The sequence below is a fragment of the Cucumis melo genome, chromosome 8, assembly GCF_025177605.1.
Source record: "Cucumis melo cultivar AY chromosome 8, USDA_Cmelo_AY_1.0, whole genome shotgun sequence".
In the NCBI taxonomy this organism is placed as follows: Eukaryota; Viridiplantae; Streptophyta; class Magnoliopsida; order Cucurbitales; family Cucurbitaceae; genus Cucumis; species Cucumis melo.
This window is the reverse complement of record NC_066864.1, coordinates 21,020,062-21,081,731: the sequence shown is the minus strand read 5'-3', so window position 1 is coordinate 21,081,731 and position 61,670 is coordinate 21,020,062. Positions and strand designations below refer to the sequence as shown.

Below are 61,670 nucleotides of genomic sequence, written 5' to 3'. Positions count from 1 at the left end.
AACTAATAAATGTAATCTATGCAATCTCGTACATCCATGCTAAATGTGTCTCGTCTACCCTCATCAAATTTACATCTTATATAGGACTAAATCGTTTAGCTGAATTTCAAATAATTACTTCCATTCTAACGGCAAGAGTGATTTTTTAAACTATTTTTAAAAGTTCAATGTTTTTTAAACTTCACAAGTATTTTGGACACAATTTAATGTTCAAGGAAATTTGTATAATTTAACCTAATATAGCCTTAAATTGTTTCTACTATCTCATATGATTATTGAACACTATAGACTAATAATTTCAAGTTTGTATTTGAAAACACTTTACTAGCAATTCTTTTTCTTTTTTAGTATATGATTGGTTGAGTTGGTTCTTAGAATTTCGTATCGTAGATGACCAACATTGAAGGAGTTGGACATTAAAGATAGTCGTTGCTAGAGTTCAACCATCAAAGATGGACATCAAAGCATGTCACTAGAGTGAGGTGACAATAATTGTCAATATGGTGTGGTTGTGGCCAGAGTTGATTATTGCTAGAGTTGGCCACTAGAGGTAATACTTAGAGTACAATGTCAATGATGATTATTGCCAAAGTCGGTCAACGACAATGGCTAACAGGTAGAGTCAATTGGGAAGAGAGAATGAAAGAGGGGAAGTTGAAGTTTCTCATTGAATATGCAAATTTCATTTGTGAACATTGTTGAAGTTAATAAAGTTGAATTATTAAATGCCAACTTGTGAAGATGGTGGATCTAACACTAATAATTAGTTTGGATTGACTTTTCAAGTTTTTATAAATACTTTTCTTTCAACACTTAGGTAACACTTGGAAAGTTAATCTAAACATGCCCTAAATTAAGTTTAAAATCCATTTCAATTCAATGTCACTAAGTATCCTTAATTTAAGTTTGTTCTTTTATTTTCTTCTCTTTCTTTGGTTTTTGGTTAATTCGAGAGTTGCACTACTTAATTTGTTATACGAGATGGAAATTATATTTTAGTTTCTCAATTTTCTGAACTCTACCTAATTCTTTTTGGTTAAGCTTGAGCTATAATGTGTCAATGATTAAAAAAAGTCGGTGATTCAAATTTCCATTCTCATTGTTCCGAAGAAAATCTAAACAATCCAAATAAACTAAATTCAATTTGTAATTAATTTAGGACTGCTTACAAAAATAGCAAAAAAAATTTAATAATAAGACTTATGTCACTACATTTTCTAAATTGCAAAAGTAGCAAATTTAAAAGCGGATAACCGTTTGATAACCCTATGATAAACCTCTTATAGCCGTCCGATATCATTAATTACTTGTATTTTTCATATTCACAATATGCAAAAAAAAGAGGTACTATGAACTATTTTTTTCTATAAATTTTATTATTATCTGATGTAATTTTCCATTAATATAACCCCATAAAGATTGGCTGGAAATTGAGATATCATCTGCAACAGAGAAGAGATATTCAAATTCTATGTTTATGAGAAAGATAAATCCGTATAAAGTACAAAATACTGATGTGGAAGTCGATCTCTTCCAGCAATTAAATACAAACCAACTCCCTCACAACTCTCTGCATATCCAAATTGACCAAACAAACATACAACATATTGCATAAAAGTTATGAAGTTTCTTTCTGACTTATTCTTTGCTCAGAAGATCGTAAAAAATTTGTGGCCTTTTGTAATCACCAATACAGAGAGCCTGAAACCAAATGCCCATTAATTTAAAATTCAAATGCAGCAACTTGATATGATAGAAAAGAGAATTAAGATTAGTGTTCTCAGTTTAATTTGATTTTGAGCCAAGGGAGAGATTTGTATTCACAGACTATTTTGTGTACAAATCTATAAGTGATATAAACAATGTAACTCTTTGAATATCGGAATAGAATGAGAAATTTCTGCGTCTTATGATTATTTGTCATCATATCCAACACACATATTTGATAGTATGTAAGCTAAATTTGTGTCGTTGGTAAGGTTGTTGGGTAAAATAGCAAGCACCACCAAAGGTCTTTAGGAAGGTATTAACCTGGTTTGAGCTTGATATGCTTTTTAATAATACCTCATAGCTTAGCCTAACCTCTCCCATTCTCACTTGCCTAACCTAATTACTATAGCACGCTTATCCTAATATCAACATTCCTATCTTAATGTGTTTGGCTTCCTCTCATCTCCTCCACTTCAAGTTTAAATTGATTGCAAATAACTCGATTTTGAGTGTTAAGTTGATTGAGTTTTATGTAAAACATTGATTAATAATCTTTTCCAGAAAGGGTTAGTTCAACACTTATTCAAGCGTTCAATTCAATGAAATAGAAGGTTAAAATTACTGAAGAAGAGAAAATGAACTCCTAAAAGGAAACTAAAACATATACAACCAGCAGATCATTACCAAATTATTAAAACAAAACTAAGGAAGCAGTTATTGATAGTGTTAGGGAATCACAAGTTTACCTGCATTGCACATGCTATATGAATGAGAGTTGCTTCAGACCAAGGCCTTCCGATGAACTGAAGGCCTATTGGTAAACCAGTTTTATCATATCCAACCTGTAAGACAAAGTCAACAAGTCCAATAGATTATTACTTATTGGTACTACTCTATCGACTACCAGAATAAGAATATTGCCATCTTACTGGAACAGTTACTGCAGGTAATCCCAGAAAGTTTCCAGCTATTGAGTACCTAACAAGGGCAGCTGAAATGATACAAAGTTATCATTTCCACTTGTGTATCAAATGGATTCTTCATTGAATAGAAGTTAAAATAAATACCATGTCTGCAAATAGCATTGCAAGTTCTAATTACACTTGTTATACATTTATTTGTTTTCAATCAAGACTTTACCACTATCAGATCAATTATTTCTAAAGCCTCAGGTGCGCTAAAGGGCAATATGCCTCAGGAGCGTAAGCGCAAGGCGCCAAAATAAACTCATAGCTTATTGTTTACTTTAAAAAAAAAAATATATATATATATATATGTATTATGTATGTATATATGTATGTATGCATGCATGATAAGGAACCTTTATGAGAGTAATGAGGTTTTTTAACAAAGAAAAATGTATTAAAAACAAATAAAGTTTAAATATTAGCCTGTTAGGATACTAAACCTGAAACTCAGGTTAATCTCAACGAGGGCTAAAATAGGGACAATATTCCGCAGTAATATATTGATATCAAAATAAAATGTTCACCAACCAACCATTAACATAAATGCACGAAATAAAAGCAACATGAATTCAATAAAGACAACCCAGCTCCTTCGAGAAGGTCGGAAACTTCTCCCAAAACCAACCACAGCTTTTTACCAAAATCAATACCCAAAAAACCTAATCCCCAAAAACATTCCCTATTTATACTCCCTTCACAGTGGGCCCTCGGGTGCTATCCTCCTCCTTGGTTATGTGGATTCGCCTTTTTACGTCTTCTTTTATATTTGTGTAGAAACAAGGGTCTAAAGTTACTGCTCGGCTCAAATTGCACCTTGTCCTTAAGGCTTTTATATTTGTGTAGAAACAAGGGTCTAAAGTTACCGCTCGGCTCAAATTGCACCTTGTCCTTAAGGTGGAAAGATGGGAACTATTGTTTTATTAGGCGTACCATCTCCCAAGTTGCCTCACTATCACGTAGTCCTTTCCATTTCATTAGCTATTCGTTTGTTGCAATTTCTCCGTTCCATCTAATTCCCAACACTAACTCTGGGCTCAGCTGTAGTTCAAACTCCTCGATTAGCGTCGGGAATTGATGTTGCACTTGCTGATTGTGCCACAACTTAAGCTTCTGCTGTGATATGTGGAGAACATTACGAACGCTAGCTTCCGGTGGCAATTCCAGGCGATAAGCAACTTCTCCAATCCTTTTTATGATTTGGTATGGCCCAAAAATTTTTGTGAGAGTTTCTCGCTTCTCTTCCTCTAGAGATCTTTGCCGATAGGGCCTCAGTTTCAGATACACCTCATCCACTGCTTGAAAATTCAGATCTCTTTTGCTTAAATCCACTTGCTTTTTCATCCAGTTTTGAGCGATTACTAAGTTCTCCTTCAATGCATTGATGATCGAGTCTCTCTCTTGTAATAGCTGATAAACAATATTGTTAGTGGTCTCTCTCTTGTAACAACTTCCTTCACAAATAATTCGGCCACCAATTTTGCGGTAAAGGGGTGTTTAAGAGGCAGGAAATGACCGTACTTGCTCAATCTATCCACCACTACCAAGATCACTTCAAACCCACTAGCCTTTGGTAGGCCTTCCACAAAGTCCATAGATATATCATTCCAAATGGCTTGCAGAATCTCCAAAGGTACTAACAATCCAGCAGGAGACAAGGCTAGGGATTTGTTTCTTTGGCATATCAAACATTCCTCACAATGCTTCTTAATATCTGCCTTCATACCTTCCCAATCTAAGTCACTAGATACCCTCTTGTAGGTTCTTAGAAACCCTGAGTGCCCTCCAACAACAGAATTATGGTAGGTATCTAAAATTGTGGGAATTAACGAAGAGGTTTTGGTGATCACCAACCTATCCTTATACTTTAGAACATCATTTTGGAGCGAATATTTACTGTCTTGCCGGTCTTCCAACTCTCTCAATTCTGCTATCAACTTCTGGAATTTGGGATCCTGATGCACTTCTTTCTTGATCAGTTCCAAATCCACTGTCACTGGCACAGATAAGCCCTTTAATTCTACCTCAGTTGGCATTCGAGAAAGGGCATCAGCAGCTCGATTTTCAGCACTTGGCTTGTACACTACTTCAAAGGAGTACCCCAAAAGTTTTGCTACCCATTTTTGGTATTGAGTTTGGATAACCCTCTGTTCCAGCAAAAACTTAAGTGACTTCTGATCAGTTTTCACCTTGAATTTTCCTCCCAATAAGTAGGGTCTCCACCGTTGGATGGCTAACACCAGCCATTAATTCCCTCTCGTACACTGGCCAGGCTCTGTCTCTCAAAGATAACGTATGGCTGTAGTATGCAATTGGTCTCCTCGCCTGAATTAGCACTGCTCCAACACCGTAGCCCAAAGCATCAGTCTCTATTTCAAAAGGCTGATTAAAGTCTGGTAGTGCCAACACTGGAAGAGATGACATTGCCTTCTTAAGTCGATCAAATGCATCCTCAGCTTTAGCAGTCCATTTATATCCCCCTTTTTTCAACAGCTGAGTCAATGGTGCTGCAATAGCTCCATAGTTCTGTACAAAACGTCTACAATACCCCGTGAGCCCAAAAAAACTTCTAACTTCTTTGATGTTCATAGGTTTTGGCCACTTAGTAATTGACTTGATCTTCTCCGGATCCACTTCAACCCCTTCCCCGAATATAATATGGCCTAGATATTCCACTTTGTGCTGGGCAAAATTGCATTTCTTCTTGTTTGCGTACAACTCATGTTCTCTTAGTATAGAGAGCACATTTCTCATATGTTCTACGTGGTCAACCGCATCTTGACTGTAGATGAGTGTCATCAAAGAATACTAATACAAATTTTCTCAAAAAGGGCTTAAATATTGCATTCATCAACGCTTGGAAAGTGGCTGGTGCGTTCGTTAACCCAAAGGGCATAACTAAGAACTCATAATGACCCTCATGAGTTCTAAAAGCCGTTTTTTCAATATCCTCATCAACCATTCTAATTTGGTGATACCCTGACTTCAAGTCAATTTTGGAGAACACAGCCGCACCACCTAATTCATCAAATAATTCCTCAACTACTGGGATTGGAAATTTATCTAGAATTGTTGCATTATTCACAGCCTTGTAATCCACACAAAAACGCCAACTTCCATCTTTTTTCTTCACCAATAAAACAGGACTAGAGAAAGAGCTGGTGCTGGGACTTATAACTCCTGACCCCAACATCTCTTTGACCAGTTTTTCCATTTCTTCCTTCTGTTGAAACCCATAACGATAAGGTCTCACGTTTATAGGATCGGTTCCTTGCTTCAAGTATATTTGATGCTCTATTTCCCTTCTAGGAGGAAGTTTTTCTAGCCATTCGAACACATCCTCAAATTGTTTTAATACTGTGCTTAGGGTACTATCGACCTCAATCTCCATGTTTGCCATATAGCAATCATTGTCACTCGGAGTCACAACTTCTACTGCTCGACATTCAATGAGGAAACCTTCGTCTCTCTCTTCCCAAGCTTTGATCATATTCCTGAGACTAACCCTTGCTTTAGTCAAGCTCAGATCTCCTTGAATTTTGATAGATTTTCCTTCAACGGAAAAGGTTAGCAACAAGTTCTTCCAGTCCACAGTAGTTACCCCTAAGGAGTGGAGCCACTGCATTCCTAGTATGATATCAACACCACTGAGCTCCAAGGGTAAAAAATCTTCCTTAACTATCCAGTTCTTCATACGTATTTCCAGCTTCTCACAAATCCCTTTACCTTGGACAGCAGCTCCTGAGCCCAAAATAACACCGTAGTGTGCTATCTCTTTAATCGGAATAAGCAACTTCTTGACTAACTTTTCAGACACAAAGTTATGAGTTGCACCACAGTCGATTAGTATTATCACATCTTCATCCTGCAGCTTGCCCCTCACCTTCATAGTGCTCGGGTCATTCAAACTTACCACTGAGTTGATTGAGAGTTCAACAAAAGTGGTGGTATCTCCCTTGACTTCTAGCTTATTCAACTCTCCCTTCTCTACCTCTTTTCCTTCGACAATTTCGAACTCTTCTTTATCATTTGCTACTATAAACATTCTTAATTCACGATGCTCCATTTTACATTTATGGTCGGCCAAATACTTCTCGTTGCATCTGAAACATAAACCTTTCTTTTCCCCGGATTTGAAATCCTGCATCCGGCAGTCGCTTATAGGTTCCTTCTATTCTATTTTCATTTGGGCTCGGACTTCTCAAGGTGATCGTTCTAATAGGAAATGTGGTATTTCCCTTAATTTCTCCAATAGCACTATTAATGGCAACTTTATTACACCTCCAGAAGCTTGAACGGAATTTTTCCTGCCAGAATACCTGTTTAAATTTGCTTCTCTTCTCAAAATCTCTCTGTTTTCTACCAACTGCGCTACCTCCATCATTTTGGCTAAACTCTTCGGTCTACAGAAGGCAACTTCCGCTCTAATCCAAGGTACCAGTCCATTCATGAAGGTATCCTCTACCAGTCGTTCTAGCAGATCGGATAATGGTGCAACAAGTTTATCGAACAGGTTCCTATACTCTTCCATAGTGGATTCCTGTTTGATTCGTAAAAATTGTGCACTGATAGTTCTGTCTTTGCTTGATCTAAATCGCACTAACATTCGTTCTTTAAGATTCGTCCAACTTGTAAATTTTTCTCTTTCTTCTTGCGATCTAAACCAGTTCAACGCAGGACCGTCGAAACTAACAGTAGACACTAACATTTTTCGGACTCAGTTAACTTATGGATTTGGAAGTACCTCTCGGCGCGGAATGACCACGAATCCGGATCTTCGCCGGTGAATACAGGCATTTCCACCTTTTTGAACTTGTTTCGGTCGCTGTAGCTTTCATCGGCTTCGTTCTTCTTTTCGTTTCGGTCGTTTCCGAAATTTCGGTTCGATTCCTCTGTTTTGCTCGACGAGGCTTCGTTCTCCTTTCCTTTAACGTTTTCAGCGTTGCGCACAGGTGTTTTTGTCGTTCTTTCCCTCATCGCGGATCGTTCTCGCGCATTCGTTTCCATCGTCAGTAACATTTGCTGCTGCTTTTCCGATTGTAGTTGCATTAGCTCGATGTTCTTTGCTATTTCGCTCAAGCTAAATTCAATCACAGGCATTTTACTTATTTCTTTCTTCATTCCAGCGATCTCCTAGTCAATCATCTCAAATCGTTCTTCGATGCGTGTCTGGACCATTTTGATGCTACGGATCGTCGGCTCTGATACCAATTTGATGGAACACTATCTACTTGTATTGAATTTCTCTCTTTATTAATTGATGAATGGGTTACAATATAGAATTGAGTGAAACTCAATTCTCTTCTGTCTCTACTGTCTTTCTCTCTCTCAAGAAATCACAGTGAAGCTTTCCCCAGAAAATCCATATCCTTCCCGCCTAAACGCTATTTGTATTTATACTACCACTTGCCGACCTCTAACTAATTCACACGTGTAGAGTATGTGATACACTATTGCAACTAATATAACTAATTCCAACTAATATAACTAACTCTTCCTTCTGCTGTAAACAAATCTAATTGGGGGTCTAACAGAAAGGTGTGTAGCAATGATGGGATGGGGAATGATGTTCACAGTAGGACCTACCTCCCCTTACAGCATAGTTGTCTGTTACTCAATTCATATTTCAGCTTCCCATTTGGATCCGTTCTTAACAATTCTATAATTTTCAGCAGTTCTCCATCCTCTTCAACTTCTTTCATGACCACCTCCACATCAACTATACCCGGGGCTGTCAATACATGGAGTTCTACTGGCTGGTTGATTCGAGACAAGGCGTCGTTGCCTTATTTTGTAGACCTGCTTGAAGCAATATTTCGAAATTATACCCCAAAAGTTTCGTAAACCATTTTTGAAATTGAGGTTGGACTTCCCGCTGTCCAGTCAGGAATTTAAGCTTTTTGGTCCCACATCTCCGTAAATTTCGAGCCTAGTAAGTAGTGTCTCCATTTCTGCATAGAGAATACCACCGCCATGAGTTCCCTTTTGTAAATTGACTTAGTTTGGACCCGTGGAGACAATTTCTGACTAAAGAAGGCTACTTGTCTTGAATTTTGTGTTAGGACAGCCCCCAAGTGCCAAAATCGGTACTGATATCTGATAACTTGTAGAAATATAAGTTATTATGACCTTTTAGGTAAAACAATGGAGTCAAAATGCGAGATAAAGGACTAAAACACGTAACTTTTATTACAAATTTATAAAGTTAAAAGAATGCAACTTACATAAGTCACCATGCCTGATTAACTATGTTTTTAAGTGTTTTTAAATGTTGGATGATGAAAAGAAGAAATGAAGCGAATTGCAGAAGAACGCATTCAAGAACTTAGCGATAAGAAGCTGTCTGGCGAACAAAATCGTGAGGTGTTCTGACCACGATTCATAATGCATGGTGATTTGTTAGAAGACAAAAATGGTAGTTGGAGTCGATGTGACGTGAAACGACTACTTTTTGTGTTGACAGTTACAGAGGATAAGGACAGTGTGCAGCAGGACATAATTATTTTGCCGACCAAACATGCCTATAAAGATCTCCAACTTCACCATGTAAAAATCCTCTTGGGGGCTGGTGGAAGGTGTTTTAGAACCCTTCCCCATGACTGTAGAAATTCCCCACCTTCACCTCTTCTTGATTAACTTCTGAGTGAGAGCTTAGAGAGAGATTAGAGAAAAAAGCTCACAAACCATTCCCCGAACTTGTAAAAGAGCCAAGGAATGAACAACAATGCATTTTGCGGATGACACCCTTCTTGACTTCCCATTTATGTATCTTTTAATGTATTGTTTGAATGTTATTATTCTCATGGCAAGAGGCCAACATTAATCAATACAATGCATATTTATTCACTGTCATTCTCTCATCGCTTTCTATTCATTATCTTGTTGAAGTATTATAAGTAGTTTAAGTCTGTGTTATGTACTTGATAAAGGTTCTTTAATTATAAGACTCATCGTGTTTAGCCTGAACTTAATCCTAATGCCTGATTCTCTTTAAGAGAAGGAATCAAGCACATGTCGCCAACTACTCGAGAGCATAAGTAGCAAAGACAGCTAAACACACGTGGAAAGGAGTTTGGAAACAAATTCCATTCTGGCTTTTTACCTCCATCATTTGTGTCCTGAAAGGAGTACAAGTGTGACATTAGGCACCGAGAGGTTGCTCACCTTAATTAGAGGATGGTTAAATGATCTATATCGCATCAAGGTATCTCACATGGCTTAAATCGCCTGCAACACGTAGACTTTCTTGCACCTTTCTTTACCACAAGTTAGTTTGTATTTCATGATCATTCCATTCCATTCCATCTTCTACAGAAACCCCTAATATAAATAATAGAATTAGAATGCATTTATATTTACACTGTATAGATTTATACCGCCTGAAATTAGAAGTAAGCATTATAACTAAGATTGATAAGAATTCCCTGTGTTCGACTGTAGCTTACCTAGGAAACCTCTCGCTTCGCTTACACTTGGGCAAGCGAGAGGAAAACTTGTACTCAACACAAACTCAATAGAAGTAACAATGCATAGGTAGGATGTGTACCTTTTATAGCATGATCCTTGCCTAGAGGCATAGTCAGCACCTTTTACCGCACAACCATGTCTCCTCGCATTGCAAGTCGCAGAGTTTGAACCTTAGTTGACAAATCAACAAAATTATTTATAAACGGATGAGAGCACGGTAATCAAATTGTATGCCCATCTCGCATTCAATCTGCGGAGAGAAAAATAACACAACACTTCAATATCATAGCTCCTTTTAGTGTTTCAAATGTCGAGGTGGCCTTTTCACTCCATTTGAAAGCGTTCTTTTGCCATAACTTGGTTAGAGGTGCAGCAATGTCCCCATATTTTCTGACGAACCTTCTATAGTATCCCGTCAAACTTAAAAATCCTGGAGTTCCGTTACATCTTTGAGTTATGGTCAATTCACCATTGCCTAGACTTTCTCCCCATCGGCTTCCACTCCTTTGCTTGAAATACCATGCCTCAAATACTATATTCTTGAGTGTCCTATAACACATTTCTTCCGGTTGGCATAGAGCTCATTGTCTCTCAATATGTTGAACACTACCCCAAATGTCTCTCATGTTCTGTGAATGTTGGGGCTGTAGACTAAAATGTCATAAAAAAACACCAGCACAAATCGGTGAAGGAACGGGCGGAAAACTTGGTTCCATTAATGACTGAAAAGTGGCCGGAGCATTGGTTAAACCAAATGGCATTACAAGGAATTTGTAGTGCCCCTCGTGAATCCGAAAAGTTGTCTTCTCTATGTCCTCTTCCCTCATTCTGATTTGGTGATACCTGGATTCGAAAATACAGCTGCCCCATGTAATTCAACCAGCAGTTCTTCTATCACCGAAATGGAGACCTTATTTGCTATTGTGGCTTGATGCAATTTGCGGTAGTCCACATAGAAATGCCGACCCGTCTTTTTCTTAACTAGCAGTACAAGGCTGGAATACAGGCTTCTACTTGACCTGCATCATCTCCATCACTAGTTTCTCTATCTTAGCTTTTTGGATATGCCCATACTTATATGGCCTCACGTTAATGGGTTTTTGACCTTCCATTTTCAGAATTCGATGATCAATTGCTTTTTTCTGAGGCAACTTCCTGGTTGTCTCGAAGATGTCCTCATATTGCTTCAGTAATGCATGTATCATTGGCAGCCCTTCCTCATCTCCTCTTTTGCTGATCTCATCTTCTATTTCCTCATCTTCCTCACACCCCAAATTCTGAAATTCGACCCAAAATCCCTGATCTTCCTCGTCCCGCATCCTGGTCAGTTGTTTTAATGAACACTCTTTCGTAGTTAATAATGAATCTCTCTTGGTGACCACCATTCTGTTTTCCATTCTGAACGCTATTGATTTTGAAGGCCAATGAACCTCCATAAATCCTATCGAGCATAGCCACGACAACCTTAGTACCACATCCAATTTACCTAGATCGATGGCTAAGAAGTCCGCTTTAAAGGTAATCTCTGGCAATTTTAGTTCAACTCTTTGGCAGAGGCATTGCCCCTTTTATTTCCATCCTGTCTCCTATAGTCACTCAATCTTTGTTCCATCCGCGACCGGTAAGTGGAGTTCCTCCACCAATCCCTAGTGTATAAAATTGTAGCACTCTCTACTGTCAACCAACACAATTACCTCTCTACCCTTGATTCTTCCCCTCAATTTTATGGTTCCCTTTTCAGTGAAACCATGGATGTTTCGAAGTGCAATTTCCGTCTTTCCGTTTACTTTCATCAATTTTAGTTCGACAGTCTCGGGTTCATTCTCCCCTGTTCCCTCTTCTGGTTCTTCTTCACAATCCTCTTCTTCGTTCATGATGAACAACATCAGCTTCCTGTTCTCCCTCACCTTGCATCAATGACCATGGAACCACTTCTCGTTGCAAGGAAAACAAAACCCCTTATCTAAACGATTTCGCAATTCACCGCCGAATAGCCTCTTAATCGGTGGCCCTTTTCTCGTATAGTTCCCTCGAATAGGTATTGTACTTGGTCGCATCTAGCTTTTGAACTTGCCCTTTACATTGTTTTTCTCTGATTGGGTCTATTGGGCTCTGGCGATTTGTGCCTCCTTCTTACTAGACCTATGGACCTCGAGGTCATTTAAGGCGAGACTTAGGGCAATATTTCAGTCATTTACCCTTTGGACTTCCTTCATACATTCGTCTAAATTTTTGGTGTGACGGCTAACCACCTCTACTCTCAACTCCGGTTACAATTCCGTTAAGAAGGCATCCATCGACACACTTCTAGCCATTTCAGGTAAGGGGTAGAATGGTTCAAGAATTTCTTTAAATACTCTACATATGTGCCATCTTGCTGATAGACCCCCTATCATCCAAACATACAACAGAAGAAAGAAAATAAGTTAAGTTTGTTAGTTAAGTCTGTTAATAGAAAACTGTTATAATCAGTTAGCCAAGTCGGTTAGGAAAATCAGTTAGAAAAGTAGTTGAGTCTGAGTATTATAAATAGGCATATGAGCCGAGTAGATAGGCAGGCAAATCTTATGAGAGTTCTTGGGTTAATTCTTGAGAGATAGAATAACCAAGAGAGAGAGCAACCAAGAGAGAGAGTTCTACCTGTAATTGAGCAATATTATCAATAAAGAGAGTTACGTGATTGAATACCAGAAGGAGTTCCATCACATTGGTATCAGAGCAATTCATCCTGGGCAAGAAAAGAAAGATGGCAAAGAAAGCTGAAGAAAGGTTCAGAGTTGTCGAACAAGAGATTGTCAATATTCAAACTAAGCTCCAACGACTACTGGAATTAGAAGCAAAAATAACGAAACACCTGGAGAAAATCAACTCACAAAACGAAGAATCAACACTAGCAGCAGTTAATTCTGAAATATATTGAAGGACTGATGAAAGAGCAATCATCAACGCGAGAATCAGAAGGATCGACCAGCAAAATGAAAGAAAAAATCACAAACGAAATCGATGAGCTTGACACGAATGATAAGGAAAACGAAGAGAAAAGCAATGATCGAAACAAGTTTAAGAAAGTCGAAATGCCAATGTTCAATGGTGAATATCCAGATAGATGGCTTTTTCGTGCAGACCGGTACTTCCAAATTCATAAATTGACTGACTTCGAGAAAATGCTTGTCGAAACCATTAGCTTTGAAGGACCCGCTCTGAATTGGTATAGAGCACAGGAAGAAAGGGAAAAATCCACAAGCTAGCCGAACTTGAAGGAGTGATTGCTAGTGCAATTCAGGTCAGTAAGAGAAGGATTGATATGTGGGCAATTCTTGAGGATTCGACAAGAAACTACGGTAGAAGAGTATCAGAATCATTTCAATAAACTAATGGCACCATTATCAGGCTTGCCCAATCCAGTAATCGAGGAAACTTTCATGAATTGTTTGTTACCATGGATCATGGCCGAAGTAGAGTTTTGCCAACCAGTCGGTTTAAGCCCAGATGATGCAACTCGCTCAGCTCATGGAAATCAAAGAGATTATCCGAAATGAAGCAAATCTTAAATGCTACAATGGAGGTAAGTACTTTACACCATCCTCATCTACTTACAAAACGAATGATAATAAGGGCAACACTATGTTTCCTATGAGAACCATCACATTAAGAGGGAATACAGTTGGAGAAGAAAAGAAAGAAGGACCCTCAAAGAGATTAAGTGATGCAGAATTCCAATCCAAAAAAGAAAAGGGGCTGTGTTTTGGGTGCAATGAGAAATACTCTCATGACCACAAGTGCAAGGCCAAAGAACAAAGAGAGCTGAGAATGTATGTAGTAAAAGATGACAATGAAGAATTTGAAATTGTAGAAGAGGTGAATTGAAGATGGTGAGAGTAGCAGAAGAAGATCAGGCCATTGTAGAGTTATCCATCAAATCAGTAGTGGGCCTCTCTAATCCGGGAACCATGAAAGTACGAGGAAACATCAAAGGAAAAGAAGTAGTGATCTTAATAGATTGTGGTGCTACCAACAATTTTATATTAGAAAAGCTGGTGAACAAACTACAAATGGCTACCAAGGATACTTCTCACTATGGAGTAATCCTAGGATCAAGAACAACAATCAAAGGAAAGGGAATATGTGAAGCTGTAGAACCATAAATGAGTGGAAAATAACAGCCAATTTCCTACCACTAGAACTGGGAGGAGTAGACATGGTTCTAGGAATGCAATGGCTGTATTCACTAGGCATTACAGAAGTAGATTGGCAGAATTTAACCATGAACTTCCTTCATCAAGGAAAGAAGATCACAATCAAGGGAGATCCCAGCCTAACTAAGGCCAGAGTGAGCCTGAAAAACTTGATTAAAACCTGGGAAGATTCTGACCAAGGTTTCCTGGTAGAGTGTCGATCCATGGAGGGTGAGTTCACATCCTTAGAAGAAAGTGAGAAGGAATTAGAGGAAGTCCTCCTAACCACAGAAGAATTAGTGTCGATAGTGCTCAAGAAATTTGAAGATGTTTTCACATGGCCTGAAGCCCACAGAGAAGTATAGAATATCATATCCATCTCAAACAGAACACTAACCCAGTAAACGTCAGACTATACTGCTACGCCTTTCAACAAAAAGCTGAAATGGAGAAATTGGTCGATGAAATGTTGAAATCAGGAGTGATAAGTCCTAGCAATAGCCCATACTCTAGTCCAATATTATGAGAAAGAAAGACAAAAGCTGGCACTTTTGTGTAGATTACCGAGTCTAGAATAATGTAACTATTGAGAATTATTTGATGAATTAAATGGGGCAACATGGTTCTCTAAATCGACTTGAAGGCAGGATACCATCAAATTCGAATGTGCAAGGATGATATTGAGAAAACCGCATTCCGAACTCACGAAGGCCACTATGAATTATGGTTATGCCATTTGGTTTAACCAATGCTCCATCAACATTCCAATCTCTAATGAACTCAATCTTCAAACCTTACCTAACGAAATTCGTAGCTGGTTTTCTTTGATGATATCTTAATCTACAGTAGAGATTTGGAGGCTCATCTACAACATTTGGGATTGGCTCTAGAAATACTGAGGAAGAATGAACTATATGCAAATCAAAAGAAGTGCAGCTTCGCTAAGACAAGGGTAGATTACTTGGGACACATCATCTCAGGTAAATGAGTAGAAGTCGATCCTGAAAAAATTAGAGCAATCAAGGAGTGGCCAACACCAAAGAATGTAAGAGAGGTACGAGGCTTCCTAGGCCTAACAGGCTATTACAGAAAATCCGTGCAACATTATGGCTCAATAGTAACCCCATTAACACAATTACTGAAACTTTGAGGATTCAAATGGAATGAAGAAGCAGAAGAAACATTCCTAAAGTTACAAAATGCCATGATGACACTCCCGGTACTGGCATTACTAGACTTCAATGCCATTTTTGAAGTAGAAACGGATGTCTCGGGCTACGGAATTGGAGGAGTACTTATGCAATCCAAATGCCCCAAGCCTACTTCAGCCATACACTAGCAGTACGTGATAGAGCAAAGCTAGTATATGAAAGAGAACTCATGGTGGTTGTCCTAGCTGTTCAAAGATGGAGGCCCTACTTACTTGGCAGGAAATTCTTAGTAAAAACAGACCAAAGGTCATTGAAATTTCTATTGGAGCAAAGAGTAATTCAGCCTTAATATCAAAAATGGATAGCCAAACTTCTAGGTTACTCATTCGAAGTAATCTACAAACCTGGACTAGAGAATAAAGCAGCAGACGCTCTATCAAGAATGCCTCCCACAGTGCATCTATAGCCTAACAGCACCAACATTGATTGATCTATCAGTAGTCAAAGAGGAGGTAGAAAGAGACGAACGACTGCAGAAGATAATAGTTGAAGTGAAGGAAGGAGGGAAAGAGGAAACAAATTTTCTATCCAACAAGAAATGTTGAGATACAAAGACAGGCCAGTTATATCCAAAACTCAACATTGCTCCCCACGATACTACACACTTACCATGACTCTGTATTTGGAAGGCATTCCAGATTCCTCAAAACCTACAAAAGATTAGCTGGAGAACTATATTGGGAAGGGATGAAACAAGATGCGAAGAAATATTGTGAGCAATGCCTAATATGCCAAAAGAATAAATCACTAGCTCTATCACCGGTTGACCTCTTATTACCATTAGAAGTACCCAACATCATATGGAGTGACATTTTTATGGACTTCATCGAAGGCCTACCTAAGTCCAATGGGTTTGAGGTCATCTTTGTGGTAGTAGATCGATTTAGCAAGTATGGACATTTCTTAATGATGAAATATCCCTATACCGCAAAGACAGTAGCCGATCTATTCATCAAAGAAATAGTAAGGCTTCGTGGATATCCTAAGTCTATAGTATCGGACAGGGACAAAGTCTTTATAAGTCAATTCTGGAAAGAGCTCTTTAAAATGGCTGGCACAAAGCTACATCGGAGCACAACATACCACCCCCAATCAGATGGGCAGACAGAAGTAGCAAACGGAGAGTTGAAACATACTTGCGTTGTTTTTGTGGTGAAAGACCAAAGGAGTGGACCAAATGGCTACATTGGGCGGAATATTGGTACAACATCACATTTCAAAGATCATTAGGAATCACACCCTTTCAAGCAGTCTATGGCTGATTACCACCTCCTTAAATTTACTATGGAGATCGAGACACCCCAAATTCTGCATTAGATGAGCAACTTAAAGAGAGAGATATAGCCCTAGGGGCATTGAAAGAACATCTGAAAATTGCTCAAGAGAAGATAAAAAGAAGCGCAGACCAAAAGAGGAGAGAAGTTGAATATATGGTGGGTGATATGGTATTCCTAAAGATAAGGCCCTATAGACAAGTCTCATTGCGTAAAAGAAGAAATGAAAAACTAGCTCCAAAGTTTTTCGGGCCCAACAAAATTATAGAACTAATCGGTTCAGTAGCATATAAATTGGAACTACCAGAATGATCATCCATTCACCTAGTTTTCCATGTCTCGCAATTAAAAAAGGTGATGGGAGAACACCAAGTAGAAGCAGAAGAATTACCCTATGTGACAGAAAACCATGAATGGCGAGCAATTCCTAAAGAAATCTACGAGTATCAAAAAATCAAAGTAGCCGGATGGATGTCTTAATCAAATGGAAGGGACTATCGAGGAATGAAGCAACATGGGAAGATTATGATGACCTTCGGCAACACTATCCTAACCTTCACCTTGAGGACAAGGTGAATTTGGAGAAGGGGTGTAATGGTAGACCCCCTATCATCCAAACATACAACAGAAGAAAGAAAAGCAGTTGTCTGTTAACAGAAAAATGTTATAATCAGTTAGCCAAGTCGGTTAGGAAAATCAGTTAGAAAAGTAGTTGAGTCTGAGTATTATAAATAGGCATATGAGCCGAGTAGATAGGCGGGCAAATCTTATGAGAGTTCTTGGGTTAATTCTTGAGAGATATAATAACCAAGAGAGAAAGTTCTACTTGTAATTGAGCAATATTATCAATAAAGAGAGTGACGTGATTGAATACCAGAAGGAGTTCCATCACTTGCTCAATCCTAATCAATTGAGCTCCAATGCTCCCTTCTCTCGGGGGTTGGAAATGATCAAACATTCTCTGTTTCAGATTCTCTCATGACGTTACTTTCTTCCGATTGTTGCTCCACCGATACCAATTCACTTCATCTTGCGCAAAACTAACAACCGCAACCTTCTTCTCATTATAGGCCAAATCATTTATTTCAAAAAAATGCTTTGCCTGATAAACCTAGGATTCCGGATTCACGCCTCCGAAGATGGGCATCTCTAATTTCTTACACTTGCTTTCGTCTACTGATCCGATTTTGATTGTCGTACCTACATCCTACTCATCCAATTTTCCCTTCATTTTTAGCTCTGAGGCATCAGACATTCTTGATTCTTCCTTCCTCCTTCTTGCAGTATTCTCCTTCACATCAATCACCAACTGTTCCATACACTTTTTCATTCTGAGCAAGATTTCCTTCGAGTCTTCAGTCTATGCTCGTTGGACTCCATTCTCTCTTCTAGTTTCTTCTGAGCCATAGAATGTGTTTGTTAGATACCTAATACTAGGGTAGGGGTATAAGAGTAATTAGATATTTAGGTAGTTACATGGAAATATGGTTATAAATAAGTTGACGAGCGAAGGAAGGGGGAGGGATTTTTTGGTTGAGGAAGTCTGCAACATTCCTTGAAAGAAAGGAAGGGCAGAGGGTTAGGGTTTCTTTTAATTGTTCTTGATTTTCTGCAATTTTATTACAATTTGTTTGCTTATATTCATTGTTCAAGGATTGAATTATCGGTCCTTTCTCTATAATTTTCATATTATATCAATATACAGTTGGTGTTCTATCAGTGTTCTCACCAGGATCTCTAATACCAATTTGTTATGATTCTAGACCTGAAACTCAGGCTAATTTCAACAAAGGTCAAAACAGAGACAGTACTCTGCAGTAATATATGGATATCAAAATAAAATGTTCAACAACCGACCATTAGTACAAATACAAGAAACAAGAGCAACGGGAATTCAATAAAGACAACCCAGCTCCTTCAAGAAGGCGGGAAACTTCTCCCAAAGCCAAAATGAAAAAGAAAAAAAGAAAATAATGGTTTAAACAAGAGCAGGCATAAATGCATGTAAGTCCGTACCTCCATTAATGTAGTCAAGTTCGCCAGTCTTGAGAGCAGCATTCAAGATTGGGTAAGCAGTTACACTAATAAATAAAATACAAAAGTTAAAACTATTTTGAAAGTAAAACTTGCTTGGGACACTTCAAAATAGTTTCTATACACTTTCTGAAACAGGAAACAAAACTTTCATGGAAAAGTGAAGTTAAAAGTAATATAAAATAAAATACACACAGGATATCACCCAGTCCAATTTGATTTAAATGGGTTATGTTCTTAAACTCGTTGATGATAGACACAGTGGACCTTTATTAAATATGATATTATTAGTCTAATTTTAAACTCATTGGTGAAGTTTACTGCATTCCGTTTACATGTAATTTAGGTCCTTTGATGAATCATGGATCCCTCTCTAAAGTTGCAGGAACAAAATTAATAAAAATTGTCAAATGAACTCTTACTCTCTAAGGTTCTTTATGTTCTTAAGTTGGACTCTAAATTCAATGTCAATTAAGAAAACCTACCACCAAATGTTTAAATTTCAATTGAACTTATGAGAACTGTCAAATGATCTCTAATATTATATATATATATATATATATTATGTATTATATACACTTTTTGAGATCAACTCTTCTAACAAAGACATTGGTCTCTTCAAGTCATCAACGACTATATAAATCCAGCTAAATTTTGTAAACGAAGCGATTGAAAAGTACCCAGTTGTTGGTGAAACAATGACATCTGCATGTGCTAATATTTTCCGATGAAAATACATCTGGCGATTCCTGCATATAATTATAACTTTTTAATACCAAATGACAGAAAGTTTTGGGATTTCACAGCACCAAGTGAGGAAAATATAAAGGCATTCTAATTGAGATATACATCCTGAATAGAATAATGAAAAAGGCTTTGGAGAGAGAAGACCATGTAGAAGCTTTTAGACGAGCCAAACGAAAATGCTCATACCAAGGAAGTGGCTTGTTATGAAAAAGAACCAAAATTCGGATAAGATAGGTTTCACCGTATTAGATCACAAAACCATAGACTTTAGCGCCAAAGCAGCACCAACCACCAAATGAAGAATATTGTCCTTAAATAAATCCAAGATCTGAATATAGGAAGGAATATTGAGAGTACTGCAGAACAGGGCCTTTCATTATCTCAATGATAAATATCTTATTCTGTAACAGCAGACTACGGCACTCTAAATTGTGTATCACTCTCATCTGCATTTATTTGAGGATATAGCTAAAAACAGGACATTTCATAATCTCAAAGTATATATTTTCGGCAGTCTTGATTTTCAGTCAATGGGACACAATTCTTACCTAATCTTCTGAGCTTTTATGTACTCCTTGCTACTGAAAGAACCATAAACCGCAAGTGCTACTCTTGCATCCCATCCTAGTTGTGAGGAGTCCCTGTTTCAATGGCTTGAGTTGACTCAGTATATATCCAACATAAATTGATAACTGATAGGTAAGTATGGTGGTCGAAGTTAACATACAACTTTTCAAGATAAGAACTCAATGAAGTGCTGCACTCGGATGCAATTGTTGAATAATGTGCTAAACGCATTACTTCTATCTCTGGAATAGTCACCTCCACACTCTTTAAAGTAAACATGAAGATTAGCAGGAAACTATATCATTCACCTCCACATGAATAGTTTATGTTCATTTTTCAACATCTTTATTTTAAACTAGAGGATAGGTCAAGAGACATCAAAGGAATGGATAAACAATAGATTTTGTATGTCAGTTTTCAAGAACATAAATGCAGTACCTTCCAACCATGATGTTTTTGAAGTTTGTCCAAGGCATTGGAACAGCAAACTCTGATATCATCACTGCAGTCGTTAAACCACTAATTATCTCAATTAGTGGTGTACAAATCAATGAGATGATTTGAAACATTATTATATTGGTTATGAACATAAAACAAGTTCATTTTAAATTTCTAACCTCGCCATACTTTGCCAATGTAATCGAAGATATTGGTCTTGAAGAATTGAGCAAAGGAAAACAAAGTTTGGGCTGAACACTCGTAAGGTGAATGGAAAAGACAAATAAAAGTTCAGAATATATATAGAGCATACTAAGCCTTAAGTAATATGTCCTCAATCATCAGCAGATAGATATGTAACTTGGAATCTTTATGGTAGAAGTATATCCTCAATCAACTTTAAAGTAAAAAAGGGTAAAAAACATGCTCCCAGATAAGAGCTCTCGGTAGTCAATATAAATATTGACATAAATTTCAGTGTACAACCTGTTAAAGTTTGTCTTTAACATACAACAATTATTTCAAACAAGCACTTACCAGTGCAGTATTCTGATGCGAAGGAAGTTTGCTGCTTATAGCTGCATAACTGAGAAGCATATTTAGGTCAATAAAATCTCCATCAAACCTCCCTCAAGTTGCAATAAGAAAAAAGAGAAAAAAAAGAACACTAACACAATAAATGCATCCTCAATTGTGCCTGCCAGTATCCCAACCATTCCAACGGTCCAATTTAGAGGAAGGACACTGAAAACACAGAATGACACTAACCAAATTATACTGAATTGTCAAATGCACAAATGTAGAGAGGCTATTTTTCAGTAGACATAAGTTGTCACCCAGAATGAGGAACACGGCCAAACGTTGGCTTCAAACCGACAACTCCACATAGAGATGCAGGGATTCTCACAGATCCTTTATAAAAATACCAAAGAACAGAATTTAGTTGCAACATATAAACTAATGCACAATTTCTTGAAGACAGCCAACTTTATTGAATATCTTCATGTTCATAAACTCTATATGAGCTAGTTCATTTTTTGTTAATGATGTCATCTTCAATGGAATATAATTAATTTGTCCAAATTTCAGATTTCCTCTCTATTGTCATGTTTTTTAACTTTGTATTCGTACTTTTAAAATTCTATTAATTTGATCCCTTAAATTTATCATTAATTTAATCATGCCCATAGCCTCCAGCTCAGCCTTATTCAAAATTAAAATTACCTCCTCCATCAACGCCTAGAGCAGCAGGACATAGTCCTGCAGCAACAACTGCAGCAGATCCGCTAGAGGAACCTCCGCATATCCTGCTTGAATTATATGGATTTCTTGTTGATCTACACAAGTCATTCAGAAACATTAGCATCTCATGTGACAAATTGGAGTTTGGTGAGGAAAGATGTAAGGAGAGCCATTTCAAGCTGTAATGTATGGATGCTATATTTTAGTTACAAAACAAGGGCTGGTACTAAAGTATAGTATTCGACCCAGTTCATATGATACATAAACATTGTATATGATTTAATACTTCTATAATATCTTTGGGTTTCGAATTATTATGTATTGATATGCCCAGGTCTCATCGTATTCATATTTATTCTGATGTCCAAACTCCTTATGTACCTTGAACCAATGATTCTACAGCAAGACTTTTATACATATTTAAACCATAAAGCTTTTTCCAATTTATATAAGGCTAATTTGTTGAAATTACCCTAACATCTGGTTTCATTTTTTCCTTAACGTTTCAAAAGTTCCATTTTTACTACAATCATCTAATTTATAGCTAAAAAAAAAAGCCAAACAAAACAACTCCCTCACCAACTAAATTATACAATACACTCCTAGCTGTGTGATTTTGCCGCAATCCTTTAGTTTTTCATTTGGAAAATCGACAGATATTGTATAAAAAACTTAAAACTTGGAGATTGAATTGTCACTTTTAAAACATTAAAAGATAAAGCTAAAACAAACTACACATGTTAAAAGGCATTTGGTATTATTTACCCTTTATAAAATGCAAGTGGTAAAGTTCATTCGGGATCATCAACATGAGGACTATGGTATTCTTATTTAAGAAGAAAGAAAATATCAAATCTTCTCAGTTCTCACCCATGATGAGGGTTTATTCCACTTGTTCCAATACCAAGTTCATGCATATTGGTTTTCCCAACAATTAGGGCTCCACATAACCTGAGATATTTCACACAGCTTGCATCACCTGTACAAGGTCTTAGTTTGTGCAACCAACTTGTCCCTCCTACGAGCACAAGATGATATCAAGTCAAACACAAAAATAGAATCAACTCGCATAAGTGAGACCATATTTGACTTTACAAACTGCTAGTGGAAAACTGAGAAACACCAAATCACCTGTAGTAGGATATGGTAAACAATCTATTTCATCCTTGACTGCAATTGGAACACCATCTAGAACTGAAAGGGGTCTTCCTGTGATGAGTCAAAATAAAAAGGAATAAGAATGAAAGGAAAAACTGGAACAGTTTCTCACAACAACATATTGTTAGGTTCCTCGGCTGTAAAACCCAACAATGCCAAGAAAAACAGGGGAAATGCACACCCTATTGTATTTCTAGTATGATAATGTAAAGATACCACAGAGATATCTATATATATTGATATTCGAAAGACCAATTACAATATGAAATGTTTACATGATTCAATGAAGATTGATCACGGATGCAGACTCAACAATATTACAATCAACTCATACTCGAGATAATCAGAAAATCAGAATTCACAGACAACCACAAACACAAACACAAAATCACAGTAAGCAAGAACAATAACGTAGAACCTGGACCCTCTGCCTCTCCTTCTCTCAAGGAGGATTGCAGCCTCACTTCTTCACAAAATGCTCCATGCCTCCTCCCTCCTCTTTCCTTCTTTTTATTCTGTTTTTCTAACTAACTACTGGGCCCCACCAGAGTGGTCCCCGTCTCCCTTATTTCCTCCTTCACTCCCACATGTGGTATTAGTATTTTTATTTCTTCTACTATATTTAAAAAGCAATGGGGGCCTAACAGATAATGGAAGCTGCCACCAAATCCTTAAAATGATAACAAGACTCAAACTCAAGTAACAAGAAAACCAAGAAGAAAATAATGACAGCCGGCACATTTGAGAGAGCTGGAATTCTCTCCTCAAACCTCAGCTTCAACCTGAAAATTGCATAACCGCTTACTCTTGCAAAGCCCTACAAAAATCCCTCCTGACCCCACTGACTGTAGCATAACAAACTTGCTGTCACGACTAACCAACTCTTGACCTTCTTACCCCCCCCCCCCCCCCCCCCCCCCCCCACACACACACACACACACACACACACCCCACTTGCACACATGAGTAATCTTGCCAATCTCATAAATCTAAGTCTTTGACTAGAGTTAAATAAAACTGAAGACTAAGAAACTAATGAGAAGATAATCGTTTACTGAATATGGATCCAACTCAGTAGCTGGAAAGGATTTCAAGTGCTCAACATGAAAAATGATCTTTTCTCCCCAAGACTATTAGTTACCGAGTTCATATCGTTTAGTTGATTCGGCTGCCTGTTTCATAATATCTTCAACATCATAATTAATGAAGAATGACATGTTGAATGGAGGTTTGGACGATTCACTCACAGCTGCTACGAATCTCTCTGCAACCTATAAAATAAAAGAAAATCAATGCCTGTATTAAAAACATGCCACAGCTTGATAACTAAACAAATACTGACCTGTGAAAGGACAAATGTTATACTCAGAACAGTTATATTTCTTGTAATAAAAAGAGCATGACGAAAAAAAGACATTAAAAGCTAAATTTTTGGCTTACAGTTAGAGGAGTTGTTTTTTTTGAATGGTATGCCCTTGCGTAGTCCATTATTGTCCAGCGGTGAAATGAAGGATTCAAACAATTTACTTCTCTCTCTGACCATGTAGGCAGACAACTAACTGCCTCTTGAACTTGTTCTGTTTCAGATAGATCGAAGTCAATGTGCTTGACCTCCTCGCTTTCTTTTTCTGCAAACCAATATAAAATTTCATTAAGCAAAAGTATGTGTTTATAAATTTAAAAGAATCATCAAACAGCGATATTTTTTACAGGCCAAACAAACACCAAAAGCCATGAAGGATCAATCCCAAATCAAATAGGGAACTCAAAAGAAGGACTGATTGATTAACATTGTTCCTTTTCAGAACAATGGATTGATCAAATGATGGCGAGGGTACGGTACCAGGAATTATGGTGATCTCTTAAACTACCTTCAGTGGCCATATTTCGAATAGATGGCTTTTACACGACCTCCTTATGAAGCCCTAGGAAGGACATCTTATCTTCTAATGGAAGTACTTTGTTAAATGTTCAAGAAGTTATAAATTATAGAACTGTTCCCAGAGTTAATTTCTAACATTCGACAAAGTTAGAGACATTATAGAATGTTTTGGAAAATTCAGGAAGCTGAAAAACGAGAAAGATAACATACCCTCAACAGGATGCGAGGGACAAAAGACAGGCGACTCTTCAATCTCCGCATCTCCAATGAGCTGAAGTAAACGGTAGAAAATGAAATCAAACATGTAAAAGTATAACATAATCAAATTCTTTTCCATATTAGAACCAACAAAAACAATATTAATGATCACTGATTCCATAACTCAGTGAAGTCCCTAGGGCATCAAAATTCAGAACATACAAGTGTCCACTAACTCTAGACCTCCATAGCCGTTCATCAATACATACAACAACAACAACACAATCTAAGGGTTTCAGATATAAATTTGAAAGGCAGTCAAACAATCCACATTTTGTTGGAGCTAATGCGAGAAATTACAGTTAGTTATTTGGACTCCATAAATGGTTAAACAGCGAAGCAAATTCCGTCCCCCATAAATGACTGTAAGAAATTTTTTGTTCATAATTTGATTTGATGATTTCATGTCCAAGAAACATCGGAATCGGAGAACAAAATTTGGAGAACAATTTGAAAAGGGAAGTGCATTTGATGGAATGAGGAGGAAGTAGTTTTAAGAACCGTAAAGTGGCAATGGGTTCAACCAAATTAGTTTGGTCGCGCCAGAATCAATTGGGTGCAACCAATCAAAATATGTCCGGTGGTTATATAAAATAAAATAACCAAAAAAAATAGTCCAAGTTAATGTTGATGTCGTCATTCGATGAAATTAGACTTTAACCCTTCCTTCTTCTTCTTTTTCATTTTGCACTCTTTTTTCGTCTTTTGTTTTTTCTTCTTCTTTTTATTTTATTTTTTTCCATTGTTTTCTTATCTGTTCCTTTTTTTTCTTCTTTTTCATTTTTCTATCTCTTTTTTTCCATTTATTGTTTCATTTTTTCCCTTCTTCTTCCCCCCCCCTTTTTTTTTTTTTGCTTTCGTTCTTGTTCTCTCATGCACTTTTCTTCATCTTTGTTTTCCAAATTTTATTCAATTTGTAGTTTTTTTCGATTTTTGTGTGTCTAACGAAGAAAAACGAGAGGAAAAAGAGACAAAGCGAGGGGTTGAGGCAAAAGGAAAAATCTGAACAACATAAAAAATTAAAGAGAAAAATTATATATGTACTAGACAACACTACAAGAAAACGAAAAATTCCCGATGCCAAAAAAACGTCGGCATAAAGAACGTCGGGAATAAGTGTATTCCCGACGCTATGAACACTGCGTCGAGAGAGGCATCGGGAATACACTTTTTCCCGACGCATCAAATACGCGTCGGCCACGCGGCATCGAAAAAAGGCCAAATTAATTTTAAAAAACACATTATTCCCGACGTCGTGCACAGTGCGTCAGGAACAACGTCGGGAATAGGGGGTTTCCCGACGCACGGTAACGCGTCGGGAAAACCATTTAATGAGCGTCGAGAATTCTCTTTTTCCCGACGCCTTTTTTGGGATTTTCTGACGCAGTGACACGGCGTCGGGAAATCCCCTTTATAATTATTTCAGTTCTGTATTTTACAGAACTGAAATCGAGAGAGGAAAAGAGAGGAGATCGTCGAAGCCGAGAGGGGAAAAGAGAGGAGATCGAAGGTTTCCGTCGCCGCCGTCCCTCGCCGCCGTCTGCCACTTTAGGTAAGTGGAAAATTAAATTTTGTTTAGTTTAAATTTATGTTTTAGGGTTTTTTTTAGGAAAATTGTTTTAGGATTTTCTTTTGGAATAGATTTTTGTTTGTTAAATGTATTTTTGTATAGAATGTGTGTAATTTGTGGTTGAATTTAAATTTGAAGGGTTTAAGATTTAAGATTTATAGTTAATTTCAAAATTGAATGGGGAAGGTTAATATAGTTAAATTGAAATTTGAATTGGGGGGGTTATAGTTAAATTGAAAATTGCATTGGGGGAGAGGGTTTATAGTTAAATTTAAAATTGAAATTGAAAGGGGGTTAATAGTTAAATTGAATTGGGGGTTAAGTTAAATTGAAAATTGAATTTTTTGGGGAAGTTATGGTTGAATTCGAATTTGAATGAGGGGGTTAGGGTTACATTCAAATTTGAAGGGGGTTTATGTTTTGAATTGAAAATGTAGTATGTGTGTTAACATTTGTTTTGGCTATCCTACCGTTATGGTAGCCTGTTTGTGTTGAATATTTTTTATTGTTGATTTGAGATGACTATCCTGCGTAGCTTTTTTGTTTTGAATTTGTTTATGTTTGGGATGACTATCCTGCAGTTATGGTAGCCTTTTTTGTTTTGAATTTGCTGGTTTCGAGGGGTGGTAGTAGGATAGCTTGAAGTATTTTGTTGTTAATAATTAGGTTGTGTTGGCTATCCTGTATTTTGTTGTTAATAATTAAGTTGTGTTGGCCATCCTGCAGTTATGGTAGCCTCTATAGTTTGAAGTTAGTTATTGAAAAATAGTTATTGAAAAATAGTGAAAATTCAGGGGAGTAAGTTATGGATGTGAGAGAGTGAGAGAGATATGATTCTAATCAAACCTATTTATGTTTTAGGGACTTCATGAAGCTTTGGAACGGATTGAAGTAAAAGTTAGAAATCACCAAGCGTTAGCTTCACAAGTGGAAAGCATGAAAAAGATGATAGAAGAATTAACTCGTGCACAACAGGGACACCACATGATCCCTAGCTCAACGGTACGTATCTATGTCTCTATTGTTCTTAAGTTTTTGCAATATATGATTCTGTACTAAACTTAGTTACTTTTATATCATTTTTAGGACTGAAGGTGTAGAATGACGCATGCGTACCTTGTTGGGAGACTTTTTGTTATGTTTGTGTTTTCTTGTATTATGAGAACTATATTTTTTGTAGTGAACTTATTCGTATTATTAATTTTAATTTTTTTTAATTTATGTTTGTATATTTCTTAATTTATTTTAATTTATATTCAATTTGTTTAATTTAATCCAAAACGTTAGGAAAAATATTTGAACAATCCGAACATCGTTGTGAATGTTTGAGCAAAATATTTTAAGGAAAAAAAAAATAGAAATGAAATATTAAAAAAAGTATTTAAAAAGGAATTCCCGACGTAATGAAACGTTGGGAAAAAAAAGTCAAAAAAGTGGCATTCCCGACGCTGCGAAGTGCGTCGGAAAAGAGGTATTCCCGACGCCACCTTTGCCGATGTGATCTAGGCGTCGGGAGAGGCTTTTCCGATGTCGTACCAACACGGCGTCGGGAAAGCCTCTCCCGACGCGATTCTCCCGACGTTCTTCCTGACGCCGTGATGTACGTCGGCATATCCTTTCCCGACGTATTTTTCATTTTCACCGACGTTTTTCAGTGTCGGGAGTACCCTCGTCTCTTGTAGTGCAAAAAGTTAAAAAGAGAAGCTAAAACAAGAAAGAATAAAAAAAAAAACTATTAAGAAACAAGGAAAAGGGGCATGAAGCTAAAATGAAAGCTAGAAAGAAGAGTTAGAAAGACAAACTAAGAAGAAGAAAATATCACAAAAAAGTTGTGTGATGAAAAACTAGAAAAATGAGCTGGAAGCTAAACGAAAAGCTAGTAAGAGAAGTGAGAATTCGTCAAACTTCCGATCTTTGGGTGCGGTTTGAGAATAAGATGGTGCTTTCACACCGATATAAGCAAAAGGTCAAATTTTTTTTTTACAAATTTAATTCTTGGGTCAACTTTCATTTAGGCCTCTAAAAGGGTTGGTAGAAAAAAACGTAACTTTATTTTTTAAAGATTTAGATCCATGTCCAATGCATTTTATCAATTTTTTTAAAAGTAAAACCCACCTCATACATTATAAATTGGGATATTTTAAAAAATATAATAAAACGGCAAAATATTTAACCATTCTAAAAACGGAAAAAACCCATAAGTCCACCATGAAAAATACCAAAAATGACCCGTCAACAAGCGTAATATATTTCGTACACGATTGTTAATATTTTTTTTCAATTGTATCGTTTAATTTGGTTACACGATCCTTTAATTAATTGGGTTACACGACCGTTTACATTTGGTTACACGATTGTTTAAATTTGGCTACACAATCGTTTAGATTTAGCTATCCCAAATTTAAACGATATTTTTTTTCAAGATGATTTTTTTTTTCAAAATTTGGTACACGATCGTTTAGATTTAGCTAAACGATTTTTTTAAGATTCTTTCTACACAATCTTTTAAATTTGGTTACCCTAATTAAAGATTTTTTTAATATTATTAGATCTTTTAGATTTGGTTATCCTAATCTAAACGACCTAAAAAAAGAAAATTAGATTTGGTTCCCCTAATCTAAACGACCTAAAAAAAGAAAAGAAGAGAGACGTACAATGCAAAAAAGAGAAAGACATGCACGCAACGAAAAAAAGAGAAAAACAAAGACGATAGAAAAAAAATCATATTTGCATAACCAAATGTCAAATCTAAACGACGTATAAAAAGAAAAAAAAAAAGAAAGATGGAAAGAAATCTCCGAAGAGTAAAGGAGGAAGACAATAAAAAAATAGTATAGGATGAAAGATGGAAGGATAAACCTGAAATATTTTTAAATAATGGTTTGGTATAAATATTGTAGTAGTTTGTTATATTTATGAAAATTCTTCCGATAAATTAACCTAAAACTAAAAAAAAAATCTATTTTAATCTATACTTTTCATTACTAAATTCATGTTAAATACTTATTTGCAAATTAAATGAAAAAAACTCAACATTCAAATTTATATTAAAAGAAAAAAAACTAACAAATTTAATTACATAGTTTGTCCGTGTTTTAAGTAGTTTTAATCGAAACAAATACACTAATCATGAAAATTACCTAAAAAAAAAAAGAAATACGTTTTCTTGGTATTGTGTATACATTTTTTTTATAAGATTAAGTAATGAAATAAGTACTTTTAAACTTTTTTTTTTTTTGAAAAATTCCAAATGAGAACCATACACAATAAAACAAAATACAGGTTTCTTAGGGTAGAAAAATATAAAATGGTAAACGATTGTATTTGTAATTTTTTTTTAAAAGTATCGCTACCTACTTTATTATTATTTTTAAAATTGTTACATATTATAAACATTCTATATCGAATAAAATTATAAATTGAAGGTATGCAAAAATCAACCAATGCTATTTATCTTATATTGGATTTTTATTTCTTATTATTCCAATTTTAGCCTATGTGTTTGTATCTGCATATTTAGTATATTTGGTATTTGATATATTACTTAACTAACATATTTTATTTTTTATATATTACTAAACTGAAATAATTTACGTTTAGTATTTAAGTAAACTTGTATATTTTATTAAGTAATATCATTTATTCAACTAGACCTTAATTAATTGCGTCAAAAGCTGTTTTCTTATAATATTTTTTTTTATATGTAGTTTTCTTTAGTTTGATTTTAATGATGTGGTTTAGGTTTTTCTTGTGTTTTCAATTTTTTTTTATCTAACTTTGATAATATATTTTAATTGTACTAATTATATCAACTAAGTGCAAAATATAAAGTATATTAATTATTTTGGTATATTTTCGAAAATTTTGACATGTTACTTACATTTAATTGGTATATCAATTTATAGAACATATTTAGCGAGAATGAAAAACATATTAACAAAATTATTGATACACACAAAATGAAGGAAATATTCAAAAAGATATATCTAAAGTATATAACATTTGGTAGTTAAATTTTATATCAGTACTAATTCAAAATGCATTTCAAGAATAAAATTCAATAATATATTAACACTCTCTTTAAAAAACTATTTCAAGTATATGATAACGTATCAACTTCATTCTAAATTCATTTATAGTTTATCATCAGTGTATGAAGAATATATCAATTACATTCGTTTTAAATTATTAAATTACAAGTATAACATTGACCTATATCATTGGTATATTAATACTTCTTAAAAGTATATATTTATTCTAATATATTAGTTGTTGATTACCACATAGTCAAATAATTTTCAATTTGGAGTGTTATATCGGTATATCAATCAACACACATTATTCATAATGGTTATCAAAGGAATGGATCAAACCATTATAAGTACACGACGGTGTGTACTAAAAAATTAAGATTCTAAAACAAATTAATAAGAATTTAAATTAGTTGCATTAATAATTACAAAAGAGCATGAGCATTTATTGAATTGAAATCTTTTGTATAATGAATGATAATTTGATATATAATAATTGCATACATCATTTGATTGATATATCGAATATAAAATATATTAGTTAACTTAATGCCCCAAAGAAACTCAAAAAATAATATCGAAGAAACAAAGTCCATCGTAAAACAACATAGTATATCAATTGTATATATTATATACTTTATATTCGATATATCCTTGAATAATATAACAAATATAGACGTAGTTGTACTCAAAAAATAAAAATAATAAGGTAAATGACATTTTTAATTCTCAAATTTTGACGAATACGTTTCTTTGATCTTTGAGTTTTAAAAATGTAAATTTTAAATCCATAGGTTTATAAGAATAAGCTTATTTGATTCTCGAGTTTTCAAATTTATATTTTAGTCCTTGAGTTTTTAAAAGAAAAATTCTTATGGATGGAAAAAAAAAATTGAAACTATTTACGAATATAGCAAACAACCAAAGAGTGTTACGAAGAATTTGATAGAATTTGCTCTATTTTATAAATAATTTCAAATGTTTGCGGTTAATTTTCATAAATATAACAAAATACCAAAATATTTACGGTCTACGTAAAAAAATCAAAAAGCCCATGAAAGCAGTAAAAGTTTTTCATAAATTCTAGATTTGCCCTTGATATTGTAGGCAATTCGTCACTTCTTTTTTCTTTTCTTATTTGTGATTTATTTATATTATTTTCTAGACTTTTTCAGGTTATTTTCCAGATTTTGTTTCTTCTATTTTTAAACGTTTTATTCTTCTGTTTAAATCTCAAGAATATTCAAGATCATTTAAAAAGAATATTTAACTTCATCTAAATATTAACTTCATCTTCCTCGTATTTAAGAATATCAAGATCGTTCAAATTTTACCATTGTCAACACAATTATTTACCATGTTCAACACGATCATTTTTTAGTTGAAGCCATTTTCCACCATTTAAAAAGAACTACACGATCGTGTGGAAATTTTATAAACGATTGCTTATCACAGAAAAACAATCGTTTAGCATGGTCAACACGATTGTTTAGATTTAAAACTTTTTTTCTATTGTTAAAAAAGAATTACACGATAAGATGGATATGATCAATCTAAACGATCGTTTATCATATCAAAACGATCATTTAGCAAGGTCAACACTATCGTTTATATTCGAAGTTTTTTTCCATTGTTAAAAAAAGAACTACATAATTGGGTTGATATGTTCTAAACGATCGGTTATCATAGCAAAACGATTGTTTAGCATGGACAACATGATTATTTAGATTTTAAGCTCTTTTCTTATCCTAAAAAAGAACTAAAATGATCATGTTGGTACTACCTACAAGATCGTGTATCATGGTTGATTAATTGCATGTTGACTGGGACATTTTTTATATTTTCCATTGTGGGTCTGTGACATTTTTCGTTTTTAAAACTATTCTATATAGTGTAAATATTTTGCCGGTTTGTTGTAATTTTGAAAAAAACCTCATTTTTTGCTATATTTAAAAATGCCTCTTTTTTAAAAATAGGTTTAGAAAATCTCTAAATAACTTTATACTTTTTTTTAAATAATTATACGATATTTTAAATTAGAAGAATAATTTCTAAATCACGTTCTCTTCAAAACTATTTCTTTTTTCAATTTTAAATATCATAAATATTTTTAAAAATTAAATAAAAAATATTTATAGAAAATCTATTTTAAAAGATTTTGGAACTAAAGATGTAAATTTTAAAAACTTAAAAATTAAATGAGTATTTTTATAAACGGTAGAACTAAGACGATATATTTTTAAAATTTAAGTACCAAACCCATACATCTCCATTAAAGCTTGGTGGTTAAAAAAAAAACTTATTTCAAAATAAAAATAAAGTGATTGATATAATAAATATAGAGTATATGAAACATACATGTTAATTAATTCAAGACACGTAAACTTAGACTATAAAAAATAAAATACGATAATTAGATTTAAAGTTCTTGTACTCCTTGATTTATAATTCTTTTTGGCTACTAATTATAATTTTTTCTATAATTTGGAGTAATTAAGATTAATAAATTTCGTTGTAAACAAAGTTGAAATATTGATGTTGATGAAAATTTTGAGGTTGAAATTTGATGGAAACATCTATCAAAATTTTAGAGAACTTTATAAATATGGATGGAAGTTATTATGATTTCTTCTCTTTTAGATTTAATTTCTTCATATTCTCTTCCAGATTTTTTTTTATTATACTTTTAAATGATTTATTCTTTTGTTTAAATTTCTTATTTAATATCCACAATTTTCGGCAAGATTTTTTGAAGCTATTTCATCTTCCTCATATTCGAGAATATCAAGATCGATTAAATATCATTTTGATATGATTTAAACGATCGTTTACCATTGTCAACATGATTGTGTTGACCATGCTAAACAATTATGTTGACCATGCTAAACGATTGTGTTGATCATGTTAAACGACTGTGTTGATTATAGTAAGCAATTGTTTAAATCATATCAACACGATTGTGTAGTTCTTTTTAGATGATGGAAAAAAAACTTCAAATTTAAACGATCGTGTTGGCAATGGTAAACAGTCGTTTAGATCATGTCAAAATGATATTTAAACGATCTTAATATTTTCGAATATGAAGAAGATGGAGTAGCTTCAAAGAATCTTGTCGAAAAATGGTGAAGATGAAATAGAAGATTTAAATAGAAGAGTAAATCGTTTAAAAATAGAAGAAAGAAATCTGGAAGAGGAGATGAAGAATTCTTGAAAGAGAAGATGAATAAATCGCAAAGAAGAGGAAAAAAAAAGTATCTGCAATATTTAAGGGCAAATCTAGAAATTATGAAAATATTGTCTCGACTTAATGAGCTTTTGCTTTTTGTTACGTAGGCCGTAGATATTTTTGTGTCTTATTACATTTATGAAAATTAATCATAAAATTTAATATTTTGAGTTGAAATGAAGCAAAAGTGAAACTTTAGGATGGTAAAAAAAACTCATACCAATTCTATTTTGAGGTGCGAAATGATGTGAATAATTAATAACAAAATTAAAGTTTGAATGAGGTTAAACTTAAATACATGTTTCTTTTTGTGGCTTTTTGATAGCGTATGAATTATGTTATCTCTATTTCGCTTAATTCAAGTCCATTTTGAGATTTTTCGATCTTATTTGATTATGTTATAGATTTTAAGCAATTCATGGTGTAATTTGGAGGTGATGTCATTTTGGAGTTAATTCGAAGAAAGAATTTGGAGGTTTCTACCTTGTTGCGGAAAGAGCCAAGCATCGTGGCGCCGCCCTTAGACGCCATGGTGCTCCAAACATTTGATGGGGAAGGGCATGCGCGAAGCCTCTAAACATATCATCTTCTTCATCAAACTGCCTACTACTAGTTCCTTCATCAAAAGGGTTACTACTAGTTCCTTCCTCAAAATTTTTTGTACCTCTAAAGCTAACTGACTCTCCATGATACACCCATTATGTGTAGCGGGAGATATTCCAATAGTTAGTAGATTTCGTTCCACACCCTCCAGTGAGTTTCAATTTGAGTTCAAATTTGAGTTCATACATCTCTTGCATGGACATCTTATTTGTCTGTGCGCATCAACATGAAACTTGGTAATTTCTAAAAATTAGGTCACTCCCTCTCAAGAGAACTTTTTTCCAAGTTTTATCAAACTTTTGTCCATCGTTTAAGTCCTAAAACATAAATAGGTTTGAATAGAAACATATTCCAGCTCTCCTATCACATCCTAAATTTACTTCCCTGAATATACAATCTCCGAAAATTTTCACTAAAACTAACTTCAATTTACAACCTCCCCTCAAAATTTTATCCTCAACCCCCTCCCCCCTAAAATTCCAATTTAACCCCCCAAATCAAAATTTCAATTCAACCCCCCTCTAATTCTTAACCCATTCCATTCAATTAACTCTTCACCCTCAAAATTTCAAATTTTGGAACTAAAATTTAAATTTCCAACCCAATTTCTCAAATACCCCCCTCAAATTTTCAACCAACATTCCAAAACTAATTCAATATCCTAAAACTAATTCAATATTCAATCTTAAACTAATTTCAAAATATAGAACTATAAAATAACTAACATAAACTGATTTCTAACTTAAACTAAATTCAAAACTAAAAAGAAATTGTTTTAAACTTACTAGAAAAGAAAGAACGATGGTGCGGTGGCGACAAGGGGAAGCTTGAGCGTCACCCCTTCTTCTCTTCTCCTCTCCGATTCGTTTTAGTTCTTTCTTTTATAGAACTGAAACGAAATATATAGGAGAACTCTTGACGCACCACAAAGACGTCAAGAGTTCCATCGTATACCTGACACCATTAGTGACACTTCGAAAATGTTTCTAATTATTCCCGACGCGTCACTAATGGCGTCGAAAATGGGTAACATATTTTCTGATACTATGCTTGGGTCATCGGAAAATCCTACTCTGACGTAATTAATATTTAAGTATTTTTTGACGTCCATGCATGTCGTCGGAAAATATGTTACCAATTCTCGATGCCAAACGAGAATCGTCGGGAACAGGTGTCACCATTCCCAACGACTTGCATGAGATGTCAAGATAAGTTAAATATTTATTTTAATTATGAAATATTCCTGATGTCGTAACCCTAAACGTCGAAAATGTCTTCTTCTTTCCCGACGCCCTTCGCGAAATGTCGAGATAACGTAATATTAAAATAATGTTTCTGACTAATCCCGACGTATGTAAAACGACATCGGAAACATGTATCTATCTCGACATTTCTTCTTCCGACACCGTTTAGTGCGTCGGGAACCCCCTGATTTCTTGTAATGCTCCAAGCGCCACGACACTTTCCTTGGGCACCATGACACTTTTGCATTTTTTATAAATATCCTTTTTCGCCGCTAGCCAAACACTAACTCATTAATTTCAACCGATTTTTTCCCTATTTTCTTAGTCTTTTCATGCACTCTTGGTTCCCTCATCATCCGGCTTGTGAATGAGAGGTTAAGGTATTCGTTTTCTAGCTTAGGTTTCTTAGAATCTCCCTTTTTCCTTTAGAATTTATGAGAACTTAAACTTATTCTTATGCAATCTTTGGTTTAATTAGGTTCTGAATGAATTTTGTTATATGTCTAAACACATGGAAAATATATAACTCAAGCTTTGCATTAGACCTTTGACTCGTGACAATTAAATCATAAGGTTTGGTTAGAAGTAATGGTTAGATTAACATGTAATTCTATTTTGATGTGTGATGATTCTGACCAACCTAGAATTTAATGTATTCAAGGTCAATTAGACGTATGAAAATTAGGCATTCCACCTAAGAATCTCTAAAACTTAATGCAATTGTAAAATTTAAAATTGCTTTTGCATTGGATTAGACCAATTAGATCTTTAAAATAATTTAACTGGCAGTTTCAATTAAATTGGTTAGGTGAAGATTAAATATCGCTTGAAAGTTTGAGAGACTCAATTCTTTAACTTAAAAGTTTAAGGGTATAATACACAACTAACACCCATACTTCAAGAATATTTTTTTTGCAATCTTTCTAATTTTAAAAGGTGCATATCATAGCCTTCTTTCTTTGTTTTGGACAAATTATCTTTTAGTGATGGGACATGACATAGGTGAAAGGACTGAAAATGGTGGATTTTACGGGGCGAGCATCTTTTTTCACGATGTTTCAATCCTAGATGAGGGGGAGAGAAGGAAAGAGAAGAGAATGGAAAGTGTCAGTTCCAAATTTCATTCATATTCACTTGTACAAAAAATTTATTTGTACCATTTTATTTATTTTATTGATCTTTTCAACTTTTTTTTTTCTTTTTACACTTCTGTGACAAACACAGTATTAGAAACAACATTTTCATTTTTTTTTTCAAAATAAGTAATTTAATTTACTTTTCATTTTTATCTTTTTAACTTTTGGGGTTGTTTTTTTCACTTTTACATCTTTCCGAAAGATATTATAACAAAAATAAAATTTTCTATATTTTTTTTCAGTATTAATAATTTAATTTTGTACTCATGCATATCCTAAATTCATATAACCACACCATTTCATAAAAAAAATAAGGAAAATTATTTTAAATAACGGCTATGTCGAAAATATTTACAAATATAACAAAATATCACAAATAAAAGATCGTAATAAATTACTATATGTATGTATATATGTCATAATGAACCGTGATATTTTGTTATAATTTTAAATATATTTATTCATTCTGCTATATTCGAAAAGAAACCAATTCTAGTTTTAATAAAAGAGTCTTTCAAAAATATAAAAAAAGGCAAAATATTTAATTATATAGAATAATTTCGAAAATGGAAAAAGTTTAGAGGCTCACCATGTAAAATATTAAAAATGTCTCGTCAACAGTGCGCGTAATATATTTGGTAATGGTACATGATCGTTTAATTAATTGGGTACACGATCACATTTTTCTTTCAAAATTTGGTATACGATCGTTTAGATTTGGCTACACGATCGTTTAGATTTGGGGTTCCAAATCTAAAAAAAAATCAAAATTTTGGTATACAATCGTTTAGATTTGGCTACACGATCGTTTAGATTTGGGGTTCCAAATCTAATTTTTTTTTCAAAATTTGGTATACAATCGTTTAGATTTGGCTACACGATCGTTTAGACTACACAATCGTTTAGATCTACACGATTGTTTAGATTTGGTTACTCTAATTTAAATGTCTAACCAATTTTTTCAAAATTCTTTATACACCATCTGCCTAAAAAAAGAAAAGAAGAAAAATGATTTTTTTTCAATATTCTTATATACAATCTTTTAGTTTTTGGTTCATCTAATTTCTAATTAAAATGTCTAACCAATTTTTTCAAGATTCTTTATATACTATCTGTTTAAAAAAGAAGAAGTAGGACGATACAATGCATGTGAATGAAAAAAAGAAACAGAAAGAAAGACATGCCTAAAAAAGAAAGAAAAACAAGAATGACGATAAAAAGAAATAGATTTGGTTATCCAAATCTAAATAAAAAGAAAGGTGGAAGAAATCGCATGAAGAGTAAAGCTATAAAAAATCACAGCACATAAGAGAAAGAGTCAAACCTAGAATATTTAAAAAATGGCTAAATTTATGGGATTTGTTAAAAGGACAATAAATATTTGACTAGTTTGTTATATTTAGGAAAGTTTCCTTTAAAACTCTCAGAACCATATCCTCTCCATTTCAACTCTTCAATTACTTCTTTTTTTTCTTCTAACTTTTTTTCTTTAGAATGAAACGTTGTCTTTTTCTGTGGACTAAAAAAAATCTTGTAAATGAAAAAGTGAGATGAGAAACACGATCTCTATAAGTTGAATACATATACCTAACTGGTTGATAGATAGTTGTCTAAGGAAAAAAAGGAGTCACCGGCGTTCTTACTACATACCAATTTATGGTGAAGTTGACATTAAGAATATAATTTATGTATATTTTGCTTGGGATAATATATATAATAAATGTGATAAAATATATGCCCATATTTAAATGGTTGGTGTGTAGTAAATATGAGAGAGGAAGAAAAAGGTACCTTGTAAATGAGATTATTGGCCTTGAGAACGTACAATAACAACTTCCCCAAAATCCTCATTTCTAGGACCCATGCAAATATTTTCACCACAACCCCTATCATGCGAGGAGCTATAAAAGAAGAAGAAGAAGAAGAAAATTTAAATGTTTTTGTTTGTGGAATTTTTGGTTATAACTCAGTTCGTTTTTTTATATATTTACGTACAAATCGGTGTAAGATATTAAAAAAGAATATGATTAATTATTTTTTTAGAAATAAAATGGTTACTATATAAACGGAATTTAGTGCTTATGTTTTGAATTTGGTTGTTAATTTAATCTATATGCTTGAAAATGTTACAATTCTAAGTTTGTGGTTTGAGTTTTATTTTAATTTACACTTTATTTTGAAAAGATTTTTCTTTTTGTTTTTATTTTTTAAAAAAGTTTATGATTGTGGTTCTCTCTCAACTTCTTTATGGTATATTTTACCAATATTAATTAAATATAAAAATGCTGGTATTAGAAAATGGACGAAGAAAAGTATAGTTGGACTATGAGAATAATTTCAAATATTACCCTTTGTCATACTATCTCAATCCCAATTCATCTATTTGTTATATAGAAACAACTGAGAACCATTTAAAAGTAGTGTAGGACCATTATTAAAAATAATACATTATGTAGGCCACAATTTAATAGCTATTTGAATTTGATATGTATATATATAGCTATTACTTTTTATTCATATTATTTTTTTAATAACGGTGAAAAATCACAATTGAAAAACTACATCTCATTTAGCAATAAACAATTTGATTTTCTTAAAAAGTAATAGCATGAATCTCACTTTTATCCATTAGTTTTTAATTTTAATTATATGCGTTTTAGGAGTGTTTCAAACATAAGAACTAAAAGAAAAGAGATTAAAAAAAAGGGTATTTTAAAAAATATAACAAAATGGTAAAATATTTATAATAATTCTAAAAACTGAAAAAGTCTATAGGTCCACCATAGAAAATACAAAATATGTCTCGTCAACAATGCGCATAATATATTTGGTAACACGCATAATATATTTGGTACACGATCGTTTAATTAATTGGGTTACACGATCATTTAGACTTGATTACACAATCGTTTAGATTTGGTTGTTTAGATTTGGTCGTTTAGATTTGAGTACAGATCAATCTAAACAATTTTTTTTAAAATTTAGTACACGATCGTTTAGATATGGCTAAACAAATTTTTTAAAGATTCTTTATACACCACCTTTTAGATTTGGTTACTCTAATCTAAACAACTTAAAAAAAAGAGGCAGCGAACGAAAAGAAGGAGAAAAAGAATAAAGACGATAGAAAGAAATCAAATTTGGTTTCCTAAATCTAAATGATGTAAAAAAGAGAAGAAAAGAACAAAGGTAATATACGCAACGGAAAAAAAGAAAAAACGAAGAAAAACGATAGAAAGAAATCAGATTTGGGTAAAAAAAAAAAGAGGAAAAAAGAAAGATGATAAAAAATCGTAGCAAAAAAAGAAAAAAAAAAGAAAAAAAAACAATAGAAAAATAGCAGAAAAGAGAAAAAAGATAGAAGGACGAATTTGAAATATTTAAAAAATAGTTAACTTCATGGAGAATAGAGAATGTGATAAACAAGAGGAAAAATTATATATATATATATATATATATATATATATATATATATATATATATATATTAATAAAAAGTATGTATTTTAAGAAGGAAAAAAAGCAATGATTTGATTGATGATAATACCACAAAATTTGGGAGATGTATGTGAATAAGTTGGAATATTTTACCATTTTTAAAAGCGTGAGAGACAAATGTGCATAACAATTGGGTAACTTCTTTAATTCTGACAGCTCACAAAATAAAAGCATTTTAATACCACCCAATTTTTAAAAATAATCTTTAAAAGCAAAACTCCTCCATGTTTGTGCAATATTTGGCTGCCACCAAGGACATCAAAAATAATACACAAATTAAATCAATTAACAACCTTTTTCCAAAATGTTTGACGAAAAGTATCTATTTATTTCTTGAAATATATAATCATTGTATTTCAATGTTTTGAATTTCTAACAATTCAATTTTTATCATAATTTTTTTGTATCAAAATTAATTGTAAATGTAACAACTTTTATTTACTATTTTTTTAAAAAAACGGGTCCTTAAATTTTAATTAACTTTTATTTAATAATGTACATATACAAGAAGTTTGTTTATTAAATCCCATAAAAAATTTAGGACAAAGACTAAGTTGCCACAAATTAAAAATACAAATGGTCACTAATTTGTCAAAATTATAATATTATCAAACAATGTTGGAATATTAATTCTCTAAAGGTAACGTAATGCATTATTGATGAAACAAAACATAGAAACGGAAAATTGGGAATGGGGATTAGATTATATTCATTGGAAAGGCTACCAAAATAACACACAGGTAAACAAAAAAGAAGAGAGAAGGAGAGAGAGAAAAGAGAGAGAATATACCTTTGACATTAGCTTTGAGGTAGAATTCAGAACTTGTGGGACTCAAATCGACATCTTTGGCAGGCTTGTAAACCACACCACAAGAATTGAACAAACCCATCGCCTACTCTAAATTATAAGAATGAAGAATAATCAGATATTATTAATTCTGAGTCCAAGAACCAAACAGGAGGAGGTTTTAAACCAATTTAAGAAATGGAGAGGGACGGAGAGAGCAAGAAAACACACAATGAATGAAATGTTATTTTATATACATTTGGTCGTTGAAGAAAACTAAGCAAAAAAAGAGAGAGGGGGTTGGTTGGTTGGAGTGGATGTGTAGCTTTTTCTTTCTAATTAATTTGTTCTCTAAAGATTATTGTGGTAAGTTTGGGTTGGTTGGAATTTAATGACCTTAATCAATATATTAATAATTACTACTTCTACTTTCTTCTTTTGCTTGCCCATAAGGTTAATAAATCAATACATCAATAATTATACCTAATTACTCTTTCTCATCCAAAATGTTAATAGTGCTATGAATGACCAACCGTCTGAATGTAGGTTATGTTTTGTTTTGTTTTTTTTTTCTTTTCACCTTTTATTTTGGGTCTATTTTGTTTAAGATGAGTGTCATGTATACTCCCTTAATCTTACCTACACATTTCTAAATTTTGTTAGGGTTAATTGTTGAGAAATCAACAATTAAGCAATACAAATAATGTAAATATCGATACACAGATATACGTAGTTCTCTAATAGTGTGTTAGCTACGTCTACAAACAGAGGGAAAACAAATATTATTAGAAAGAATGTTTCAGAATACAATACAATACCACTAGATTAGAGAGCTTATATATTACATTTTTCTAAACCCTAGCACTACAAGAATTTTCACTTTTACTGACGAAATAAAAAAAACGATAGTAACCTAGAGGGTAAAAAACGTAAATAACTACATATACTCTAAACCCTAGCAAAGATTCCTATATTAGGTTGTTCGTAGCGTCACATAATGAATTCAAGGCATTCCAAACATTAATAAAGCTGCCTACAACATCTACCATGTTACGTAACAAACAACACACTGTTGGTGAACCAACGAGATCAGTGTTTTTCTTTTGGCCATTTAAAGAGTCAGATAACAAATTTAAGATACTCTAACAATATTTTACAATCTTAATCACATACATAAATCGATAAATAGAAGAATATACAACTTCATCATGTAAACGACCTCGACTTGAATATTTTGTAATGACACAAATGGTGCGTAATTGATTTTTATTTAAATATATCTCCGTCTTTAGATGATGATGTTTCATATTTGGTTGTTTAATTAGAGAATGTTAAAAAATAATTCTTATTTTCTTAGTTTTGGAGTTTTGAGTTCAACTTTTCAATGGAAAATGGTTTGAAATGCACAATATGTTTATTTTTTATTTTCTCCTTTTGTATTCTTTGGTTGCTTCCATTTTTTTGTCTTCTATCGGTTATATGAAGTTTCCTTGTAGGAGTGTTTTTTGGTATATGACAGTTGTTTGATCTTTTCCTTTTCAGTTGGATATACAAATGCGAAGTACTTTTGTTCTTCGCACTGTTGTATCTCTTGACATAGACTGTAGAAAAGAAAACGTAGAGGCTGTGTTCGTTCCTTCTCGTGTGCATTAGCAAAGAAAACATCTCTCAAGTTAGTCTTGGTTGAACAATTTGTTACTGACTTTGTGGTACACACCATTCAGAAGATTTATGTAAGTTAGGAAGACCCTAATATTAGAAGATATATCTTGAGAAGTCTCATTCATCAGAGCTTGAATATTGAGATACAAAGGTGAACTTGAACGGACAAGAGCCCTTCACAATATAAACAATTAATAGATCATTTTTCTCAATTTAATTGAGAATTAGGAAATACTAGTACATGTGTTAAAAATATTAGACGTATTTAAATAATCCGTAAAATTAAAGTGTGTGCTATTTATGTAAATTAATAATTTATCACATTGGATTATTTTATTTAATTAGGCCTATTATGTCATTTTATTTAATTAAGGTCTAGAATTGCTAATTGAGTGTGGACAAAATGGATATAAGCCTATTTCTAGATTGAATAGGATTTGATGTGGATCCTAATTGAACTATATACAAAGAATCTTAGGGTTATGATCTCCAATATACCAAAACAATAAGTCTTTCTTGTGTCCTATCAAGAGAAAGATCTAACTAAGGGTATTGAGGATTTTGGTTGATGAAGACAATAGTCATCTTACAGCCATCATTAGTTACTTGGAAATGATATTTGGTATGCAACTTATTCTTGACAATAGAATCTGGCATGTAACTTATTCTTGCCAATTTGGCATGAATGATCTTGGGTTAATTTATTGTATAGATTTAAAATATTTTTTCTAACAAGTGGTATCAGAGCATGGATTTCATATTAAATTGTTGGAATATGTTTGTTTTTTTGTTGGTTTCTTGATTCAAGTTTTGATTAAACATATCGTGGTTTTAAGTTTAATTGATCTTGATTCAAGATTTGAGTAATCATATTGTGGTTTTAAGATTAGTTGATCTAGGTTCAACATTGGATTAATCATGTTGTAGATTAAAGATTTGATTAATCATGTTGTGAATTCAAGATTAATTGATGATGTTGTGGATTCAAAATTTGATTATTAATCATGTTATGATTTTAAGTTTAATTGATCTAGATTCAAGATTTGATTAATCATATGTTATGAATTCAAGATTAATTATCATGTTGTAGATTCAAGATTTGATTAACCATGTTGGTGAATTCAAGTTTAATTGATCATGTTGTTGATTCAAGATTTGACTAATCATGTTGTAAATTCAAGTTTAATTGATCATGTTGTTGATTCAAGAGTAATAGATTCAAGAATTAATTGATCATCATGTGTATTAAACTTGAATGATGAATTTTTTGGGGATCTTCATATATTTATGTTGTATTAATTATATTTTAATGTACCCAATTATTGGGTGAACTTTGGTAAAGACTATTTGGTGCTATTTCTCCATTATTTTTTGCAATAATAAAATTATCATTATTGTGTCTTATATTTTAGATTGAATTGGTCAAAATAACATGTTGTCAAATTAGCCTCTGTTATCTAGCTTAGTTTAATTCTAAGATATAGGATGTGCATATTCATTGATTTATGCGAATAATTATCGGTCCAAAGGAAGATAATTATTTGGCCAAATTATGAGTATGTGTGTGGTAATGAGTAGGTGACAGTTATAATGATTGCTCATGTGAAAAATAGTCATCCAAAGAAAGGCTAATTTGTTGATAGAGTTTACCGTCAGTACTTTGATTACTACATTGAGAGTACCGTTTACAATTAATGTCTCTACCCAAAGGTTGGACATCAATATTGTGTCAGGTATCTTATAAAAGGGGTCCACCATATATGTTAAATTATTTTGTCATATTTTATTTTTTGACATATTAATTGTGAGTATATTATTTGTTTACTTGTTCTTTATTGAGTTGGTGTTACCCAAATATCTGAAAATCTAAGTTCAATCCCTAAGTTGTGTATCGAATTTCAAGATTAAGGAAATCTTAGAGATTAATGAGATGCAAAAGATTCCCTATGCATTGATTATTGAAAGCCTAATGTATGCTCAAATTTGCACGCATCCAGATACTATGTTCATAGTTTGAGTATTAAACAGATATTTGAGCAATCCAAGATGGATTAGTGGAAAGCAGCCAAACGGTTTATAAGATATTTACAAAGAACAAAAGATTATATGCTCACTTGTCGGAGATCAGAAGTTTCGGAGATCATTTTGGTATTCTGATTCCAAATATTTTGGATGCCAATACACTTTGTGATCCACTTTAGGCTATAACTTCATGATGGTTGAAGGGGTTGTATTTTGGAAAAGTGTTAAACAAACACTTATGGCTTCTACAATAGATGATAAGTTTATAGCATGTTATTGTTGGAATTTATGTCCTAAAACTCGTATTTTGTTATTTGATTCAATACATTTTATTATTGAATGCTATAATCTTAAAACCAATAAATTAAGGACCCGAGGCTATTTTACTGAGTTTGTCAATACACTTGAACTTTATGTAGAGACATAAACATGGAATTAAGTTCGAGTTAATAGCCCAAATAGTCTATAGTGTATGAATAAGGTTGGGTGCCTTATTCTGGAAAAACACTATGGATGCGGCCTGCTCCGTAGTTAGTACAAACGATGTAATCCTAAATCGTTCATGTAGAGACATGGGAGTGGGGGCATCCTATGTAAATGGTTTGTATAAGATTGAACCATAAAATAGTCACTTTTAGTTATAACACCGTAAACTATAAACTGACTATTTCAATTATGATGACCTAGGTAACTTGATCTTAATCCTGAGCTAACTATGAACTTCTGTTTCATTCGGTAGTATCCTTAGATCTGCATAGGTGAGGGCAACTCATCATCGCTGGCCCAATAAGCCTCCCATTTCAGGGATAAGACTGAGTGGATAGCTAGGGACATAGGGTGCAAGACAAAATTCATTCCTACTCATTTCTGGGATAGTAAATAGGTTGTTCCCTTAAAGATTGAATCCAAGTCTTGAACAAGGGGCCCCACCTTCTCATTGGCCCGAGAAGGATTTAGGTTTATAGGTTGAACCTTAAACCAATTGTTCAATAGTGGATCAGTGGGTCTTAAGGAGCAAGATGTAATCTCGGGGGTAAAACGATATTTTGACCAACCCAAGATTATGAACAACCTGTGAAGGATCGACATACTCATCATCAGGTGGACAGAAATATATCTATAGTGAGGGGAATGCAACTAAGAGTCTTTAGTGGAGTGAGTCTTTAGTGGAGTGACTCTTTAGTTAACGAATGTTGATTAAACTTGGTCTAAAAGAGTTTAGCCAGTTAAACTCGAATCGTTGGAGCCCATGATCTATAGGTCCATTAGGTTCCCCTACTAGCTCATATGGATTCAACTAAGAATAAGAATGTTGAAGTAACTCGAATTGTTCGAACTAAGAAAAGAGAGAGAAACCGACAAATATATAAGATATAAGTCGGTAGATATAAACTTTAAGCTTTGTGTTTAAATATGATTTAAATAAATATGAATATAGATTCATATTTAGAAGCTTGGAAAGTTTTGAAACGGTCAAAGTTGTAAAAGTCAACTTGTTGACTTTTAACTTTGAGAAACAAAACTTTGACCGGATTTATATTCAAATATGATTTGAATTTTAGAAAAATGAATGCGGATTCATACTCAGGAGGTTAGAATTAGTCAAGACGGGTAAAATAGCAAAAAGTCAAAAAGTTAACTTTTGACTAAGAAAAGTCAAAGTTTAACTTTGACTTAATTGGTCAAATGACCAATTTGCCCCTTTGATTAATTACTTATTTAACTAAAAGTTATTGGACAATGTTACAACTTATTGTGAATTAGAAGCCACTAATTTCATTAAGAGTTAATGGATTAATTAGGTGTTGAGGTTATATGAAATAATTTGTATGCAATTTGCATGTAAATTTTATATATATAAATTTCTCATTACAGAATGAGAAGATGATGATGTTTTTCTCATAAAATCACCAAAACGATACACGACCTTCCATCTCTCTAAAAGATTTACTTCACAAAAAATGAGTCCCACAACTCTATTTTTGGTCCTTAGGTTAGTAGGTCAACATAGTGGTTGTCCTTGCTCGTGATTTTCAGGCAAAAAAGAAGCTTTGGATCGAAGAAGTTGAGAACTATAAAAGGTAAGTTCATCGTTTACCTTTCACTCTCCTCGTTTAGGTCCATCGCATAGTTATTGCATGTTAATTTCTAAATCGTTTAAATGCATATAGAGTAAAGCATGATCCTAATTCTTCCGCTGCTGCATGCTTTTTGATGTTTTTTCCATCAGTTATGAGACATCTAGTCATGAAATATGGTTGAAATGTTTTTGTCACTAGGTTGCAAATAGTAGTTGGTAAAGATCACTAGTATTTTTTTTTTGACAATAACACAACAGTAATGTATTCCAATAACAACATAAGCAATACAAAATCAAACATGTAGACATAAAGCTTCTAGTTGTGAAAGAAAGAGTTCGAAATGGTCAAATTTTGATAGAACATATAAAGAACAAACTTGAATGGTGACGAATCCATTGACTAAAGATTCAACACTAAAGTTTTCCATGAGCATTTTGATCATTTGGTGTTAGTCAATTTTCTGATTCCATAGTTTAGTGGAAGTTTGTTATTAAGAATGTTCTTTGACTTTAATTTGTTTATTTTCTATATAGAATAAAGTTGATGGTTTATGTTTTATTATCTGAACTTATTTATCATGCATGCAGTTTTGCAAATGTGGTTTAGTATAAAGTTTTTTTGAGAATGATCTCACTGAAGAATTTGGATTAGTTAGAAACAGACATGATCTAGATCACTTTGCATAAAGTTTCCATGCTATTCATCCATACTTGATCTATGTCATTTTATGTATTGGGACTGGTGATCAAGGAAGGTTTAGTTACAAGAATCGTGGCAAAAGCCACCTTGGTTCCATGCTGATGCAGGAGATAGACCATATTGAACTAAAGAGTAATTCTATTATTAAAATAACCTGTTTATGCACGCTTAAGATTTATATGATTTAATTATATCACAATTAAGATTTATAGCCCAAGTTGGAGATTGTTAGACGTATTTAAGTAATCTGTATAATTAAAGTGTGGGCTATGTAAATTAATAATTTATCACATTGGGTTATTTTATTTAATTAGGCATATTATGTGATCTATTTAATCAATGCCTAGAATTCCTAATTGAGTATGGACTAAATGGAAAGAAGCCTATTCCTAGATTGATTAGGATTTAATGGGGATCTTAATTGAACTTTAGAGCTATGGTCCCTAATATACCAAAACAATAAGAACTCAGTCTTTCTTGTATCCTATTAAGAGAAAGATCCCACTAAGGGCATTCAGTTTTTGGTTGAGGAAGACAATAGCTATCTTACAACCATCATTAATTACACGGAGATGAAATTTGGTATGCAATTTATTCTTGACAATGGAATCTGGTATGTAACTTATTCTTGATAATTTGGCATGAATGATCTTGGGACATTAATCTATTATATAGATTTAAAGTATTTATTCTAACAAAAAAGACAATAAAAAAATTTATTGTAAATTAATTAAGGGCTAAACATGCAATTTTACAATAAAATTATTATAGAGAGAGAAGGAGACTTACATTCGTTGAAGCCTCTGTATTCTACAAATTACTGAATTGGAGTCACCACCTCTAAGAAACTTTTCTATTCCCTAAGTGAATCAGGTGGATGGTTTGTGGAACCAAGATTGAAATTGGGAAGGAAGAGAGATTTTTATTTCTTTTTAAGAGGACATGAAGAGACACTCAAACTTTCTTCTTCTTTTTTTTTTTTTTCTTTTCTTTTCTTTCTTTCTTTCTTTCTTTCTTTCAGAAGCACACTCTTGCATACCTACTTCCCCTTTCAAGAAGAGAAATTAGAGAGATAAATTGGGATATGTGGGAAAGCATCCCATGTTCTCTAAATAACTTCCACGTAAGGGAGCTATTAATTTAATTTAAATTAAATTAAATTGAAATAAATAATTAATAAATTAATAAAATAAATAATTAAATAATTAATTAAATCATTGGAGGTTTTTAAAAAATATAACAAACTAACAAAATATTTACACTGTATAGAACAATTTCAAAAATGGAAAAAGTCCACATGCTCACAAAGGAAAATACAAAAGATGCTCCAGTCAACCCGCGATTAATTGCCCACTCGCACTCGTAATATATTTGGTACACAATCTTGTACAAATATCGTTTAGATTGGCCTACACAACTGTTTAGATTTAGGAAGCAAAATCTAAACGATCTTGTATCAAAATCCCAATATAAAAGATTTATATTTCGTACACGATCTTGATTCTTTTATATTAGGTACACGATCATTTAGATTTGGCTACATGATCCAAATCTAAACGATAGTGTACCAATATCTCAACGATTTGTTTTCAAGATTCTTCGGTACATGATCATTTAGATTTGGCTATACAATTGTTTAGCAATCGTGTACCAATATCCCAACGATTTTTTTCAAGATCTTTTATACTTGTTGAATTTTTTCAAGATCTTTTATACTTGTTGAATTTTTTCAAGATCTTTTATATTTGTTAGATTTGGTTGTAGCCAAATCTAAATCGTGTACCAATATCCCAATGATTTTTGTTCAAGATCAAACACGATCTTGAACCAAATAACACTTTGAAAACAAATACAATATTTATGATGGATTGAAAACAATGATAATGATTTCAAAAAAATATAAAATAAAAATTACAGAAGAAGAAAGAAAAAAGAAGATGAAAAGGAAGGACAAATCTGAAATATTTAAAATAATAGCTGGCTTCATGGGCTTTTTGATTTTGTTACACGAACCGTAAATATTTTGATATTTTGTTATATTTATGAAAATTAATCTATATCATATTTAATTAATATTTCATTTAAATTATATTTAAACGAATATCTTTCACATAACCCTATAGTTTTCATTTAATTAATTTAATTAAATAGAATTAAGAAATTTTTCAAAAATATAAAAAATTGGTAAAAGATTTACACTCTATAAAACAATTTCAAAAACAAAAATAGCCCATGGACCCACAATGAGAAATACCAAAAATACCCCAATTAACACGGGATTAGTTGACCACACGTGTGCGTGAGTAATCTTCTTCTGAAAGATCGTGTACTATAATCTAAACGAATGGTCTAAAATTGTTTATGTCATGATACATGATCATGTAGTTCTGTTTAACGATGAGAAAAAGGATTCAATTTTTTAAATGACCGTGTTGACTATAGTAAGCAATCATTTAGATCATATTAACATGATCGTGTAGTTCATATGAACACGATCGTGTAGTTCCTTTTAGAAAAATGGGAAAAAAACTTCAAATTTAAATGATCGTGTTAACTATGGTAAATGATCGTGTTGACAACGGTGAACGATTGTTTAGTGTAAGCTGTCATTCTATTCTCTTTATAGGTATATTAATATTCTTCAAGTTTGTGAAATACAAGTTTAAAATCCAAGTGTAAATTCTTTATGAGTTAAATTATTTTGATGAGGAAATTTTAGGAGTAATTTTATTTTGATAATGATTTGGAAATTTAATTGGTGATGGAAATGCTAAGGAAATGGCCAAAGTTGAAGTTTGGTTTTGAGTTGAGGGCATAAAGGTCATTTCATATTTTCTTTCTAAAAAAAAGGAAAATATCTAACTCTCATTCTCCTTCTCCATTCTTCGAGAGATGCCCCTTGCCCAAATTTTCTTTTTCTTTTTCTTCCTCAACTCCAGCCAATGCCGTGAGTCTTCCATCTCCCTCGCACGTCGACTGCAATGCACGCCAGTAACGATGCCATTGCCTCATGACGTCGATGCCGACATCGAAACCCTTTCTGATGCAACTCCACTCTGACATGTCTTCGCACAACCTTCTTATCCACCATCACGAGATTTGAATCCAGTTGCACAAATTTTTTTTTTAGCAATCTGGTCGTCGCACGCCCCAGTCGTTGTGCCCAATTCTTCACTGGCCTCTACAATGAGTCTTAACCACTAGTCTTGACAGTGAGTTTAGTTTTTACAAAATTAGGTTTTCATTCTTGCTTAATCTTGAATTTGGGATAAGATCTAATGGTTTTTGTTCAAGTTCTTGAAGATTTTTAATACCCATTAAGTTTAGGTTTGAGCTTAATAATATCCATTACATTTTAATGTTAGATTTGAATTTTACAAGAGATTGAGCCGTTCAACCATTTGGAAGGTTGAAATTAGTCGCTTAGCACAACTTGGGTAAGACACTAAGCTTTTTGGAGTTGATCTTGAGTACCCATCTAATCTTAGTGATAGTATTGAGTAACCCATGATGGTGGATGCTTGGTTTCGAACTTAGACGGTGGTTAGGATGTTGCTCATTGAAGTTAAGAGTATTTTGTTAAGTTCTTGATAAGGTTTGGAGTAACTTTATTGAGTTTTCTTAGAGATCTCGAAGGCCCATTAAGTTTAAACATTTAGATAGAATTACCCATGATTACTCGAGTCCTTGAGTTGAATGTTAAAGGTTAGAAAATGGACTATCCATTAACTTTAGAGTTTGCTTGGGTGTTACTTTTATAAGCTTTGAAACATAAAATGGCTTTAGGTACTAAATTTGAATTTAGAAAGCTGTTGATGTGCGGTCAAGGCGATTTTGGCAAGGTATGAATAAGGTTTTAGGTAAATTTAATAAGTCCTCTCATAGTCCTTAAATATCCATTTAGTTTTAGCATGAACTTAATATTATCCATAATGTTTGAATTGAAAATTGGGGACTTTAGAGAACTATGAAGCATTGTTCATCGCACTTAATATCGTTTAGGACAAGGGTGGGTAATCTCTGAAGTTATTGACTTGTTAGTTTGACATTGAGATTGTTAATGGATCTAAATCTCTAAGGTATGGATATTCGATATAAGAGCATATGGATTTAAAAGACGACTTAAGTTTGGGTGCTTGTGATGTTAGGAGTTTAAGTAGAATTTAAGGGTCCAAAGTGAAATTTTAGCCTAAATCAAAGTATTTGGGGAATAGTTAAATATAAATCTTAGGTAGTGCTCAAGGTTGTTGGTCTTGTGTGATATAATGGATAAAAATCCCGAAATATCATCGATAATAGAATAAAAGTGAATTCACATAAAGGACCTGTTAAGCTTGAACTAAGTTGGATGGTCATTGGGTTAAGCATTAAGATTTCAAGTCTAAGGATTCATAAGTGAAAAGTCTAGCCTAATCTAAGGCAAATTGATAATTTAGGGACTTTAGAAACATAAAATAGTTTGAGTTGGTCTTATAAAGTGACTTGAAGATAGTTGGGTCTCGTGTTATGAAGCTAACCGATAGACCTTAGTCTTTGCTTCAAGCCAAATTGAATTAGGGAAAGCGTATAATCCTGGGGGATCGAGTCATTGATAGTGAGTGGCTCATTTTCAAGCATTCTTTATACTTAAAGATGTTATCACATGATATTGCTTGGAAACTATCATGACTTAAACTTTTTATGACCACGCTTTCGTTTATGTTTGAACAAGGTGTTTACGCATCGTGATTTTAAGAATATTTATGACTTAGATTTTATAAAAATGGGTTTCAAATGCTTGTTTCCATTTATACTTAAACGATATGTTGATTCATCGCAATTTTAAGAATGCGTATGGCTTGAACTTTATAAAATCGTGTTTTAAGTTTTTGATTATACTTGGTTGTGAAATATGTTTAATCGATGTTTATGGTAAATGAGAAGGTGATTTTCCTAAGGCTACGTGAATGCATTTTCGTAGCGCTACCTATGGTCGTCAGGGGGTTTTAGGGCTGAACAAGGCCGTGTTTGAAGATTCGAGAACCTGAGCTTAGGTGAGGACATGGATGGAGGATTTTGATATGGATTCAGGTCTAGTTAACACATGGTGGGTGGCTCTATATGGACATAGGAGAGTTATGGATGTTGTTACTATAGTAGGTGCTAAGTATGCGTGACCTCTGTTTGGCCGTGTGTTTTCTTGTGGATATGGATCATGTGTGAGCTATTCTAGACCGTGTATTTAGTATGCTATCATGGTTGGATTGGATGAAGGTTGCTATCGTGGCGTGTATTAAATATGCGTGAGCTAGTTTTGGTCATATGATTCTTTAATCATGTGCGAGCTATCTTTGGCCGTATATGTAGATGCCTTGCCGTTGTTGGATTGACTAGAGGTTTGTTGGTTTGATTGGTGGCTACGAGATAATAACGTTTTAACTAATATTTCATAACTGATGCATATTTACAAATTTTCTATTTGAGCATGTTTTATAAGTTTTACTTCTAAGAAACTTGCCACTCACTGAGTTTTCAACTTAAGATTTCAACTTAAGTTTTCAATGTTTTCTCCCTCCTCAGGTAGTGATCAAGGACCAAGCTTTGTTGAACTCTCGTCATCATTTGTAGATCCTCATTTTTGTATGTATATAGTTAACTTTTGTATTGCATCATGAAGTAGTTAGTTATAGCGAGAGTGATACTAAGGACTTTTGTTTGGAGAGATCCCTCATTAGACTGAAATCATTTTGTATGAATATCTAATTTGAATATGAATTCTACTTGAAACTCTAGAATAGTCTGGATGAGTGTGTGGTGATACACATTTGATGTGATGTCGAGTTTGAAGTTGCTTATATACATATAGAAGGAAAAATATCTTCCTTTACAGGTTTTGACTAACCCATATTTTAAGGGAGATTACCGAAATTTTTATAGGATTTCTTGAAAAGTGTTTTACTAATCTTACCTTAGAAAAAGAATGTTTTCAAAGAGTAGAACCACCCCACGATCTAGGTTAGAGGAGAAAACCCTAGAATGGGGTGTGACATTTAGACATGTCAAAATGATATTTAAGCAATTTTGTTATTCTCGAGTATGAGGAAGATGAAGTAGCTTCAATGAATCTTGCTGAAAAATGGTGAAGATGAAATAGAAGATTTAAACAGAAGAATAAATCGTTTAAAATAGAAGAAAGAAAATTTGGAAAAGGAGTTGAAGAAATCTGGAAGAGAAGAAGTTACAAAGAGGGAATTAAGAAGAAGAAAGAAAAGTGACACAAGGGTAAACTTGAAATTATAAAAATATTTTCCCGACTTCATGAATTTTTGTTTTTTGTTACAAGGGCCGTAAATATTTTTGGATTTTTTTTACATTTATGTAAATTAATCTAGAATTAAACTGAATTATTAACTAATTCTCTAATTAATTAATTGATAAATTAAATATCTTATAGGGGTGTCTTTTCAAAAAATAGAACAAAGCAGCAAAATATTTACACTGTATAGAACAATTCTAAAAACAGAAAAAGCCCATAGGCCCACCATGTAAAATACAAAAAATGCCCCATCAACAATGCGCGCGTAATATAATTGGTACAACAATGCGCACGTAATACATTTGGAACACGATAATTTATATTTGGTTACAATTTATTTTTTCAATTATATCGTTTAATTTTGTTACACGATCGTTTAGATTGGATTTTTTAAAATATGGTACATGATCATTTAGGTTTGGCTCAAAATTTAGTACACGATCATTTAGATTTAGTTGCAATTTATTTTTTCAAATCTATCATTTAATTTTGTTACACGATCGTTTAATTTGGTTACGTTTAAATTTGGTTACACGATCGTTTAGATTTGGACCCAAATATAAATGATCTTTTTTTTTCAAAATATGGTACACGATCGTTTAGATTTGCCTCAAAATTTGGTACACGATCGTTTAGATTTAACTCAAAATTTGGTACACGATCGTTTAAATTTGACTCAAAATTTGGTACAAGATTGTTTAGATTTGGTTACAATTTATATTTTCAATTCTATCATTTAATTTTGTTACACGATCGTTTAGATTTGATCATTTAGATTTGGAGACCCAAATCTAAATGATTTTTTCTTCAAAACTTGGTACACGATCGATTAGATTTGGCTAAACGATATTTTTAAATGCTTTTGCTACACGATCGTTTATTTTTTTTATACGATCGTTTAGATTTGTTTACACGATTGTTTAGATTTGGCTAAACGATTTTTTAAATTCTTTTCGTACACGATCGTTTACATTTGTCTACTATTGATTTATTTTTTTTGCACGATCGTTTACATTTAGCTACTTCAATCTAAATGATTTTTTTCAAGATTTTTTTCAAGATTTTTTATACACGATTTTTTAGATTTTGCTATTTTTTTTATACATGGTCGTTTAGATTTGGTTATCCAAATTTAAACGACATAAAAAAAGAAAGAGGAAAAAAAGAAAGACGACGGAAAGAAATCACAGCAACAAAAAAAAAAAAAAAAGGAAAAGAAGAAAAGCGATGGAAAGATTAAACAACGTAAAAAGAATCAAAAATGAAGAAAGACAATGAAAATATTAAATGACGTAAAAAAGAATAAAAAAAGAAGAAAGATGGTTGAAAGAATTGCAAAATTAGAAAAGAAAAATACCAGGAAAGAAATCGCAGTAAAAAAAAAAGAGGAAAAGAATAAATATGATGGAAAGATTTAATGACGTAAAAAAACAATTGAAAAATAAAAAAGATGATGAAAAGAAATTGTAGAAAAAAAAAAGAGGAAAAGAAGAAAGACGACGAAAGAAATCGAGGAGGAAGACGATGAAAGAAATCGTAGGAGGAAGACAATTTCATCGCGAGGAAGAGAAGAAAGAAGGAAAGGGAAAACCTAGAATATTTAAAAAATGACTAACTTTATGGGCTTTGTTACACGGGCCGTAAATAGTTTGGTGTTTTGTTACATTTATGTAAGTTTCTCTATCTTATATTTAGTTTAATCTAAATATGAATCATATTTATATATATACTCTCTCTCATAAACTATAGTTTTAATGTGTATCATATACGTATTAAATTTTAACCTATTGTTTTAATATGAATCTAATTCACATTAATTAAAATTTGAACTTATTCAAATAATTTATTCTCTCATAAACTAATTTGAATCATATTCAAAATTAAATTTATAGAATAAAGTTTAATTAAAATGTAAACTTCATATTATAATGTATCATCATACATTATATTAATTCCGAAAATAAATTTGAACATTTCAAATTACAATCAATATATATTCATTTCATTACTCTTTACGAGCTAGGAAAGGAGCCTAATGGACCTACAAATTAGAAGCTACAACAATATGAGATTAATTGTCTAAACTTATTAACTAGTATACGTTAACTGTGTGTGCACTCTAGTAAATACTCACAGCTGAACTCTTCTAGCTGTAGATATATTTCTATATCCACAGATATATACCAATAATAGTAAGCTTCCTTCACAAGTGTCTGTAACATCAACTGCATCAAATTACTTTTTTACCCCTAAGTTACTTCTAGTCCTTACATACCGTGCTTCTCTAGTGAACTAATAGAATACGAGACATGTACAACAAAATAAAGATCAAATTTTACTCTAGATGCATCTAAACTATTCAAAAATTAACATTGCCAAGACTACCCTAATTAAATGGAATTAGAGTTAAAAGAAAACTTACCTTTGTAGTTTTCCAAACCAGAATGCATGAGTGACTTGAATGCATGAATGTATCTATTTGACGATGTCTTCATTCTCTACCAAAGTTTACTGTGATCACTTGAATCACATTTCATCTTTTACCTTACTGATCATTTATAATCATCTTAGATCAACATACTGATGCCATAGATAAAAGGTCGCACTACATTTTCTATACTTGAAGCTTTTGTGATTAATCTTTCGTTCATTCTTTCGTGATAGAGTCTTATTCTCCGTTGATCAATCAATGTTGCTTCTTCCTCACATGATATATGCCTATATATATATATATATATATATATGAAGGGATGAAAACCCTGAGCGGAATAATTACAGAAACCCAATTTTAATTGAAACCTTAAAAATATCAATACATTGGCAAAAAATTACAAAAACAATTTTTATGGTTAAACATGCTTTGAATAAAAATACAGAGAAGAAAACTTACGCTCGTTGACGACTCTGAATCTACCAATCATCAATTTGGGCACCACCACTTGGAAAGCTTCTTATTCTCTGATTGAGATGGTTTGTGGGAACCAAAATTGGAATAAAGGAATTTTTCTTAGAGAGAAAATTTGCTCAGAGAGAAATGGGAGAGCAATTCATTTTCACAGAATTCACCACCATTCTTGTTACGCAAAGTATTCCCACTTCTTCAGACGGAAGAAGTGGGAAGTTGGAGATAATAAATGGGAACGTGGGAAAACCACCCACGTTCCCTATTAACTTAATAATAATTATTAAATTAATATATATTAAACTTATTAATTAATTTAATTAAATAATTAATTAATTTAATAATTAATTAAATCATATTTTATTAATATTTTCACTTAAATCATATTTAATTAATATTTTCATTTAAATCATATTTAAATGAATATCTCTCGCATATATTTAATTAAACTAAACTATTAATTAATTCTCCAATTAATTAATTTCTAAATTAAATATCTTATATTTAATTTAATCCATAATTTGAATCATATTCAAATATAAATTTCTCTCATAACCTATGGTTTTAATATGTATCATATACACATTAAATTTTAACTTATAGTTTTAATATGAATCTAATTCACATGAAACTAAAATTTGAACTTATTCAAATATTTTATTCTCTCGTAATTTAATTTTGAATCATATCCAAAATTAAATTTATATAATAAAGTCTAATTAAAATATAAACTTTATATTATAATGTATCAATATACATTATATTAATTCCCAAAGTAAATTTGAACATTTCAAATTAGAACCAATATAAATAAATCTCATTACTCTTTATGAGTTAGGAAGGGGACCTAATGAACCTACAGATCAGAAGCTACAACGATATGAGATTAATTGGCTAAACTCATTAGCCACATTAATCAATATTTGTTAACTGCGTGTACACTCCACTAAAGACTCACAGCTGAACTCTTCTCACTGTAGATGTATTTCTGTGTCCACGGATATAGACCAATACCAATAAGTTAGTCCTTCACAAGTGTTCGTAAAACCAGTTGGGTCAAATTACCGTTTTACCCCTGGGTTACTTCTAGTCCTTAAATACTAGTGCTCCTCTAATGAACAACCTGTTTATGGTTCAACCACTAAACAGAAACCCCTCTCGTGCCATAGAGAGGGTAGGGCCCTTTGTTCAAGTCCCGGAGATAGCATTTAAGGAAACACTTATCTACTTACCCTAAAGGTGGGAAGGAGTGAATTCCATCTTGTGTGATTATGTTCCCAGCTCCTCACTCGATCTTGTCCCCAAAATGATAAGAATATTGAGTCGGCAATTTGACCACTCTCACCCGTACAAATTAAAGGACAATCCATCGCAAACAGGAGTTCATAATACACTCAGGATTAAGAGTAAGTCACCTAGGTCATCCTAATGAAATAGAAATTCAACTAGTTAACGGAGTTACATCTAGTGATTACAATTTCGTGGTCCAGTCTTATGCAAACTCATTACATAGGATACCCTCACTCGCATGTCGCATACATGAACGCATTGGATCAATATTTTTGTATCAAATAAAAAGTGAGCCGTATCCATAGTGTTAACAGGATAAGGTACCCAACCTTAACCCTATACTATAGACTCTTTAAGCTGATCTTGAACATTTGATCCCTGTATGTCTCTACATACTGTTCAAGACTCATCAAACAGCTTAGGATGTTAGTTTATTGGATTTAGGTTATTAAGACAAAACTAATAATATAATCAATAACACTTATTGAAATTATAATAATAAAATACTTTATTAATGTCAGTCAATTGATTATATTTACTATCTACGAGTTTTAGGACATAAAACCCAACAATATATATTTCTATTTTCACAAAGATATTTTAAACAAGATTCCTAAAATAAAGGAGAATCTTTTTATCTTTTAGAAACTAATTATCTTATCCTTAAAAACACAATCCTCACAATGTCTTTTAGACAAAATCCCAACAAACTCCCCCTTTTGTCTAAAAGGAGATTTCTTTTCTTGTTTAAGACACCGCTTCTCAGAACTGTCTCATGGATCAGATAGCTAGCAAAGATAAAGGAGCACAACATATCAACACAATCATCATCAGGGCATCTTATACAACAAATCCACACACACACAACACCAATAACTAACACATAAACTTCCACCAACAAACTAACTTGAACATCATTTCATTCCAGTAGTTGTTTTTTAAACATCAAGACAGAAGTTTTTTGTTTTTAAAAAATCGTACTAACTTGCAAAAGTTTAAACAACTTCAAACAGAAACTTAAACCAGGGGAAACAAAACAAAACATAATGTCAACAAAACAGCACTCCAGCTTCAGCTACATTTGCCCATCAACCATCGTCCAACCTTGATACTACTCCCCCCTTTGGACCAAAAAGAAATATCACTCAGAACCATGCTCCCCTATACTAGTAGAAGGAGCCAATGATTTCAAGTGACGAATTAGTGAATCAACCTCTATCCTTCGCTCAAATAACAAATTAATGGAAGTAGAGAGAGCTTGAGACTCAGCTGCTAGTGTGTTTGACTATTCTGGAAGCCGATTCTCGATCAACAAAGAAGCCTTCAGCACTCTCATCCCAATCATTTATGTCAAACATTCGAGAGCTCGTGAAGGACGCAAGTCATGTTCTATATCTGGCACATGACTGCTCTAAAAAAGTATGTAATTCAAGGATAAGGTATTTGGTTCAGGTCCCGGGGATCAGACATTGTTAAGACAACATTATTGAGATGAAGTAGTAGACCAGAGAAAAATCGTTGTAAAGCAATAGGGATTTTAACCCCAAACGATCCCACATGCCTCAACAGCTGATTATATATAAAAGATCCTGTATCTATAGAGTCGTCATGGCATATTTGATATAGAAATGTTCCCAACGCAACAGACACACTGGAAGCATAAGAAAACGAGAACCAATTGGCAATATCAACCTTATGAAGAATGACATATTTAACACTGAGAGCAACTGCATGGATTCCATTAACAGGCCAAGAAGATAGTGTCCATCCAGTTAATACAGACGCTAAAACTTCATTAGATGGATTAGAAGGAGAGTAGTCAGACCCAACATTATTACGCAGAAAACCATTAATGACAACAGGAGAGATCTTGAATTTTAATCCTCTAATATGAACAGTCTGATAATCAGGACTACTAAGATCATTAAAATCAGTTGGTAAATTTACAATGAATTCCCCAATTAACTGAGGGTAAAATGGCCCAACATTGGATATATTCTTGGATAGACCAACCTTCTCAATAAGACTCATGACACCTAAGCAAGAATGATGTTTATCTGAAAAATTTACCTCTTCAGCTATCCTTCGCTGCACCACATTTTTCATCGTTTAACATTTTCTTCAAGATGAAAAGATATTCTATCAATTGGAACAGATGGAATGTTTGGAGGAATCTTCTTCCATCTAGTCTTAGTGCTAATGTTTCGCCGATTCTACTGAACTTTCTTCCTCGTTGGCCTAAGTACTTCAAAAAATTGTTGGGTCTTGGGTTGAGCGTCATTATGAACATCTGGTTCAATAGTATTGGTTGTATCAGTGTTAGTAGGTTTAACACCTTCAACATGAACAAGGGCCTCATCAGCAGAAACTCGAGTCCTTCCCTAAGTTACAATAGATTCATCAGCAGGAACATGTGCCGGTTCAAAATGTGGATTAGATGTTGTAACGTTGGCTGGGACAGATCATCTAACTGATGGTGAGTGTTGTGATGGACCCGGTTCTACATTGGACGCATGGTGAAGACCAGGTGTAGGAACGAACACATCTTCAGAAGAAGAACTTTTCTGAGAATGAGCTGATATGATAGGATCAGTAGGTTTTGCAAGAGCAACTTCTGAAGCATAGCTTTTCTTCAACAATCTAGCTAGTGGAATATCATCTAGGTCATCAAGATCCATGTTTGAAACGTGAGTCTCAGAGACACTCGGTGCATTTTCAGCACTTTTCACAGCACTTTTAACAACAATTTCTTCATGTACAGGCACATGAAAACTTTCGGAGACATGTAAGCTGGTAAGGTCTCCATGGCAGAGTGCTATTGAAACGACGGCCTCGCATTCATACACCATGCATGACAGACTTTGAAGCTAGAACTTTAAGAACCTCTTGAGACGATTTAGCCTGATAATTTTCGTTCCGAGTGTTTACCATTATTGACACAAATCGAAGAACAATTAGTAGTTTATGAGAAGATGAATGATCCTAAAGTAAAACTGAGTCTTGAAGATGGAATGATCAATTTTTAATTATTCTAAAAGTCCCCCTTTTAATTATTTTTTTGTTTTAAAAATCCGCTTAGAAGTCGTAAAGATCGTATTTATTCCTATTATGGCACTGACAAGGGCCATTATCTTTGATCATGTTAATGTCCACTGTCTTTTTAGCCAATTAAAGAGTTAAAGCTTACAAACTCCTAATCTCGTGCGTAAGTGCTCAAAAGTGATCGCATCAAGAGGTTTAGTAAAAATATCTGCTAATTGTAAATTTGAGTGAACATGTTCCAACATAATAATCTTATCGTCAATAAGCTCTCTAATAAAATGATACCTTATATCAATATGCTTGGTTAAACTATGCTGAACCGGATTTTTTGACATATCAATGACACTCATATTATCATAGTATAGAGTCATACCACCCTGTATGATGCCATACTCATGCAACATATTCTTTGACCTTTTTATTTCCTGGAGTCCTTTTGTGTTGAGATTTTTCCA

The 61,670-nt window shown here is 33.3% G+C and overlaps 2 protein-coding genes across 5 annotated transcripts; both read right to left on the bottom strand.

Moving 5' to 3' along the window:
* Positions 1-1,459: 1,459 nt before the first annotated feature.
* Positions 1,460-41,458, bottom strand: LOC103486097 (fatty acid amide hydrolase-like). Of its 4 annotated transcripts, XM_008443933.3 has the most exons (20): positions 41,226-41,458; positions 38,730-38,839; positions 25,081-25,141; positions 24,429-24,616; positions 24,130-24,259; positions 22,962-23,039; positions 22,701-22,848; positions 21,813-21,925; positions 21,425-21,500; positions 21,261-21,332; positions 21,126-21,174; positions 20,768-20,839; positions 20,589-20,669; positions 20,311-20,414; positions 20,132-20,224; positions 19,517-19,585; positions 18,819-18,883; positions 2,640-2,701; positions 2,457-2,552; positions 1,460-1,701 (listed from the first exon to the last, which is right to left on the bottom strand). In XM_008443933.3, the coding sequence occupies exons 1-20, from the start codon at positions 41,323-41,325 to the stop codon at positions 1,639-1,641; spliced, it is 1,830 nt and encodes a 609-aa protein (XP_008442155.1). In that variant the 5' UTR covers positions 41,326-41,458; the 3' UTR covers positions 1,460-1,638. The 4 variants fall into 4 exon arrangements, with proteins under 4 accessions (XP_008442155.1, XP_050944221.1, XP_050944222.1 ...); XM_051088264.1 differs by lacking the exons at positions 1,460-1,701; positions 2,457-2,552; positions 2,640-2,701 and adding an exon at positions 11,063-12,531 and having other exon boundaries at positions 41,226-41,440; XM_051088265.1 differs by lacking the exons at positions 1,460-1,701; positions 2,457-2,552; positions 2,640-2,701; positions 18,819-18,883 and having other exon boundaries at positions 19,585-19,911; positions 41,226-41,439.
* An 18,143-nt stretch (positions 41,459-59,601) lies between these two features.
* Positions 59,602-61,022, bottom strand: LOC103486195 (uncharacterized). The gene is made up of 3 exons (XM_008444065.1): positions 60,645-61,022; positions 60,420-60,554; positions 59,602-60,261 (listed from the first exon to the last, which is right to left on the bottom strand). The coding sequence occupies exons 1-3, from the start codon at positions 61,020-61,022 to the stop codon at positions 59,602-59,604; spliced, it is 1,173 nt and encodes a 390-aa protein (XP_008442287.1).
* Between the last annotated feature and the right edge of the window lie 648 nt (positions 61,023-61,670).

Coding starts and splice junctions, on each gene's coding strand:
- LOC103486097 (XM_008443933.3), bottom strand. CDS start 41,325: ATGGGTTTGTTCAATTCTTGTGGTGTGGTTTACAAGCCTGCCAAAGAT. Junction 25,142..38,729: donor CCAATAATCTCATTTACAAG/GTACCTTTTTCT, acceptor CGTTTACTTCAG/CTCATTGGAGATGCGGAGAT. Junction 21,926..22,700: donor GGAATAAACCCTCATCATGG/GTGAGAACTGAG, acceptor TGACTTGTGTAG/ATCAACAAGAAATCCATATA.
- LOC103486195 (XM_008444065.1), bottom strand. CDS start 61,022: ATGGTGTATGAATGCGAGGCCGTCGTTTCAATAGCACTCTGCCATGGA. Junction 60,555..60,644: donor CATCACAACACTCACCATCA/GTTAGATGATCT, acceptor ATTGTAACTTAG/GGAAGGACTCGAGTTTCTGC. Junction 60,262..60,419: donor AGACCCAACAATTTTTTGAA/GTACTTAGGCCA, acceptor AATGTGGTGCAG/CGAAGGATAGCTGAAGAGGT.